This window comes from Bos indicus x Bos taurus, chromosome 2, assembly GCF_003369695.1.
Source record: "Bos indicus x Bos taurus breed Angus x Brahman F1 hybrid chromosome 2, Bos_hybrid_MaternalHap_v2.0, whole genome shotgun sequence".
NCBI lineage: Eukaryota > Metazoa > Chordata > Mammalia > Artiodactyla > Bovidae > Bos > Bos indicus x Bos taurus.
Genome location: NC_040077.1, coordinates 106,044,134 through 106,115,178, shown reverse-complemented (window position 1 = coordinate 106,115,178; position 71,045 = coordinate 106,044,134). Strand labels below are relative to the sequence as shown.

General features: G+C 47.3%; 3 protein-coding genes across 3 annotated transcripts in view; 1 reads left to right on the top strand and 2 right to left on the bottom strand.

The window, feature by feature from the left end:
- The window catches only part of LOC113907699 (C-X-C chemokine receptor type 2), a 6,546-nt gene extending 5,281 nt beyond the window's left edge, over positions 1 to 1,265 (top strand). The window contains exon 2 of the mRNA XM_027567311.1: positions 1 to 1,265. This exon is cut by the window's left edge and continues 2,975 nt beyond it. The gene's annotated coding sequence lies outside the window, so the exon portion shown is untranslated.
- Positions 1,266 to 21,042: 19,777 nt separating this feature from the next.
- On the bottom strand, positions 21,043 to 36,507 carry CXCR2 (C-X-C motif chemokine receptor 2). Its single transcript, XM_027567303.1, has 3 exons — positions 36,435 to 36,507; positions 30,071 to 30,146; positions 21,043 to 23,733 (listed from the first exon to the last, which is right to left on the bottom strand). The coding sequence occupies exons 2-3, from the start codon at positions 30,071 to 30,073 to the stop codon at positions 22,645 to 22,647; spliced, it is 1,092 nt and encodes a 363-aa protein (XP_027423104.1). The 5' UTR covers positions 30,074 to 30,146; positions 36,435 to 36,507; the 3' UTR covers positions 21,043 to 22,644.
- A 2,515-nt stretch (positions 36,508 to 39,022) lies between these two features.
- On the bottom strand, positions 39,023 to 61,259 carry RUFY4 (RUN and FYVE domain containing 4). Its single transcript, XM_027567281.1, has 12 exons — positions 60,856 to 61,259; positions 58,711 to 58,862; positions 58,500 to 58,606; positions 56,761 to 56,886; positions 56,307 to 56,413; positions 55,883 to 56,026; positions 55,369 to 55,438; positions 53,537 to 54,184; positions 52,702 to 52,808; positions 45,606 to 45,752; positions 40,347 to 40,457; positions 39,023 to 39,793 (listed from the first exon to the last, which is right to left on the bottom strand). Exons 2-12 carry the CDS (start codon positions 58,754 to 58,756, stop codon positions 39,691 to 39,693), a joined length of 1,716 nt encoding a protein of 571 aa, XP_027423082.1. The 5' UTR covers positions 58,757 to 58,862; positions 60,856 to 61,259; the 3' UTR covers positions 39,023 to 39,690.
- Between the last annotated feature and the right edge of the window lie 9,786 nt (positions 61,260 to 71,045).

The following is a 71,045-nucleotide window of genomic DNA, read 5'->3' as shown; positions in this document are numbered from 1 at the left end:
ATATACAGATGACTAATAACACATTTGAAAAAATGCTTGCCCTCACTAGTAACCTGCGAAGTGGAAATCAAAGAGCAAAAAATAATTTGGAAATGTTTTCAGGACAAAGATTCCGTTTGAACTCTCTTCAAACAAGTGCAACATTGTTCAGTTAGATTTTTTTTTTTTAATGCAGTGTGTAATTCTCTGGGTATAGCTCAATGATTTGGATTTTAGATCTGTAAGAATGCCGAGATGTTAGTACTTAAGTAACATAATGTATGAAAATATCAGAAACTGGTGTTCTAATCGTTGAATAGTGTAAGGATTAGCTATCTGGTCAAGGTTAGGGAAATGCAGAAGGAAATGGCAACTCACTCCAGTATTCTTGCCCGGAAAATCCCATGGATGGAGGAGCTTGGTAGGCTACAATCCATGGGGTTGCAAAGAGTCAGACACGACTGAGCGATTTTACTTTCACTTTCAAAGTTAGGGAGCTGTTTACCTCCGGGAGGAGCTCAGCATCCAGGATGGAGCTGGCATCAGGATGGGCTGCATCTTAAGATCAAGGGGAGCAGCAGGTGGTCAGGGATGGAGAGAGTCGGGGATGGAATTGGCATTAACGATGGGGTAAACACCAGGGATTAGACGGGGGATAGAGATTGGGATGTGAATGTATATTTTGCACAATGCTTGCTGATGTTTAAAACTTTAAAGTTATTTTTAAATTTTTTTTGGCTGCACTGTGTGACATGCAGGACCTTAGTTCCCTGACCAGGAATAGAACCCACTCTCCCTGTGATAGTGGAAGCAGGAAGTCTTACTCACTGGCCTTCCAGGGAAGTCCCCATGCTTGCTGATTTTAAATTTTGAAAATTTGTTCTGTGGGTTTAGTTAAAAGTTTTCAGCCTTCAAGTTACAATGTTGAATAATACTTTTTCCCCCTACACTGTTCCCCTTCTGACCAACCACAGCCTCCTCACCAGCCCTTGTTTCCCTGTCTAGTAGCCCATTCTTAGTCTAGCAAAAATATTAATTGATAATCTGTATTTTGTTCCATAGGGGTTTAGTATTGCTTCTTTTCCAGAAATTTGTGTTTTATAGGATCTTTCAGAGACTGAGAAGTCTTATAGATGAAGATGAAATTAAATGACCAAATCCTCTTTGGTCTAAGGGTCGTCCCAGACATGACCACTAATCAAGAAGTCATGAAGAGTACCGATGTAATTTGGAAATATTGAAAGTTTGGTTCCAGACCACCACAATAAAGCAAATACGGAAATAAAGTGGGTCATCTGGTTGTTTTTTTTTTTTTTTTGGTTTTCTGTGCATATAAAAGTTGTTTATACTGTAGTCTATCAGGTGTGCAATAGCATTATGTCTAAAAAATGTACATACCTTAATTAAAAATACTTTATTGCAAAACAATGCTAACCATCATCTGAGCCTTCAGTGAGTCATAATCTCTTTGCAACAGTAACACTGAAGATCACTACTGAGCAAATAATGTTGGAAAAATGGCACCAATAGACTTGCTTCAGGTAAGTGTTGCCACCAACCTTCAATCTGTAAAAAAACACAATATCTGCAAAGGACAACAAAGTGAAGGGCAATGAACTGAGAAGGTATTCCTGTACAGCCATTGGTGTTTCCATGCAGAGATTGGAGAGGCCAAAGATCTCTGGGTTTGACCCAGACACCTGCAAGTGGCTCATATCTGGGCTTTCCCCACGGCTGGTTTTTCCATCCTGGTATTTTATTTATTTATTTTTGGCTGCACTGGATCGTCATTGCTTTGCACGAGTTTTCATTGCAGCGAGTGGGGGCTACTCTGTAGTGGCGCGTGGGCTTCTCATTGTGGTGGCTTCTCCTGTAGAGCTCAGGCTCCGGGGCACGCAGGCTTCAGTAGTTGTGGTACATAGGCCTCAGTAGTTGTTGCTCTGAGGCATGTGGAATCTTCCTGGACCAGGATTCGAACCTGTGTCCCCTGCATTGGCAGTCTGATTTTTATCCACTGCATCACCAGGGAAATTCTGGGTTTTGTTTTTAAACTCAAGGTTCTTCTTCCAACCTTGAGAGTAGAAATGAATTGAAAAATTAAAAAAAAAAAGCAGAATATGTTAATGCAAACTTTCTAAAATTAGTTTTTCTTTTTTTTAATCAAAATATTTCACTGACATTGTTTATAAAAGTGAAATAGATTTACAAGGTTTATAATGAAAACCAGCAGCAGCCCTCCTGTCCCACTTCCCCACGTCAAAGTCTGTGACTTTCAACTCACATAGCTGTTTCATTCAGTAGTGGTCTGTTGTTGTTTGGTCACTAAGTCATGTCTGACTGTTTTGTGACCCCATGGACTATAGCCTTCCAGGCTTCTCTGTCCATGGGATTTCCCAGGCAAGAATACTGGAGTGGGTTGCCATTTTCTTCTGCAGGGGATCTTCCTGACCCAGGAGTCAAACCCATGTCTCCTACACTGCAGGCATATTTTTTACCACTCAGTCACCAGGGAAGCCTCAACAGTGGTCTACGTATTTCTAAATATTATGCTTATTCTGCTAGCTCTTGAGATTTTTTTTTCTGAGTTTTGGATATCATCTATTGACTTTCTATCTTGGCTTCTGAAGATTTAACACTCTTTCACATTTTTCTTGCTTTTATTCCTGTCCCAGAAAATACAACATTGCCTCTTCTGTTCTTCCAGGACATAGATCTATACTTTTTGGTTAAATCAGCATTCAGTGTTTCAGTTTTACTGTATAAAAAGTAATTCACAGTTGGGTACAACATTTACACTTCCTTTTTTGGTACAAGTTTTCTTTTCTTTAGAATTAATGACAGAATTTTCCCATGTACTTTTCATTACATCACTCTCAAATGTCTCCCTCAATACATTCACATTAATCAGATAATAAATTTGAGATAATCCATAATTATTTTTTCTTTTTTGGAGACCCCGTCTCTGGAGCCCTTTATACCCCTGTTCCAATCTGGATAGGTTATTCTCCATGCCTGGTTCTTTTTTCTAAATAGCTTTAATTACATTTCCAGGTAAATTTTAGAATCTGATTGCTAATTTCAATAAAATGTTCTGCTGGGATTTTTATCTGAATTACATTGAATTTATAGATCAATTTGGAAAAAGTTGACATCTTAATAACATTGAGTCTTCCAATCCATGACCATGGCATCTTTTCCCAACTACTAGATCTTTTCTAATTTGTCTTGGCAATGTGTCATAGTTTTTAGTACATAGATCTTGTTTCATATTTTATTCCTAAAGTTAAATTTATTCCTAAGTATTTTATGGTTATTTGAATGCTTTATAAGTGGTATTTGGGCTTCCCTGGTGGTTCAGACGGTAAAGAATCCACTTGCAATGTGAGAGACCTGGGTTTGATCCCTGGGTCAGGAAGATTCCCTGGAGAAGGGCATGACAACCCACTCCAGTATTCTTACCTGGTAAGTCCTCATGGACAGAGGAAACTGGTGGGCTGCTGTCCATGGGGTCACAAGGAGTCAGACTCGACTGACTAAGTATAGCACAGCACGTAAGTGGTATCTAGTTTTTAAAAATTTCCAGTTTTTTCTTACTATAGAGAAATATAATTGAGTTATTTGTATTGACCTTGTATTCTGGGACCTTGGTAAATTCACTTATTAGTTCTAGTAGTTTTATTTTTAAAGGTTCTTTTGGACTTTGTATGTACACAATCATGTCACCTGAGAATAAAGACAATCTTATTTCTTCCTTTTATTTATTTTTCTTGCCTTATTTCACTGACTACAACCTCCAGTACAATGATGAATAGAAGTTGTAAGAGTTTGCTCAATTCTTAGTCTTAGGGGTAAAGCATTCAGTCTGTCTCTATTAAATATGGTGTTAGCTAAAGATTTTTCATGGAGGCCCTTTTCAGGTTGAGGAAGTTCCTTTCATGAATGGTATTAAATCTTCCTCTTTCTGCTGAAGCCAGACTACTGCTGCTTACTGTCTTCATGACTAGTGGCAGATCATTTGAGCTCCCTCTAGCACTTGGTAAAATGTGAATAATGATGATGTTCAACTATTCTCCATGAGGATTAAAGTAAATGACTACAAACACACCATACACACTCCACTTAGAAGAATGCCTACCATATCATAGGTGCTATATAAATGTGAGGCATTATAATTTTGGTTTACTCCCTTATTTCATTTTACTACTGGATTTTGCTGAAAAAATACATATAGTAGATAACTTTTAGAGATCCTGAGTTTTCAAAAAAGTCTTAGTCTGTTCTCCCATGTGATTAGTATTTTGACAGAGTATTGAATTCTAGATTAGCCTTTATTTTCCTTCAGAGTTTTGCAGGCTTTTCTTAATTTTTTCTAGCTTGTAGGGTTACAATCAATACTTCTGATGTTATTCTATTCTTGACCTATTGTATGTGATCAAATTTTCTCTTAGAAACATTTAGGATATTCTCTTCATCTTTTCAGTTTTAGAATGCATGATGATGTGCCTTCTTGGGGTTCTTTTCTCAATAATTTTGCTGGGAACCAGGTGGCTGTCCTTGCTGGGGCCCTACTGGGTCATATGGTTCATAGCATTTTTGGTAATTTTTGCTGTTATTGCTTGAGCCCTTGTTTCCACATCGTTCCAAATGGCATATTTGGAACCTCATCAATTTTTACTCAAGACTTGTAAGTCTGAATTGTCCCTCAGGTGGCCCTCTTTATCCATAGTTAGGGCAGGCCGCTCACTTTGGGGTCATGTCTCAGAGCTGGCAAATGTTTTCTGTCTCCAGGAAAGCCTGGGCCAGTTCTTCCGTGGTTCCTGGTTTTTTGCAAGGAATCCATACACAGGGTCTGTAGACCCACTGATATTATCATTCTCATCCTTAAGATGTATGACCACTTCTAGTATCCTTCTGGATTCCCATGGTTTCAACTCCTGCTTCTTGATAAGCCTGTACATCTCTGAGTTTCCTTTTCACGTCTGACCTTCAGAGACCCCCTCTCCTTTTGCTTTTGATCTCAGATATTTATTTAAAAATTTAAAAGTATATGTTATCTAATATTTCGATGTGTGTGTGTACTGTTCCCATACATCTTCTCACACATCCTCAGAGTACTATCATAACAGGATATCAGTAAAAATTCAAATAGATCATAAAATAGATCAGTCTCTTTTCACTATTTCTTTCCTTTCCTTAAACACAACTATTGTTGAAACTTTCTCCCAGTGAAATTAAAAGCCAGTCTGGAGGACACATTGGCCAAATGTCTAGTTAACTCACAGCACGGATGCGAATGCTGCATACGCATGTGTGCATGTGTATTGGAGGTGAATGACCAGCAGTATCTCAGGATTATCACCCCTTCTTTTAGCCAGGTTCAAGTCAGCAGGGTAAAAGGACTGAAATACAGAAGGTAAGTGGGGAGGTGCTTCTGAAGAAATCTAGTCACTTCCGACGTGGGAAGAAATTGTATTGCCCAACAGAAACCTATGAGGACACATCCGTACTTCTCTTGGTTCCCATGTCGTAAACAAGACTCTTTTCCTGAAAGAGCTGGCTTTTCTCCAACTTTGAGAACACTGAAGGTGGAGGGAGACTAAGCAAGTAAGGTCTAAGGGCCAGACAGTACAGAGTTCCTCTTTTTACCATCATCCTTGTACACTCGACACTCCTGTTAGCTGGGATCTTACTCTGTAGGCCCCTGTGCCCATTCCCCAAGGTGTTGTAGAAAATGTGTGTTCCTAAGTAAGAATCAGATGGCCAGTTACCTGAGTATGTATCAAATGCCTATTAAGCGCCCACCTTTAGGCAAGACCCTTAAAATAAGGGTAGGTACTATAGAAATGAAACTTAGGACACAAGGAGACTTGTGAATTGAGGATATGTGAAGAGTTCATGAAGTTTCCTGTAGTGACAAGGTGATCAGAACAAAAAGAATTATCTGGAGGTCCTAGTGAACCACAAACTTAATCTGAAAATTTGGGGAAAAAAATGTTTCTAATTAAATAGAGAACGAAAAGAAAAACTTAGTAGGTGTATGACTTTGAATATTAATTTAAGCTTCGTGCTGGCACATAGGAGCTCAATAAATGTTTGCTCTTTTAGGGGTAAAAACAAACAAACAAACAAAACAAAAAACCTTTCTGAATCTCAGTTTCCTCTTCCACGAAATGAGGTTGAATTAGGTAAGCTCCTTTTTTGTTTGAAGCGTCAATGTTCTAAATTGGAGAATCTATATGTTTAGTGAACTTGATATGAAACTCCCATCTTTGCTTAGAACATGAAACTTAGTAATTAGGTGCTTCGTAGAAGACCACTTAGTGTGTGCTTTCTGTGCAGCTGCTGCCCAGGACTGACATGAAAAGTTCTAGAGAGGCCTTCCTCCTTCCCCCTCTCTTTACTCCTTCTTCCATCCACCCTTATTCCCCTCCAACACCTTCCTCCCTCAACTGTCAGCAGTTCACTCCTTTGGGGTAGGCAGGTCCTTTGGAAAAACAGCAAATATCCCTGGTGAGGGGACTACATTTCTTTCAGTCATTTAGCTTAGAAAGATAATGGGTTTTTGAAATCATTCTTTTGAACAGAAGAATCTCTCTTTCTGCACCTTCAAGGTCATGAGCAAACCTGCACATTGCTATCCAACACATCAGCTTAGCCTCTTACTAACAGATGTGCCTGCTAGTAACTGCAGACCTAAGATGTGCCAGACTGGTGAAAAGCACTTTTTACATGAATTACTTCATTGAATGCTTCCTAAGACCTTAAGGTAGTAATTATTATTATCCTCATTTTATAGATGAGGAAAATAAGGTCCAAGGAGATTAAATACCTGGTCCAAGGAGATTAAGCATCTTGCCCATGGTAGCAGAGCAGCAGAGAAACCACAAATCAGAGTTCGAATTAAGGAATCAGTGCTTTCAGAGTCTGGGCTCTCAGTTCCTTATTATGCATGCAGAAGCCCTGGGGTGGAGGGAGAGCCCAGGGGGCTTTGAGTCAGGCTGCGGCTTGGTCTGTTGCTGAACCTTTGCATATACTGTTCTCCTTTACTATATGTCCTTCTCTGCGTCTCCAGTTAGATAAATTCTATTCATCTCTCAAAAGTTAGCTCAAGATCTTTCTTGGAGGGGCAGTGGATAAGAAACCACTTGCCAATGTAGGGGACAGGGATTCCATCCCTGGTCTGGGAAGATCTCACATGCCATGGAGCACCTAAGCCCATGTGCCAGACCTACTGTACTGAGCCCTCAACTCTAGAGCCTGTGAGCTGCAACTGCTGAGTCCACGTGTCACAACTACTGAAGCCTGTGTGCCTAGAGCCTGTGCTCCACAACAAGAGAAGCCATCACCATGAGAAGCCCGCACACCGCAACGAAGAGTAGCCCCCACTCATGGCAGCGAGAGAAAGCCCACGCACAGCAACAAAGACTCAGTCAGTCAGTCAGTTCAGTCGCTCAGTTGTGTCCGACTCTTTGCGACCCCATGGACTGCAGCACGCCAGGCTTCTCTGCCCATTACCAACTCCCAGAGCTTGGTCAAACTCATGTCCATTGAGTCGGTGATGCCATCCAACCACCTTATTCTCTGTTGTTCCCTTCTCCTCCTGCCTTCAATCTTTCCCAGCATTAGGGTCGTTTCCAGTGAGTCAGTTCTTTGCATCAGGTGGCCAAAGTATTGGAGTTTCAGCTTCAACATCAGTCCTTCCAATGAATATTCATGACCGATTTTCTTTAGGATTGACAAAGACTCAGCTCAACCAAAAAAAAAAAAGTTAGTTTAAGAATAAGAACTTCCAGGAGAAGGAAATGGCAACCCACTCCAGTAATCTTGCCTGGGAAATCCCATGGACAGAGGAACCTGGTGGGCAAAGAGTCAGACACGACTGAGGGAGGGGCAGGCGCTCGCTAGAGGCCCCAGAGCTTTTGATGGCAGAGCCAGCACTGTGGCTGAGGACTCCCGGCTCCCAGGCCTCTCTCACCAGATAGGAGCGTGGAAAACTAGTCTAAAATACGCCTGAGGGCTTTCCTGGCGGCTCAGTGGTAAAGAATCGCCCCCCTGCCAAAGCAGGGGAAGAGTTCCACCCCTGGTCTGGGAAGATCACACATGGCAGAGCAGCTGAGTCCATGCATCACAGCCACTGGGCCGGGGCTCTCGAGCCCGGGAGCCGCAGAACTGAGGTCTGTGGGCACCAGAGCCCATGCTCCGCAACAAGAGGAGCCACAGCTAGAGAAAAGCCCACGCAGCATAAAGACCGTGCACAACCATAAATAAAATCATTAAAAAACATAAAAAAAAAAAAGAAGAAGAACTTCCAGAAAGCCTCCCCAGGCTGAGTTACGAGTCCCTCTCTCCATGTTCACACAAGACCATTGCATGACTTATCTCTAATGCTTATCACATTTGGGTTGTTTAATTGATTATTGGTCTGTCTCAAACTACATTATGACGTTGCTAAATCTATTCACCACTCTCATTAGATTCAGAGGAAGAAGTAGGTCTAAAATGAGGATAGATTCAGCTTTTAAATGAATGAACGGAACAGCCAATTATCCTTCATTTACCACATGTGGGCTGGATTCAAGTATAAGATGGGAAAAAAGAAAACACCCCAGTTGGCTAATTCTGATGGCAGCATGTTTCTTACTGTTCATCACAGTCCCATGAGTTATTTGCCCTCAGGAAACTGCGTAATTTAGGGTTAGCTTTCTGCAAGTTTACAGGGTTGTGACTTCCTGATGTAAACTGCCTAACTTGACGGAGTAGCTGATGCAAATAAATGAATGGCTAAAAGTGGAACCAATCAGATTTAGAACAGATTTGAAAGACATCACCACCTTTATACGACAGGCATGTCAATGGTGGCTGTGTATATTTTATATAAACACCAGTTAGGAACTCATTTGGACTTTATATCAAAATTGCTATCCATAAAGTTCAGTCCAAATTACTACATCCACAAATTGGAACAAAATTAAAGAGTTACATAAATATTAATAGCTAACTTTTTTTTTTTGGCCAAGCTGTGTGACTTGTGGGATCCTAGTTCCCCGACCAAGGATTGAACCCATGCTCTCGGCAGTGAAACCGCTGAGTCCAAATCACTGAGCTAAGAAACTCCCTAATAGCTAACATTGATTGAAAGCTTATCATAGTCTATTACTGGGTTAAGTGCTTTATATGTATTAACTAGCTATGAGGTTGGTTCTTATTAATTACTTTTTAGCCCATTTTACAGAGGAAGAAACTGAGGCACAAGAATTAAACTAGAGTTGGAATGTGCATTCAGGGATCTGACTCCAGGGCCTACACCTTCAATCACTCTGCTAAACTCCCTCCAGGTATGGTTTGGTACCTTTCTTCCAATACTTATCTGTTAATGGTGGTTACTTAATTATGCCTTATTTCACCATGCTTTAATAGAGTTTTCTTTTAAAATATCTTTTATGTTTATTCTTTTAGATTAAAAAAAACTCTCTGTGACTTACAAAAATCATGTTTGGAATTAAATTTCCTGCTTTTCTTACTAATATTGGCATAATAAAAAAATTTAACCTTTTGAAATCTGCTGAGTTAAAAAATGTATCCCAAAGATGAATTACTTACAGAGATTTGCTGTACAAAACAGTGCCTAGAGGGCTTCCCCAGTGGCTCAGTGGTAAAGAATCTGCCTGCAATGCAGGAGACGTGGACTCAGTCCCTGGGTCAGGAAGATCCCTGGGAGGAGGGTGCAGCAACTCACTCCAGCAATTTTGCCTGGAGAATCCCACGGACAGAAAAACCTACTGGGCTGCAGTCCATGGGGTCACAAAGAGTTGGACATGACTGGAATGACAGCACAGGCACATAGTGCCTATAATAAGCCATACGATATCACGCACTTAAAATCTTTTTTAAGAGGGTAGATCTCAAATGTATTCTCATCACAAACAGCAACAATAAAACCTCTGAAAACATTAAAAAAAATCAAACCAAAACAAACAACAAAAAAGCAAAAGTACAAGGGGATGCAAGGAAACTTGTGGAGGTGACAGATATGTTTAGTACCTTGATTATAAACACCTGCAGTTTTTTTTGTTTTTTTTTTTTGGCTATGTCAATTACACTTCAGCCAAACTGTTAAAAAAGTGAAAAAACAAAACAAAACAAAAAACCCTCTCTGTGTGAGTGTAAGTCTTCTTAGCGTTCAAATCTCTTGCAAGAAGCTTTAATCGTGTTAATGTTTACCACTGAATAAGCTCCAAATGTTTACCTGCTTCACATGATGGATGGAAATAAGTGAATAAGTGACGGTACTAGCAACTTTGAAATTGCCCTTTGAATCTTTCTCAAAAAAAAAGTTTTCTTTCTCCCTGAACCTTTATCTACAGGTTTGGAAGTGAAAGGTTATAGCACAGTCTTGAGCCCTGCCATTCGTCCTGTGGGAATTAGGTTTGCCAGCAACTTGTAGGGAGGACTTCCCTGGTGGCTCAGATGGTAAAGTGTCTGCCTACAATGCGGGAGACCTGGGTTTAATCCCTGGGTGGGGAAGATCCCCTGAAGAAGGAAATCGCAACCCACTCCAGTATTCTTGCCTGGAGAATCCCATGGATGGAGGAGCCTGGTAGGCTACAGTCCACGGGGTCACAAAGAGTGGGACGTGACTGAGCGACTTCACTTTTCCCAGTATGGCAAAGAGGAGAAGGAATGCGGACTCTGGAGACCAGGGCCCAGCATTGCCTCTGTCACTCACAGTTCAAGACCTTTGGCAAGTGTTCACCTGTTCTGGGCAACAAGGAACTCACCTGATAAAAGGAGAGGTCAGTCTAGAAGTGAATCTTTTAAGCTCCCTTCCACCCCGACAGTCTAGATTTAGGCAAAGCAGTTCAAGGCCACCACTGATAGATGGGCAGGTTTGACACTGCACAGCCCTAAAGGAGTGTGTTACAATGTGACTAACACACTTATTGCATGTATGTCTTAAGTGAAATTAGTAGAATCTTCCCATAAACAGAGGGATTTTGTACAACCTTGACTCTGGTCCCTGGGAACTACTATGACACTGAGACCCTGGAAGCATTTCGATGCTCCCTAGGAGTCATGCTTTTCATTTTTGGCAGTTGAGCTGGATCCTTGGGCAAGGGAGTTAGGCAGGGGGCGTGTGTGTGTGTGTGTGTGTGTGTGTGTGTGTCTGTGCTCAGTCACTCAATTGTGTCTGACTGTTTGTGAACCCATGGACTCTAATCTGCCAGGCTCCTCTCTCCATGGGATTTTCCAGGCAAGAATACTGGAGCGGGTTGCATTTCCTTCTCCAAGGGATCTTCCCAACCCAGGGATTGAATTTGTGTCTCCTGCATTGCAGGCGGACTGTTTACCATTGAGTCATCTGGGAAGCAAGAGGTACCCAAGTGCCATAGCCGACTGCATACTCTAGAAGTAAATCCCTTAGCATAATGCTGGATCTCCAAGCCAGTCTTCTAGAAATGCTAGCTGGTGGGAATTATTGCTCTGGTGGGATAGAAAGCAAACACGGGACAGGACACCTTGTGAAAATCAAGAGTTTGACCCAATGTCTGGGTAGCTTGGCACAGAGCCAGCTTTGCTAGGACACCAACCCCAATGTTATGGCCAAGGGGACGTGTCTGACATCACACTTTGCAAGACTCTGTTGAGAAATCAGTGATGTATCTGTCTTTTCCGGGCAGATGCTTATGGCTATGAAGCTGCTGGAGGAGGGGCCTTAGGTTGGGGCAGTGATGTGTGCACTTCCCTGCACCCCCTCCCCACCCCTACATCTGTCTCACCTTGGGCGGGTGAAATGGTCAGGAGGCGACTCCCTGCAAGGCCACCTTGCTTTTGGCTAGAGGTCAGCTAAGGGGAATTGTGGGGGTCTTAGAGACCAGAAGTGTACAAGGAGAGAGAGAGGAAGGAGAACATATATCTGGAAGGGAAAGAATCATCCTCACAGACAGTTTTAATTCCAACAGGACGTTTCTCATCTCCAGTTTGAGCAGATTTGCCCCATGGCTTCTGGGTCAATGGGTTTTAAACTTGAATCTTTTTTTTAATAGCATGACTTTAATGATATTTATTTTTTATTGTAGTAGTGATGATGTACAGGTTGTGTTAATTTCTGCTACATGGCAAAGTGACTCAGTTACACACACACACACACACACACATATCTTTAAAAAATTTTTTCCATTAAGATTTATCACAGGATATTGAATAGAGTACCTTGTGTCCAGTAGGAACTTGTGGTTTATTTGCTGTATATGTAATAGTTTCCATCTACTAACCTCAAACTCCCAGTCCTTCCCTCCTCCACAGTCCCTCCTGTTTTGTAACCATAAGTCTATGAGTTTTTTTGATTTTGTAGATAGGTTTATTTTCGCCAAATTTTTAGATCCCACATGTAAGTGATATCATATAGTATTTGTCTTTCTCTTTCTGACTTGTTGGGAGCCAGAGTGAGGTACTCCGCCCGTGACAAAGGTCATGAGGAAGGAGGCTCGACATACGCAAAGGCGGGATCGAGCCTCAGGAGTCCCCCTGGAACTCCTCGAGCATCTACCCCCATAACCAGAGCCTGCCTACTTTACTACTTTGTGCTCACCTACACCTCTGACTTTACGGGGGGCTGTCCCCCACCACCTCTTTCGGAGAAGGAGTTAACTTAGAGCTCCAGTTTATAATAATTCCTGGGCGTGATAAGAGTGTTTTAACCTACAAACTCCTCTGAAGGTTCTCTAGCCTGCCTGACAGGCTCGTCCGGCCACATGTGATTGCTCACAGCCTCCCAACCGTGAGAGGCACAAGATGCTTTAAACCCTCTAAAAACGGGTTCTTTAGAGAAGTTAGAAAACTATTAGTATAAGTATAACGGGCTGATTAGAAATTGTATTGGTGAAGGGTTTTTCATTTGTTGAGCCAATGTTTGTTGCTAAGTCTCCACATCCCCTGCCCTTACACACATTAATGAATATATAGAAGAAATAAGTATTAACCTTTGATATTAATCACGTTAGACCTTAGGCTAAGTAAATTCTTTCCTTAGCTAAAACCCACTACACCCTCACCCTGTAGGAATGTAACTTTACTTGGGTGGCGTCTGTTTTGAGAATAATCAGCCCTGGAGAAATAAGTGTCCTGATTGACTGACCGCTGTCACAAGGAGAGGGTCGTAAATTGTCAGCAGGCCCCCCTGGCCAGAAGATGATGTAACACCCCTAAGACCTCTGTATACATTTGTGTGAAGCACCTGACTTTAATAAAAGTCAGGACTGCTGTCCCCACGTGACTTTTGTATAACATCTCAGTGTATAAAAACAGACTCTGGAAAATAAAGAATTGGGATCAGTTTCTCGAAATACTGGTCTCCCCATGTCGCTCTCTCTCTCACTCTGGTTGAGTCTCCATCTGGAGCGCGGAACCCACCATGCTTACTAATTATGCCTGGGCTTCTAAGATCCGACCGGGGAGGCCTCAGTGTCTCCTCTCCTTCGGGAGAACGGAAGGACGCCTGCGGCCTACGTAAGTGGTGCAAACTTCTTGTCTTGAAGTTTTATTGGTCTCCTGCGTAAACCAAGCTACTCAGCCTCTTTTCTCCACTGAATTTTCCTACTGAGCTATCCTTATTCTATTACTCTTTATATCTTTAATTAATACCTAATTGAAGCTATCGTATCCTGATCCTCGCCTATGCCGTCTCTCCTTCGAATACCCTGGATCAGCCGGGGCTGGTCCCCGGCACTGACTTACTTCCTTAGTATGATAATCTCTAGGTGCATCGATCCTGCTGAAAATGGCTTTATTTCATTCTTTTCTTATGTCTGAATAGTATTACACTGCATATATTACCACGTCTTCTTTATCCATTCATCTGTTAATAGACAGGTTGTTTCCATGTCTCAGCTATTGTGAGTAGCACTGCTATGAACATGGTAGCACCTGTATCTTTTTCAATTATAGTTCTGTCTGGGTATGTGCCCAGGAGTGGGATTGCTGGATCATATGGTAACTCTATTTTTGGTTTTCTGAGGAACCTCCATACTGTTCTTCATAGTGGCTGCACCAATTTACATTCCCATCAACATAAACTTGAGTCTTGATCAGACTCACCTTAGCTCCAGATTCCCAGGGACCCACCTTGAGCCATTCACATTCCTTAGCTTAGACTGTCACCTTACCTTAACCATAAGCTGGATACCTTCTGTTTGTGCTTTCAGACCCACTCTCTGCCTTCTTTTACCACGCTCTGTGCCCTGGGATAGTGACCAATATGGACTACCTTAGTGGGTTCCCCATACTCTGATTTCTGAGCTTGGCTCATGGGAGCCCTTGTTGGAGATCTGTGGGCAAAACTACAGGTCAGGGCATTTATTCTCCTACCTCTGTTCCTTGGATACTGGGATTGACTCTTGTCAGACAGGCCTTATCATACAGCTTTCCTTCTGGGCTCCTGCGATAGCTCCCCTACCTCACTTCTTAGGCGTAGGGATAGTAACAGCTCCCAGTCGCTACTGGCCTTGGGGTGCTAAACCATTGCGCCTTACTTACCCCAAATTCTTCCCCCAGTTTTTTTAAAATTTTATTTTATTTTTAAGCTTTACAATATTGTATTAGTTTTGCCAAATATACAAATGAATCCGCCACAGGTATACATGTGTTCCCCATCCTGAACCCTCCTCCCTCCTCCCTCCCCATACCCTCCCTCTGGGTCGTCCCAGTGCACCAGCCCCAAGCATCCAGTATCGTGCATCAAACCTGGACTGGCAACTCGTTTCATACATGATATTATACATGTTTCAATGCCATTCTCCCAAATCTCCCCACCCTCTCCCTCTCCCACAGAGTCCATAAGACTGATCTATACATCAGTGTCTCTTTTGCTGTCTCGTACACAGGGTTATTGTTACCATCTTTCTAAATTCCATATATATGCGTTAGTATACTGTATTGGTGTTTTTCTTTCTGGCTTACTTCACTCTGTATAATAGGCTCCAGTTTCATCCACCTCATTAGAACTGATTCAAATGTATTCTTTTTAATGGCTGAGTAATACTCCATTGTGTATATGTACCACTGCTTTCTTATCCATTCATCTGCTGATGGACATCTAGGTTGCTTCCATGTCCTGGCTATTATAAACAGTGCTGTGATGAACATTGGGGTACACGTGTCTCTTTCCCTTCTGGTTTCCTCAGTGTGTATGCCCAGCAGTGGGATTGCTGGGTCATAAGGCAGTTCTATTTCCAGTTTTTTAAGGAATCTCCACACTGTTCTCCATAGTGGCTGTACTAGCTTGCATTCCCACCAACAGTGTAAGAGGGTTCCCTTTTCTCCACACCCTCTCCAGCATTTATTGCTTGTAGACTTTTGGGTCGCAGCCATTCTGACTGGCGTGAAATGGTACCTCATAGTGGTTTTGATTTGCATTTCTCTGATAATGAGTGATATTGAGCATCTTTTCATGTGTTTGTTAGCCATCTGTATGTCTTCTTTGGAGAAATGTCTATTTAGTTCTTTGGCCCATTTTTTGATTGGGTCATTTATTTTTCTGGAGTTGAGCTGTAGGAGTTGCTTGTATATTTTTGAGATTAGTTGTTTGTCAGTTGCTTCATTTGCTATTATTTTCTCCCATTCTGAAGGCTGCCTTTTCACCTTGCTAATAGTTTCCTTTGTTGTGCAGAAGCTTTTAAGTTTAATTAGGTCCCATTTGTTTATTTTTGCTTTTATTTCCAATATTCTGGGAGGTGGGTCATAGAGGATCCTGCTGTGATGTATGTCAGAGAGTGTTTTGCCTATGTTCTCCTCTAGGAGTTTTATAGTTTCTGGTCTTATGTTGAGATCTTTAATCCATTTTGAGTTTATTTTTGTTCCCCCACTTTTGTTAAAGCTCTTTGTATTGAATTCTCATGAGTTTGATGAAACTCTATCTCCTTGCCCAGTCCACTATGCCATCAGGTTCCTGCCAGGATGCTGATCCAGTCTGGGCTTGTCCATAAAGCTGCATTTTAAGCAAAGAGCCCATTTTAAACATGGAGATAGAAATTAAAAATATTGCTCCATTGGACTTTAATGCTCCTTGGTTCTTTTTTGGCCCCTTAGTGTTTAACTTATTTGAGATGATAACTTTATCTCAAATGAAAGCATCAATTTACGGTGATGTTTTTCAAAAAGCAGCTTTATCAGGAAATCAAGTTAAAAAAAAAAAAAAAAAGACTAATACTGGTCAATGAGACACAGGCACATCCACATAGCTCAGGTTCTTTGTCCGTAAGGAGGCCTATATCTGTGCTAGCCCATAGGTCTCATCCATAAATACCAGGCCTCAGCTCCTTCGTTTTTGCAAAAACTCTGATCCAACCAAAGAAATTAGAACAATGCAAAGCCATATGAATTAATCATGAATACGACTAAAGAGAATAAAGTTCTTTAACAAGAAGTCCTTTGAACAGCTTGGTGTATTTCCTCCCAGATATTTTTCTGAACACTTATAAAGCCATATAATTATAATGTTTTTACACAAATGGATAAACTGGTTACTGCACATGCTGTTCTACTTTCCTTTTTCATTCAATATGGTTTTTTGAAGATCTTTCCATGTCCATTCGTATACAACCAACACTTGGCATCACAGGGTATTGGTTGTAGGAACCCATTCCCTGCTCTTGGGTACCAAAATCCACAGTTGTTTCAGTTCTTATATGAAACTTAATTAAATAGCATTGTCTTTGCATATAATCTCTGCATGTACTTCTGTACACTTTATTTTCTTTTCTTTTAGCACCCCGCCCCCTGGTCTGTACACTTTAAATTATCTCCAGACTCCTTGTAATAGCTAACACAATGTAAATGCTATGAAAATATTTGTTAATGCATGGCAAAGTCAGTTTTGGCTTTTTGGAACTTTCTGGAATATTTTTTTCAAGTGTTTTCAATCCATGGTTGTTTGAATCCACAGATGCAGGACCTGTGAATGTGGAGGGCTGACTGTAACTACCTTATTATTTTTTAAGGTTTTTAAAAATAGTTTTACTGAAGTATAATTTGTTTAATATAAAATTCAGCTGCTTTAAGTACACGATATAATTATTTTTAGTAAATTAGCAGAGTTATACAACTATACCACAATCCAGACTTAGAATATTTCCACTGCCCCTAACAGAACCACAGTCCTGTTTGCAATCACGCCCTGCTCCCACTCCCAGCCCCAGGCAATCACTCATCTGCTTTCTTCCTCTGTAGATTTACCTTTTCCAGACATTTTATGTCAATGGATTCTACGATATGTGGTCTTCTGTTCTGGTTTCTACCACTTAACATCACGTTTGTAACCGTATGTTTAAACAACTGCCATCAATACAGTCCATGGTATGGATGGACCTTCACAGTTGAACTAGCCACTTCCCTACTGATGGACATTTGTCCACTTAAGCGGGTATTTCTATAGGGTGCACATCTGAAGTGTCATTCCTGGATCACAGGGTGTGTGCACTGAAGTAGGTTTGATCAAATTACATTCTCTAAAGGTCGCACCTCTTTACTCTCCTAGAAGTAGTGGGTGATGATACTGTCTTCTACTCTGCTGCATTTGGACCCCAGAGCAATAGACACCTCTGCCCAACACCCTGTAGGGGCTCCTTGAAATTACTGGAGGTGTCCACTTGTGGTTTTGATAACTTTCTTCATAGCTTTTTCTTTTATTTTAATGATTGAAAGCATTTTTATTGTGAACAGCTTGCAGAAAAGTTATGTTTATAGGTTAAAGAATGAGAGTACAGTGAACTAGGTGTCCAAGATCAAGGTAAAGAAAATTTGATCAGGACCCTCAAATACCCCAGTGTGCTCCTTTCTGATGTACTAAAACTTGAAAAAGCATAATCCAAACCTTTGTGGTAACCATTTCTTTTTCTCTAGAGTTCTATTCATAGGTAACCTCTATTCATGCAAAAGATTTGAATGGAATCCACCTGCAATGTGAGAGACCTGGGTTTGATCTCTGGGGCTGGGAAGATCCCCTGGAGAAGGGAAGACTAGTATTTTTGCCTGGAGAATTCCATGGACAGAGGGGCCTAGTGGGCTGCAATCCATGGGGGTCACAAAGAGTCTGACATGATTGAGTGACTTTCACTTTTCACTTTTCTTTTAGTTCAGCTGTAACTATGTTCCCCCAGTTTCCTTCCTTGCATCATTCCAGGTTCGTGTTGGCCAGAGATGCATGTTTTATGCGCTGGAAAGTCAGCACTACTGTGACATTACTGGCGCTTATCTTCTGGCTGCTCTTGCTTTCGGGTTGGCAGTGGTCTGCAGCTCTGAGTGCTCCCGCGTGGAGTGTGCTGACCTTTGTCACGTTGCTGTTGTTGTTCAGTCACTAAGTTGTATCTGACTCTTTGTATCTACTCCATGACTGTAGCCTGCCAGATTCTTCTGTCTGTGGGGTTCTTCAGGCAAGAATACTGGAGTGGGTTGCCATTTCCTTCTCCAGGGTATCTTCCCAGACTAGGGATCCAACTTGTGTCTCCTGCATTGGCAGGTGAGTTCTTTACCACTGAGTCACCTGGGAAGAGACCTTTGTGATGCAGACACCAACAGACATCCGGCAGGCAGGCCATCCACAGCCAGAGCTTGCCACTCATCTCTCAGTCTGCCCTTGTTCCTCGCCCCTTGATGTGCATCTTTCCTTCTCACTTGCGTGTCCTGTCACTTTCACGTCCCAGCACCAGAAGCAAAGTCGACAGCTACTCTAGGCTCCTGAACCAGCTCCCAAGTGCTACAGTCAGATCCCTGTAACAAATCCCTTCTTCTTTTCAGAAATTTAGTTCTGGTTTTCTAAGTGAATCTTGTGTGACACAGGGTGTGCCTCAGTAGAAGGTTTAGTTTGGCCTGTCTTTGAACTTCATGTTGGTCTATGATTGCCTCTTAACTGTCCTGCTTGCCAGCACAGAATGGGTAACCCCAGCTGAGCCTGCTTTCACACTGCGCCCCAAGCCTTGGGTGGCCCCTATCACAGGATGGAGATTCCAAAGCCCAGTGCCAACACGGATGAGTCCAGGCCCTGAAGATGTAGACTGGCCCTGTGGCGTGACCCGACTGCTCTGAGAAGTTCATTGTATTTGTTTCCTGTTCCTTTGTAAGAGGTTTTAAAATTTACCATTAGAAAAGCAAAATATCTGAAAAAAATGAACTAGGAATTTTTATTCCAATTTCATTACTATTTAACCATGAGATTTTGGTCAAGATGCTTTGCTTGGGCTTCAGTTTCCTCGTTTATGTACTGAAAGAGTCAGCCTCTCCATGGGGAGGGGCGTCTCTAGGTCTCCCCTGTCTTTGGTATTGTGTGATGGTGTGGTTTTCCACGTGTGCCTACACGTGATGTATTTCAACGTGATGTGCAAACTGGAGGTACTTCTTTGTATCACCCAAGAGAGGCTGGTGGCTGTCCTGATGTCATGAATGAGGGGATCCCATCTTACAGAATCTGAAGAGGGATGGTGGTGGAGGAAGACATCATAAATATTGGGTCAGAGGAAAAAGACAGATGGTGTTAGTGTAAGTAGAGGAACATATATCTCTGAAAGCAAGAGGGCCAGCTTAGACTGAGAAGGCAGATCTAGGCAGAAAGCTGCTGGGCCCTGACTCAAACCTGGAAACATCAGAGAGAAGAAAGAAATCAGCAGCCCTTGGATTTGCCCTGTGCTAGTGATGGCTTGGCAGGTTGATTATTTATGCCAAGACAGTCTTTACTTGTGTGTGAGAGTGTGAGTAAGAGTCAGGGCTAAGTATTAACAGTTCACGTAAGTCCAACTCAGCCTCCACCTCATTGCTTCTGGGATTATTTTATCCTCTTGTTTTCCTTGGAGAACCATGTTTCCTCCAGCCCTGGTTCCAGAAGGAAAGAGCAGAGTTCCTGGAACCAGGGTGGCCTCCTCCCACCAATAGTCATCACAGAGAGCTGTCCACTTAGTCCGCCTTGTCCAGTTAGGACACCACTGGTTCCTCTGGTAACTAGGGGCTTTGGTAAAAACACATTCCCCTGCCTTTTCCTCTTGCTGAATCAGAAGCTGTTCTGAAGCTCAGCCAGAACAGCTAAGTCATGCTTGATCCTGAGTTCAGCCCAGTACCTGGCAGAGTGAGCTTGGAACGGAGGGGTTATTGTTGGTGAATTGAGCCCGCTTGCTGACTGCAAAAGGAAAAGCATGTTCCTGAGTTAGGAGTGGTGGTCACCTGTCCCTTGAGCACTTCAGTTCTGAGGTTTGTTTCTGCCTTGCTGGAGAGGTCTTGTGCTATAGCCAAGGCTACTCTCTCCTCAGTTTAATGGTCAGAGAGTTGTTAACATGAAAGTGATCAGAAGCTGGTAAAAGTGTGGTTTAGTTCCCCTTGCTCCCTTACTGTCTTAGCAGGCTGCTTGGACCCAGAGGCCCTCCCGTCCAAGCCCTTTCAGAGTCAAGCCCTGTGAACAGGGGCTGTGCCAGTGTGAGGCTCAGTCTGTTTTGATTGTTGCTTTACCCAAAGCTCTGGAACAATAGGCTCTTAATACGGTTGAAGAAATGAGATCAATTGTTTGTTTTGTCTGGGTGACATAGTCATTTTCCCCGTTCTGCATGAGTGTGGCATTTTGTCAAACCTGAATGATGGGTGTGTGTGTGTGTGTGTGTTTTGGGTGGGAGAGAGAAGAGAGTGAAGGGGGACTCAAAGTGGGAGTCACTGGCTGACCTCAGGAGAGCCTTCTGACTTTTGGCTACACAATCCAGCTGATTTGGTGGACTTTCTAGGCAGTTCTAAGTCCTCCCACCCTTGACCCTCTTGACTACTGTTTCACCCAGGGAAACAAGATGCACAGGAAGATCCCAGGATATGTTTCCTTCTGTAATATGTGTTCAGCAGCAGGAGGCTTGGGCTGGGGAAGAAAGAGGAGATAGCAGCCGCCATCTTGATTTTAGACCTTCTCTCTATGTACTCCATAAACAGCAAAAGGATTTATTTATTATAAAGACCCTCATTGAGGACCTCTGCTCACCCTTGCCAGACCTCTCTGTAGCACTTGGGGTGCTTTTTGTTGCAAGTAATGTAATACCCAACTAAACGTAATTTACACAAAATAGACATTTAATTATCTCACTTAGGAAGTTATAAGTAGGTGGTTCCAGTGGATCAAGTTTGCCTTTTTAGAACGAGATTTTTTTGTTTGTTTTTGACTGTGGCAAAATACACTAACACAGAATTTACCATTTTACCATTTTTAAAAAGTACAGCTTAGTGGCATTAGGTACATTCATGTTGTTGTTCAATTATCACCATTGTCCATCTCCAGAACTTTTACATCATTCCAAACTGAATCCTGGACCCATTAAAGAATAATTCCCCACATCCCCCTTTTCCCTAGCTTCTGGTGTCTATGAATGTCACTATTTTTGGTACTTCATATAACGGGAAACATAATATTTGTGTCTGGCTTTGACACACAAAAGTATTAAACTTCGATGCAGTCCAGTTAAACTATTTTTTCTTTGGTTAATTGTGCTTTTGGCATCATATCCAAGAAATCATTGCCAAATTCAATTACATGAAGCTTTCCCTCTATGGTTTCTTCAAAGAGTTTTATAGTTGTGGTTCTAAATTTAGGTCTTCGATCCATTTTGAGTCAATTTTTGTGTATGATGTAAGGTAAAGGTCCATTTTCATTCTGTGCATGTGGATATCTAATTTTCCCAGCACAGTTTGTTGAAGGACTATCCTTTTCCCATTGCATAGTCTTGGTATCCTTGTTAAAATTCATTTGATTATTTATGGTGGTTTACTTTGGGCTCTTATTCTCAGGTTCTTTTTATTGTTTGACTCCATCAGCCTAAGTGTGTTGGGTATATTTTTTGCATCATTGTTACAAAGTGGCTGCCTCAACAGAACTTATCCTACAACCATATTCAAAGTCAAGAACCAAGGATATGTCACTCTCTCTCAAATTAGGAACACTTTCCAGGTGTCTTCTGGCCCCAGCAGACTTCCTCTTAGATAATGATGCACTAAAACCAGTTTGTACCAGACGGTGAAAGTTGATTATTACATTTTCTAGATTTTTTTGAACTCATTGCTAAATGCCATCACCCTTGAAACTGGCTATGGTGGGAGTGTTTATATACACCATGGCACACAGCAAATGCTACAAATCAAGACATTTTTTCCCCCAGGAGAGTGGTTTACCAGCACACTATTGCTTTTAAGTATTACAAATCAGAACAAGATGATACGGCCACTCCTATCTTAAGGGAATCTTGGAAAGTGAGTGTCTGTCATTTTCAGCCTCTCTCAAGGGAAGGGGACTTTGCCGACAGACAAGGAAAGGGAGAGTTAGGGAAGTAACCAATGGTGTTTTACATTAATGGTTCCCAATAGTGGGAACTTTTTGTAATCATTGTAAAGAATATCTTCAAAGGATGTCTGCCAGAAGATGGAGCACTGTGGGCTCAGTGGTAGGATGCACCAAGCTCTATCAGTTGACATGGTGATTATAGCAAGAGGTGGGCCCAGGACAGGCTGTCTAGTCCATGTGATGGGGGCCTATTAGGGACATGGCCTCAGCAACTTCCTGTAACCACAATGGGGAGCTGCCTTGACATGGGACTGTGAACGGCCAGAGGACATGGGGCTTGGGATGATGCTGAGGGGAAGCGAGGAGCCCGATGGTGAGTCTCAGAGGGTAGTAGACGTGTTCCCTGAAGAAGAGCCAACAAAGGAAGGCCTGCCATCCTTGGCCAAGAACTCCTTGCTGATCAGGCCATGGATGGCCATGATCTTGAGGAGTCCGTGGCGAAACTTCTGGCCAATGAAGACGTAGATGAGGGGGTTGAGGCAGCTGTGCAGGAAGCCCAGGATCTCGGTGGCATCCAGGGCCCGGCCAATGTCGTTGCGGCGCTGACAGGTCTCGGCAATCACATGGGCCCTCATGAGGGTGTCCACGATCAGGACCAGGTTGTAGGGCAGCCAGCAGAGCAGGAAGACGAGCACGACAGCAAAGATGACCCGCATGGCCCGGTGCTTCTGCCCCATTTGGGCTGAAAACAGCGTGCGCAGGGTGAATCCGTAGCAGAACAGCATGACCAGCAGGGGCAGGAGGAAGCCAAAGGTCTGGGGCAGGACCCTCATCACCATTCGCCATTTCGTTGTATTGGCACCCATGTCCTCATAGCAGACTGCACTGGAATAGGGTGGGTGGATGGCCCTGCGGAAGATGAAGACGGGCAGGGCTAGGATCACGGACAGGGCCCAGATGCCTAAACATATGAACTTGACCCAGTGCCGCTTCTGGGTCAGCGTGCGTGTGGCATGGACAATGGCCAGGTAGCGGTCCATGCTGATGCAGGCCAGCAGTAGAATACCGCTGTAGAAGTTCACTTCCTTCAGGAGTGAGACCACCTTGCACAGGGGTGTGCCGAAGACCCAACCCTTTGCCTTGGAGGCGGCCCAGATAGGCAAGGTCATGGCGAAGAGCAGGTCAGCCATGGCCAGGTTCAGCAGGTAGACATCAGTGACAGAGCGACCAATCCGGCTGTATAAGATGACCAGCATTACCAGGGAGTTTCCCAGGAGGCTTAGCAAGAAGACCAGGGCATAGATGACGACTACAGCATGCTTATTGATATCCAGAATTTCTGGCCGACATGGGGCAGAGTCTGTTAGAATAGAGGGCAGGTCAGTGTTGTAACTGTAATTGCCAAAATCTTCATCGCTGTAATTTTCCCAGTTAAATCCTTCTATATTTGAAGTAAATTTTGTTTCAGCCTAAAGAAGAGAGATCAGGGTTACTGCATAGTAAAACCTCCCCAGATTCTAGCCCAACAACTTGTACATCTCAGATGGAATTCTTTGTGTTAGCTTGTATATTATATGGAGATAACTTTCACTTCAAGGAGTCACTAAAGTTCTAAGGTTTTGGAGACACATTTAGAAAAAATGATTTCACAAAAAGCATCTAGTTTCTTTCAATGTCAGAGAGGTTCTTATCACTTTCCATGACATTGCCCAAACCATTGTTGAAACTTCCCCTTATAATCCCTAGAGAACATACTGTCTTGGATCCTTGGTGGTGAGCATTTGACCGTTGAAGCTAATTTTAATGTCAGAAACAGGAGGTACCACTCATTTTTCAACCTAGGGAATTAAGCAGGGAATCTAACTGGGTTAGATCCCTAGAAAAAGATCAAAGCTTGACTATAAAGCTAAGAGATGAATTCTTTTGTCCAACTTTCTGAACGTTATTTTGGAAGGACTGCTCTGGTTGTTGGTGCAAATGTAAATTGGTATAGCCACGATGGAGAACAGTATGGAGGTTCCTTAAAAAGATTCCTTAAAAAACTGGAAATAGAACTGCCTTATGATCCAGCAATCCCACTGCTGGGCATACACACTGAGGAAACCAGAAGGGAAAGAGACACGTGTACCCCAATGTTCATCACAGCACTGTTTATAATAGCCAGGACATGGAAGCAACCTAGATGTCCATCAGCAGATGAATGGATAAGAAAGCTGTGGTACATATATACAATGGAGTATTACTCAGCCATTAAAAAGAATACATTTGAATCAGTTCTAATGAGGCGGATGAAACTGGAGCCTATTATACAGAGTGAAGTAAGCCAGAAAGAAAAACACCAATACAGTATACTAACGCATATATATGGAATTTAGAAAGATGGTAACAATAACCCTGTGTACGAGACAGCAAAAGAGACACTGATGTATAGAACAGTCTTATGGACTCTGTTGCAGAGGGAGAGGGTGGGAAGATTTGGGAGAATGGCATTGAAACATGTATAATATCATGTATGAAACGAGTTGCCAGTCCAGGTTTGATGCACGATACTGGATACTTGGGGCTGGTGCACTGGGACGACCCAGAGGGAGGGTATGGGGAGGGAGGAGGGAGGAGGGTTTAGGATGGGGAACACATGTATACCTGTGGCGGATTCATTTTTATATTTGGCAAAACTAATACAATTTGTAAAGTTTAAAAAAAAAAAAGATAAAAATGGAGCTACCGTGTGACCCTGCAGTCCCACTCCTGGGCATATATCTGGAGAAAAACATTATCTGAAAAGATACACGCACCCCAGTGTTCATTGTGGGACTGTTTACAATAGCTAAGACATGGAAGCAACCTAAATGTCCACCTACAGAGGAATGGATAAAGAAGTTGTGATGTATATATATATACAATGGAATATTACCTAAAGCCATTAAAAAGAATGAAATAATGCCATTTGCAATAACATGAATGGACCTAGAGAGTGTCATACTGAGTGGAACAAGTCAGACAGAGAAGGAAAAATATCATATGATATCCCTTATATGTGGAAACAAAAATAAATGATACAAATGAACTTACTTACAAAACAGAAAGAGACTCACAGACTTAGAAAATGAACTTATGGTTGCTGGGGCTGGGGGTGGGGGGAAGGGGTAGTTAGGGACTTTCAGAAGGTCGTGTACACACTGCTATATTTAACATGGATAACCAACAAGGACCTACTGTATAGCATATGGAACTCTGCTCACTGAGGCAGCCTGGATGGGAGGGGAGTTTGGGGGAGAATGGATACACATATATGTGTGGCTGAGTTTCTTTTCTGTTCACCTGAAACTGTCACGACATTGTTAATCAGCTATTACCGCAATACAAAGTAAAAAGTTTAAAGTTTGGAAGAAAATAAAATGAAGTGTTCTGGAAAAACAATCTGAGTGATAGCAGCGTAGGGTTTCAGGATGCCCAAGCTAAAAGGAAGTTGTACCACCCAGAGTGTTTCTTTTGATGTGGGAGGCTTCCTCTGGGAACACTTGTGTAGTTTGAAAAAGTATATTAAAAATCAGGAGCAGGTGGATGACTGATTTTCCCATATGGGTGGAAATGCAGCGGATTGTTTTGGGAGCTCTGAGCAGGCATATTCTGCCATGCAGGGGTGAGCAGAGAAAGGCAGTATGTTCCCAGCATAAGGAGGAAGGCCAGCAGGAAGCAGGAAAGGCAGGTGGAGACACATAATTCTTGTTTGCGTGGCTTTCCAATCCTGACAGAGATCCTTCCTGTGTTGCTCACGGGTGCCTTCTTCCAAACCTGACTCTCCAGCAACCCCCAACCCCACCACAGGTTATCCCTAGCTAACTTCTATGGGCTCTGCCCTTGTTATGGGGGTAGCAGAGAACCTGCTTTCGTGGGAAGCTGCAGCCACTCTGAAATATTATCCCAGTTTTCCAAAAGGAAATAAACTAAAGTGACCAGCTACTGAATTAGCTTCCTTTTGAACCACAAACTGTATCACTATCATGTCATTTCTTTATAACAAGATATGGCCATCCTGTGACCCTATGCCAGTCTGTAACTCACCTCAACATGGTACCCAGTGTTAAAGAGACGAATACAAAATAAGAAGGCTCAGGAACTACCTTATACTCACTGCTGCTGCTGCTGCTAAGTTGCTTCAGTTGTGTCCGACTCTGCGACCCCATAGACGGCAGCCCACCAGGCTCCCCCGTCCCTGGGATTCTCCAGGCAAGAACACTGGAGTGGGTTGCCATTTCCTTCTCCAATGCCGGAAAGTGAAAACTGAAAGTGAAGTTGCTCAGTCGTGTCTGACTTGTAGTGACCCCATGGACTGGAGCCTACCAGGCTCCTCCATATATGGGATTTTCCAGGCAAGAGTACTGGAGTATCATGATCATAATAATAAAGTAAAGACTATAATGATGGTGATGGGATGTGGAGAAGTTGAACCCTTTATATACTGCTGGTGGAAATATAAAATGGTACAGTTGCTTTGGAAAACAGCTGTTAAGAAAGCTAAAACATAGAGTTACCATATGATCCAGCAATTCCACTCCTAGTATACTCAAGAGAACTGAAAGCGTATATCCCCACAAAAACTTGTATGTGAATCTTCTCAGCAGCACGCAGCCAAAAAGCGGAAGTAATTCAAATGCCGATCAACTGATAAATGGATATGCAAATGGTGGTATACACATACAAGGAATATTAATCAATCATAAAAAGTAATGAAGAACTGATATAGGCTACAACATGGGTGAACCTTGAAAACATTATTCTAAGTGAAAACAGCCAGAGACAAAAGACTTCATGAGTTTATTCTCTTGACTGCATGGCCACTGCCTAGCATCATGAGAGAGTATCTTATTGTACGTTGCTTGCTTGGGAAAAGATCAAAATTCAAAATTCAGAGAACAGTTTCCAGCTAAGGCATATCACTTTTGCAGCATTGCAAAGATGAAAAATTGTTAGTTGAACCATTGTAAGTTGGGGACTGTCTGTATACAAAATCCCACTGAATTGTATACTGTAAATGGGTGACTTTTATCGCATGTGGATTATATCTCAATTACAACAGATGAATCAAAGGTGTGTAGAAAAGAATGTGTATGTGTGTGTAACAGAGTCACTTTGCTGAACAGCAGAGATTGGCACAACATTATAAATCAATTATACTTCAATAAAAAAGAAAAAAGGTGTATTGGGCTTCCCTGGTGGCTCAGTGATATAGGATCTGCCTGCCAATGCAGGAGTTGTGGGTTCAATCCCTGGGTTGGGAAGATCTTCTGGAGAAGGAAATGGCAACCCACTCCAGTGTTCTTGCCTGGGAAATCCCATGGACAGAGGAGTCTGGCGGGCTACAGTCCATGGGATTTCTAAAGGAGATCAGTCCTGGATGTTCACTGGAAGGACTGATGCTAAAGCTGAAACTCCAATACTTTGGCCACCTCATATGAAGAGTTGACTCATTGGAAAAGACTCTGATGCTGGGAGGGATTGGGGGCAGGAGGAGAAGGGGACGACAGAGGATGAGATGGCTGGATGGCATCACCGACTCAATGGACATGAGTTTGAGTGAACTCCAGGAGTTGGTGATGGACAGGGAGGCCTGGCATGCTGCAATTCATGGGGTCACAAAGAGTCGGACACGACTTAGCTAATAAACAACAACAACAACATAAGTGTAAAGGAAATAGAAATATTAAATCAGTAATATCATCCTCATCATCGTCAACATGAAAGTCCTAGGAAGTTCTCCTCTTTAGCAGAAGAAACTGTTATTGTTAATCATACATAGCAAAGAAGAAGGAAGAATGAGGTTACGAGGAACTAGAAGAACAAAGCCCCTTTCCTCTAGAGTGAAAGAATTCTTAACTTTCCCTTTTCTGAGATGGTATCTCTCTGCTAGTGATGGGGGCCAGATAAATTGCCTTCTCAGAACACAGAGATCACAAATAGAGCAGATTAAGTCAGTCCATGAACCTAAAAGATGTGATGATAAAGATGGGGCCCTGCCTGGCCAGGAGACAGGGACTGTAGTGAGGGAGGTGACTAGTACAGCTGGCTCAGCCAGTGTTGCTTGCAAAACCTGCGAGAAACCACTGACTCTGCCATCCCAAGGTCAAGGCCAAGTTTTCTCAGAAGCCCAGAGTAATGAAATCACAAGGTGGGTCGCTTCTGGGAGCTGATGATCAGAGATGCTCTTCAGGGAACACATGACCTAAGAGAAGACCCACCTTTGAGAGTGGATACAGAGCACGATGGATGCAGAGAGCTTGTGCCCTTAGAGGGAAGAACCTAACATTTACAAGCATCAGCTGCGAAAAGGCAGAGGTGGGGCAGCCACAGAAACTGCCTCTCTCAGAAGCAGCAGCAACAGCCAAGCAAGTTGTCACAGCCCAGTCCTCATTCCGGATAATCCAGTGTTCAGCTGTGCAGGAGATGGGCTGTAGGTGTATGGGTGAGCTCCCATTACTAGACACGAAGGCTCAGTCTCAGGGACCAGGGCGCGACCACGCAAGTCAGGACAGAAGGTAGAGAACTCAGAAATGGGAACCAGGCCAGGGCAATGACCTCCGGCCACGGGAGGCTGGGGCAGGGGAATGTTTTGTTGTTGTTTGTTTCTTTTTTGGTTTACCCGTCTCTGGTGAGGATGTTTGACAGTTGAAGGGAGATGCATATTTGAGATCCGATTTGTGCCTCGCAGGTACATGGTCTTGCTCGGCAGTTACAAACAGACAGGCACAGCAAGGCTCAGAAACCAGCTTTTAGTCACAGAGCCTCTCAGTGCTACGGCCAGAATTTCAACTAGGTGTGAATGACTTCACATGCTATTTTCAGTCCACAGATCTGCTTCTTTAAAAAAAAAAAACAACAACAACAAATCACCACTCAATGATTCAAATACAGTTGTGGACTTCTCTGGTGGTCCAGTGGTTAAGAACCCACCAGCCAATGCAGGGAACGCAGGTTCGATCCTTAGTCCAGGAAGATCCCACATGCCCTAGAGCAACTAAGTCCGTGCGCCACAACTCCTGAAGCCCGTGAGCCTACAGCCTATGTTCTGCGCTAAGAGCAGCCACTGCAGTGAAAAGCTCCTGCACCTAGAGAACAGCCCCCGCTCGCTACAACCCAGTGCAGCTGAAAATGAAAACAAATAAGTGAATAAGACCCAGGATGAAAAAAACAACCCTCACAGGAAATAATAAACCAAATGTCCTTGAATTGACTGGCTCCCTGCTGGTAGGCACCCAATTATGTCCTTGGTAACCAAACAGGAAAGTCCCTCACTGAGTGGAATTGCCAGCCCCCTAATGACTCCATGAAAAGCATGATTCTAATTTATTTCACAAAAGTTTTATACTTAGAAGAGCCCAAATACTTAAGGCAATCTGTTTAACAGCAGCAACACAATAATAACGCAACAAAGTCCAGGTTGTTTGAATACAATTCCAGTATTCTTTCTCTCTAGAAATAGAATCCACACATATTTGTGTTTAATATGGGGAAGGAGAGCCTCACTAGGATCTGGCTCAGACTCAATTCTAGCCAAGGCAGGGAGAGCTGGCTGGGAGCGGGAAGAAAAGAGGGTGGGCAGTGAGTTGCCCTAGGTGCTTGCTGGAGAGAGGGGTATGGAAGAGGAGCAGAGGCTCTCCCTTTGAGGCCAGGGTGGTCTAAAGAGAGAATGGAAAGACTGAGAGGTGTGGGGATAGATGGAGGGGACAAATGGAGCCTGGGTGTCAAGGGGGACAGAGAACAGAGAAGTGTCTGGAAGGTGGGAGGGGTGGGTGTTTCAAGACTTACCATGATTCTGGGCTTGTCACCTGTGGGACACCTCCAGGAAAGGCAGATGTGTCTGACTGAAGAAAGGGCGGCGGTGCTGAGAACACAGTGAGGAAGTGAGTGGTGGATTATATTGCTCAATTCTGGGGTGGAGCCCCTGAGGGTGCGGGATGCTTTTGATAGTTTGAATAATTAATTCCCAGGTCAGCTCTTTAACAACTAGTCGTCCTTTTATGAACTGGCAGAGTTCATTTTGGGAAGGGGTTTCCTAGCCAATCTTTCCATTTCCCAGATGAAGAAACTGAGGCCCACCCAAAGGAAGTAGTTGGCCCTGCTTGGCACAGATTTCTCGTCTTTGCCTTGAGCTCAGCAGCCCCGGGCTCTTTCAGCTGCCCTGCCTGTTTCTCCCTGCATTCCAGTTGTGTCGGGCTTCCCGTGCTTACCCCCCAGCAGTTCTATGGCCCTTCAACATTTTTCCCATCTCAAAGGGAACAGCTCTTGAAGGCACCAGAAATGGAGCGTTAGCCTTTGGCACGTCTGGTGGTTTTCTTCCCTGGCCTCTCATCTCCACCCCACACACCCCCGGTGTTCTTAAATCCTCATAAATTCCTTCTCCACGCCACGCCCTTCTCAACTTCCACCCCCACATGGGTGCCCTGTTCACCTCTTCTTGTCTTTCTCCTCACTCCCCAGTCATCCTCTCTGACCATGCTCCTCTCTTAGGGCATTGATATTTTTTTATTGATTTGTCCACTTGGAACTGGGTCAGTAGTAGCTACTAATTTTGGAATCGAGACCATCTCATTTGGAAAGAAAGACATTTGGTAAGGGTTAAAATCCCATCCAAGTTCAAATACATTTTTGAAAACAGATGACACCAAGCATATGTTTTGTCACATTTGCTATTGATAACAACTGGAAGGATAAATTTGGGTGGAGCTGTGAACATTAATTCACCGCACCCTCCCAAGTCCTTACCCTTACAGTGATTGATTCCCCAGGCCCTCTGCTACTTGTTATCCTGGCCTCTTGCCCCAGGCATCCCAGGGCCCACAGGGTACTCAGAGCCTGTGGAAAACTCATCTTAGCTGCCTACCCCTAGGAAAGAACCTTTGAGTCCAACCGTTTAGCAAACGTTCTGTCACCTTTCTCTTTACTATGCTGAAGAACCCAGAGACTCCTGGTCAGGTGATGGTAAACCCAGAGACCCAGGACCTGTGGGGAGAGGCCCTGAGTGCAGCAGTGAAGAACACTGCTAACCTAGCTGCTCTGGACAAGCGACTTTTCCTTTCAGATTCTCAGTTTGCTCATCCGTAAAATGAGACTCATTTTAGACTCAATGGTAGACTCTGACTCACCAGGTTGTGCTGAGGATGAAAGGAGAGATTACCTATAAAACACTTAAGACATACATAAAGCACAGGGTTAGCATTTATTTATTTTATTTTTTTTATTTTTAGGGTTAGCATTTATTATTGGTATTATTATTACTGAAATAGTTGATCAGCTAAAAGCATGGGGTCTCTCCCACTACATTGCCAAGCAAGAGAAAGCAGCATGTCTGCTTTCCAGGCTGACTTCCAGGTATATCTTAATTTGCTTTGACCAGAAATAACAGTCGTCACTTTAGCTCTAATGATGAGTGCCTGCTAGGGCCTAGCATCCAAGAAAAGTGCTTTTCAGAATCTGTATCATTTAATCTTCACAGGAGCTGCATGAGATATGCATTTTCTGAATGAGGAAACCGAGACTGTGAAGTTAGGCAACTTACCTAGAATGACGCAGATAAACTGAGTTTTAAGCAGTTCTTAAGACATTTTTTTTTAACCTGACCTCAAATCTGGCATTCTGTCCACCGCAATGAGGGGCTGGACCCCAGCCTTAGGTTTCTGAGCTCCTGTAAGTACTTCTCTGTCCCAGACAACTGGATATAGAAAGGACAGTCCAGATCTGACATTTCCCAACCAGTCTACTTCTTTCTTTCTTTCTTTCTTCTTTTTGCCATAACGTGAGATTGTGGGATTTTAATTTCCTGACCAGGAATTGAACCCAGGCCCTCGGCAATGAGAGCATGGAGTGCTAACCACTGAGCTGCCAGGGAGTTCCCAAGCAGCCTACTTCTCAATTTTCATTAGACTGATTTCATTTCCACTGAGCCCACCGCAGGCCTACAGATGGTGGGGTGAATACAGAACTGTTTTCCAGTCCTGGTTCTGCTGTTTAAAGATCAGGGTGAGCTTGGACAAGTCATTTCTCTCTGGGCCTCCATGTGGTCCCCTGGAAAACGAGGTTAGTCACATATGGCTACTTAAAATTAAATTAATTAAAATAAATAAAAAATTTAGTTTTTCAAGTGTTCAGTGGCCACATGTGACTCAGTTCAGTTCAGTCACTCAGTCATGTCCGACTCTTTGGGACCCCATGAACCACAGCATGCCAGGCCTCCCTGTCCATCACCAACTCCCAGAGTCCACCCAAACCCATGTCCATCGAGTCGGTGATGCCATCCAACCATCTCATCCTCTGTTGTCCCCTTCTCCTCCTGCCCTCAATCTTTCCCAGCATCAGGGTCTTTTCAAATGAGTTAGCTCTTCGCATCAGGTGGCCAAAATATTGGAGTTTCAGCTTCAACATCAGTCCTTCCAATGAAGAACTGATCTCCTTTAGGATAGACTGGTTGGATCTCCTTGCAGTCCAAGGAACTCTCAAGAATCTTCTCCAACACCACAGTTCAAAAGCATCAATTCTTCGGTAATCAGCTTTCTTTATAGTTCAACTCTCACATCCATACATGACCACTGGAAAAACCATAGCCTTGACTAGATGGACCCTTGTTGACAAAGTGATGTCTCTGCTTTTGGCTATCATATTGGAGAGTGCAGATGTCCTGTAGGACATTTCTATTACTGTAGGAGGTTCATTTGTACTGAGCTGCCTTAGTGAAGACGTAAATATTTTGTTTCTGTAATTCATCACTTCGGTTCTCAGGGGACTCACAGGAAGAGAATGACGTTTCCAAGTTCCTTCTATCAGAATATGTCCCCAGCTGCCCGAAGGCCACACTGCTCACCCGCCTGATGTTGTCGCTACTGCTGCTGTTATTGGAGTAGCCACTGATGCCTCCACGGTGACCCAGGGCTTGGTAGCTGTCAGGGATGTTGGACAGGAGAAGGCAGCTTCTGTGTGGAACCTTCTGACCCAGGGCTGCCGAGGGGGAAGTTCAGGAGGCCCACCAGGGGAGGTGTCCCCACAGAGGAGCAACGAGGTCTGTCCTGGGACTCTGACTAAAGGTCAAGGCTCTACCTGGCAATTCTGTAATAGCACTGGGACTTTTCACACCTTCCTGGCTAACGGTTTCTAGAGGAGTCTGAAGGTGGTGGTTTGCCTAGTCCATATCTGTCTCATTTTCAAAATATGCCTTCTTCTTTATAAGGGAGATGCAAGCAACCCCACCGCCCAGCTGACACATGTGCTGAATTTATGTGTACACTTTCTTCCTTCCTTCTAGGGGCAGGATGAGAAGTATCCTTTCTTCTCCTTTTGAATTCCTGCACCTGCCGGTGGGACCCACTGCCTCTCATAACCTCGAGGGTCTTGCCTCCTGGTCCCTCTGCCTCTCTTTCCTGGAACCACCTCTTTCCCTGAACTTGCATTTGTCTTTCTCTCCCTTCCTCTGTTCTAGGACTCCTTCAGCTACTTCTCCCCCTGGGAGGAGTATTTGCCTCCATTTCAAAGGCAAACTTCTTGAAAACACAGCGAGCAGTTGCTGTATCCACTTCACCAACTTCTTGTTCACTGCTTAACTCACTGCAACCAGCTTCCTTCCCACTGCGCTGCGGAAACAGCTTTTGCCAAGGTTCCCAATAACCTAGAGTTGCTAAACCCAGTAAACCCTTCTCTTAAATAAAGCTGTTTTAATATTATAAAATAAAATGGGCATACTGTAACGAATACAGGTGATGCAAGAGCATATAAAGTGAAATTGGATTCCTTTCCATCCCTCTGTTCACCTGTATCTTGTGTACAGGTGTATCACCTGTATCTTTCCAGACTTTTCCCCATGCATAGTTAAGAGTGTTAAACTAGTTATGTTGTTTTTCACTTTAACAATGTATCACGTTCCTATTTCACATCAGTCCATATACATCCATCTTATTCTTTTCAGTGATGACATCATGGTCCATGGCAAGGATATAAGATGATTTATTTGGTAATTAGCTTATAGATGAATGAAGCCCTCATGACATAGTGGTAAAAAATCTGCCTGTAATGCAGGAGACCCGGGTTTGACCCCTGGTCAGGAAGATCTCCTGGAGAAGGAAATGGGAACCCACTCCAGGATTCTTTCCTGGAGAATTCCATGGGCAGAGGAGCCTGTCAGGGGTTGCAGAGTTGGACATGACTGAGCTACTAACACTTACAGGTGAATATTTAGGTTCTTATTATGAGCATCTTTGGATGTAGGTCTTTGGGAATTTGTATGCTTCAGTAACTTAAGTACAATTTTGCTGGGTCATAACTGTGCATGTTTAAATGTTGATAAATACTACTCATCGTTCTTCAAAAGACTGTTCCGGTGTGCTCTCCTATTATTATGTACTCTCCTATTACCTATTGCTGCTGCTGCTGCTGCTAAGTCGCTTCAGTCGTGACCCCAGAGACGGCAGCCTGCCAGGCTCCCCCGTCCCTGGGATTCTCCAGGCAAGAACACTGGAGTGGGTTGCCATTTCCTTCTCCTATATAAGGACCTGTTACCCTATCCACTCATACTGTCTCATAATTGTCAATTATGGTAAAATATTTTCTCCCAATCTGCTGTATGCTTTTAAACTTTATTTATGGTGAAATGGATACTATACATTATCTGATCTCTGCAACATTTCACCCCACTAACTCCATTCTTCTTTTATTTCTCTGAGAAACTCTTTTGGTCTTGTTTGTTGCTTTGTTTATTGGTTCATTCCTCAAATATGGATGTTCCCTGGAGTCTGCCTTGGCCCCTGTCTCCCCCTGCTCTCCCTAGACCAGCCCACCTGCCTCCTTGGCTTCAGCCCCTACCCAGTCTGGGGCAGTGTCTCCCACACCTATAGTTCCCAGCTTCTCTTCTAAGCTTCTCTCTAAGCTCAAATTCTTACATGCAACCACTTCCTGAAATCTACCCTGAGGTCCCACAGATGCTGCAAACTCAACATATAGAAAACTGGTCTCTGGAGAAGGAAATGGTAGCCCACTCCGGTATTCTTGCCTGAGAAATCTCATGGACAGAGGACCCTGGTGGGCTATGCAGTCCATGGCATCACAGAGTCGGACACAACTTAGCAACTGAACAACAACATACAACCAGGCACATTGTAATTTAGGGAAATAGTTTTTGATGGAAATATGGCATAAAATGGAGAGTGAAGTGACCCAGCAATATGGAATACAGGGTTTTGTAAGAAATTAACATTTGTGTATAGAATAATAGTTGCAAATATTCAAACAATAAACTCTGTGGCTAAAGGAAAAAAAAAAACAACTGGTCTCACCAATTCCCTGACATGGGTGCCCCTGCTCCTTAACGGGGGAACGGGCATGCCCCTTAGGCTCACCTTGCTCCTCCTCTCTACCAAGGCCATCTCTCTAACATCTTTCTGTATTATTTCCTCTTCAATATCGTCATTGACGAGTTAGGCCCCGCTTTACTCTCTCACCTAAGCTACTGGATTCATCGTGGGACGCCTCTGAATTTCAGAGCAAATCTGTCTGAGTTAGGATCCCAGCAATGTCAGTGGCTGTAGACCTTGGGCAAGTTATTGTGTCTTACTGGTCTCAGTTTCATCATCTGTAAAATGGGGATAATTAGAGCACTCACCACATAGGGTTGTCATGTGGATGAAATGAGTCTATATTTACAAAACAGAATGGTGCTTGGCACTGTTGGTTCCTGCTGCTGCTGCTACCACCATGACCAGATCACTATTTTCCTAAATGTTCTCTGCCTTAAGTCTTTCCCCTCTCAATCCATCCTCCACTCTCTATCAGAACCATGTGCCTCAAACGTGAGTTTTATTACCTTCTTTCCCTCTTACAGCCCTTCAAGGACCCCAGTTGCCCTCAGTCAGTGCCAAATTTCTGATCTGGGCACTTGGTGCCCCTGCCTCTGATGCTTCTCCTGCCTTATTTCTAGCCATGCCCTCTGGAATACTTGACTCTGGCCACAGGGAACAACTCGAAGTTCCCCCACTACAGCTGCTCTGGTTCCTCTTGGGCTTTGGCACACAGTTCCTTTTCCCTTTCCCCACCTTCTTGGGCCGGCCGACTCTCTCTCCTCTCCAGTTCAGCCCTGTCGTCACCTCCACGCACTGCCACCCCTCTCTGTGCTTCTCTGCATCCCCAGGCTTACCTCTACGATGGCATCAATTTCAGGGATTTATAATCATCAGTAGGACGGCTTCCTCCTCCACATTGCGAGGTTCTTGAAAGAAGGGATTATATATATATATATATATGAAATTTTGTCTCCCCAAAGCTATCCCACACAGAGTTTGGCGCACTCTAGGTGCTTGATATCGTTTTGTTGAGCACTGAATAAACTGACAGAGTGAGAGAACTGATGTATGTTGGAGCATTTGAGTGATAATCTGATTTAAAGAAATAATTATGTCACCCAAATTTCCCGGGCACCCCCCAGCCTGTGAGCACAAATTAAGTCATGTCAACAGTGATAACCCAGATTGCACTGGCTCAGACCCGTGTGTTCATGCAGGGCTTATTCCCAATAGACTGCTCCCCAGAAATATGGGGGAATCTGTTGGAGGCATCCCCTAGGTGTGCCTCTGGTGCTACTGGGCTAGACCTGTGCCCTGGGCTCTTTTCTGGTGGACTGGTGCCCTCGCAGTGCCATGCTCTGAGATGGACTATGGTGACCCTTGTGGAACCTTTGGCTGGAGGGTCCCCAGGGTCTAACAAGCTTCCCAACATCTTTGTGGAGCTTCTGTGCTCTCTGTTGGACTTGGTGGGACTCTTTGGGGGGCAGTGTTGAGCTAGAGGCTGGTCTTCAACATTGCCCTTCCATCTCTCCCAAATAAGGGGAGACAGTCAAGCTCCTCCGTACCTGGCCCCTGATTTCCTCCTGAGTTCTCTTCCCAGAGCATCTTGCTTCCTCTTAGAGCATAGGCTTCTTCTGGGTTCCCTCCCCCCATCAGTTCATCAGGTAGGTCTGAGCTTCCCGCTGGAGGTCCTACTAGAATATGATGTCTTCTGCTGTAATAAGAACCGGCCCTAATAAATGTGTCTGAGTAAGTCTAGCCTCCAGGAAGGGACCACTGTCCTTTAGGGCAGGGATGATTCTATTGCCTTGTTTGCTCCCATAGCCCCAGCTCTGCCCCTCACTCCCTCTATTCCCTGCACCCCGACCCCGCCACCGCTCCCCACCCCCACCCCGCTTCAACCTCCCTGCTGCCTTTGTTAAGGAGAAGTTCTCACCAGCTCTCCAGGGCAGGAACTGCTGTTGCAAAATTCTTCCTCCCTGAGATGGTAATGGGATGCAATCTGGGCGGCCCTGACCCCAAGAGGCGGTCTGCAGGCTCTGGTCAGAGCCACAGAGTTGCCCAACCACTGCAGAGGCTTTGGCAGTCTGCTTGAGGCAGAGGGGCCAGGAGTAGCATGCCTCTTTGAGGCTGTGAAGTCTGCCCTATAGCCCAAGTAGGCAGCTAATCACCTAGCCACAGAATGGGGTCCACACCTCTTCTGAAACCGCATTCTCAGAAGTACCATAACTGGATGACCACTGTGTGCGTGCTTAGTTGCTCAGTCATGTCAGACTCTTTGCGGCCTCGTGGACTGTAGCCCACCAGGCTCCTCTGTCCATTGGGTTCTCTAGGCAAGAAGGCTGGAGTGTGTTGCCATTCCCTTCTCCAGGGCATCTTCCTGACCCAGGGGTTGAAGCTGGTTCTTTACTGTTGGATTCTTTACTGTTTGAGCCACCGGGGAACTCCTACTGAGTAACCATAATTTGGGTGAGACTTCTTGAGCAGTCGGGGGATATCATCTCATACCATGGAGCTACAAGAGTCCTCATCAACTGTCTTTAGTACTGAAGTCTAGCTGTGTAAGCACTGTAGAGAAAGTCACCTAGACTCAGCCCCTTCTTCTGAAGTGCTCAGAACTTGGACCCACCAAATCACCGTAGTGGTTGGAAGGAAAGGGCAGAGAGCCTCAAGCCTCCCCTCAAACCCACCAAACCAGATGCTTTGGGGAGTAACTGGTACTCCTGCACCCTGTCAGTGAGAAGATGTGGCATATTAATATAATCTCTTTGGGAAATAACTCTGCCATTTCTTAAACATGTACCTACCACACCTTGTCATTTCATGCCTAGGTATTTACCCAAGAGGAATAAAGGCATATCTCTACACAAATATATGTACACAGGTGATGAGAAGAAACTTACTTGTAATAACCTCAAATTGGAAACAACCCAAGTATCAGCAACAGCTGAATGTGTAAACTAATTCAGTATATCCATGCAGTGAAATACTACTCAGCAGTATTTTATGACAAAATAACTATGCTTTTGAACTGTGGTGTTGGAGAAGACTCTTGAGAGTCCCTTGGACTGCAAGGAGATCCGACCAGTCTATCCTAAAGGAGATCAGTCCTGGATGTTCATTGGAAGGACTAATGTTGAAGCTGAAACTCCAATACTTTGGCCACCTGATGTGAAGAGCTGACTCATTTGAAAAGACCCTGATGCTGGGAAAGATTGAGGGCAGGAGGAGAAGGGGACAACAGAGGATGAGATGGTTGGATGGCATCACCGACTCGATGGACATGGGTTTGGGTGGACTCTGGGAGTTGGTGATGGACAGGGAGGCCTGGCATGCTGCGGTTCATGGGGTCCCAAAGAGTCGGACACGACTGAGCGACTGAACTGAACTGAACTGAATTATGCTGAGTGAAAGAAGGCAGATAATAAAGAGTGTATTCTGTATGATTCTTTTTGTACAAAATTTTAGAAAATGCAACCTAGTCTCTAGTGACAGAAAGTGAGTAAGTAGTTGCCTGGGGATGGAGAGAGGGTCGGGGTAGAGATGACAAAGGGCACAAGGAAACTGGGGCTGATGGATGATGCGTCTGTTATTTTGAATACAGTGATGGCTTCAGGGTGTATATTAAAGTCAAAACTCATCAGATTTTATATAAAGTGTATTATATGTTAATAGTACCTGAAGAAAGTTGTTAAAAATAAAATACTACATAGACCCCCAAGCAGACTCCGGACAGGAAGCTCCCCTGTGTTGTGAAGGGTGGGCTGACTGAGGAATGAGTGTGGAAGGGAAACACCCAGGCCACCAGGTCTTATTCTTGGACAAGACATTCTGAGCCTGAAGGGACTTTAGACCAAGATGGAGCCCACTCTCTCACCTTACGAGAAAAGCCTGACAGCTCTGCCAAAGTCACCCAGCTCATCAGTGGGAGATGCAGGGTCAGAACCCCTCTCCTGACTGCCACCCCGGCTCCTTCCACCTTCCACACGACGGTCTGTCCACTCAAGTGCTGCCTGCCTTAGACGGCAGGACTGGTCGGACCAGAGGGCCACCAAGGGCCAAGGGGAGGGGTCGCGTGGGATGCAGCAGCCAGTCCTGGATGGGTCTCGGTCAGAGAACCTGGGCGTCTCTCCTCTGGGAGCAGGGTGGGCAGTGGCGCTCTCTCTTCTTGTAATCCACAGAGCAGGCATGGCAAACCAGGCCTCCACAGAGCCTGGGGAGCAGAGGCAGAAGAGTGGGTGCATACGGGGGATGGGTCATGAAGTTCAAGCATCTTTGTGTCTGTCTCTGCATTTCTCATCTTCTGGCTGGACGGCCCTGGATCTATCTCAGGAGGCCTTCTCTTTCCTAAAAGGTGTCCTGGTGCCCCACCCTTCCAGGGTCCTCCAAGTGGCAGGTTCTGCTGATGGCCCACTGTCCTTTCTCTTGCTGTCTGCCCTCTCACCGTGTTCCCAGGGCAAGGTGGGGAGAGCAGCTTGCTTTGGACAGGAACTCTCTTCCCAGATGAGATTAGCTGGTCGATTAATCAGTCAGCTCCTGGAAGGGTCACCCAGTCCCTTCTTGCAGAGGCCCTTCCTTGTCTGCCCCCTTTCTACAGTTCTTGCTCATGTCTCTGCCAAGTATTGGGGAAAATGAGTGGCCAGCTTCAAGTGGCCTTTCACAAATGCCTAGTTCCTGTGCCCCTCCCTCTCTGGAGTGCGCACGGGGCTGTGGGCTGGTGGAAACTGGGCTGTCCCAAAGGAAGGATGCTGTACCCCACCCATTACCTGCATGGGTACCGCCGAGACAACCGGCCAAAGATCTTGCTGCAGACGACGCAGCATCCCGGGGCCATGGACGAGAGATGCTGGACTTTCTGCCACAGAATATCCTTCTCTCTGATGGGCAGGTGGAGGTGGGGACGCACACAGACAGAGAGAGGAAGAAGAAGATGATAGAGAAAGAGAGAAAGATGGAGATACACAGATGGAGAGACAGAAACAGATACACAGAGACAAAGAAGAGGGAGAGACAGGGAAAAATAGAGGCAGTCACACAGAGATATACACATAGAGAGACAAGAAGAGAGGAGAAACGGCAGAGCAGAAAGACAGAGAGCCAGAAATGGAGAGGAAGACAAGGAGGGAAAGAGATACAGGCACTCAGAGAGAGAGAGAAAGTCAGGGAGTTGGAGAGGGAGACAGACTCCCAGAGAGGGAGACAGGGAGATAATGTGGAGGGAGAGAGAAAGACACAGGGGGAAAATGCAGAGACAGACAGGGACAGAGTCACAGACAGGGAGCAAGATGGAGAGACCAAGGAAGAGATGTAGTGAGGCAGAAAGACACAGACAAATGAAGAGACAGTGAGAGACACACACATTAGAGATCAGCGAGTCTCCAGTTTTTCTGGGAAGATGGACGATGACACCCAGGCTCCCTTCACCCAACATAATCTTGACCCATTATTTAAGAATCTGTTCATATCCCACCTCCTCTAAGAAATGCTCCCTGATCCTGGAAGCCCCCAGGGAGCTTCCTATAGCATATAATGCCTATTATTTTTATTTGACACTCAGTACAAACTGCCTTGTAGTTATGTATGTTCATGCTCCCCCAAAACTATCCTCATTGGTTTTTTTTTTTTTGAAGAATGTTTAGGAATGTGGGTTGCTTAAAATTTTTACCAAAATGACACGCACAGGCATGATTTAAACACTGAACAGTCCAGAAGGAATTATATCAAAAGGAAATCGATATGCCTCCTTCCCATTCTCAGTGGCAAACCACTTCTTACATCCTTTAGGTTTTTTTTCCTTGATATTACTTCCATATTCAAGTAATACGCTCATATTCTTCCACCTTGATTTATCGAGAGTATCTTTCATAGAACTCCTTGATATCACAGGATACAGCTTACTTATTACCTTCCTTACTAACTCCTCTTTCCTCTCAATGCAATTTTATCTCCATTTTTTGTTCCTTTATTGGTTACTACTGGAATTTTATAGAATATACCCACACATTTATTTCTCACTCATTCTATTAACTATAGACAGCATAATACGACTGCCATTCTGTAATAAGGTGGTGTCAGCATCCCTTCTCTTCAGCGCGCCTCCTTCTCCACCTCCTAATTTGTCATCTACTCCTGCAACATCCAATATGGTAGCCATTAGACATATGTGGATATTTAGGTATATGTTCAACTTTTTATCTTATTATTATGCTTATTGAATGAAAGATACTTTAAATTCTACAGTACTTTAGAATTTTCAAAAGTTTCACACACGCGATAACCTCATAATAACTTCCTTAAAAAGTCCCTTATATTGCGCCTCCCTCCTTTCCTTTCTTCACTGGTAACCACTAGTGTGTTCTCTATGGCTGTCAGTCTGCTTCTTTTTTTTTATTCACTAGTTTGTTGTATTTTTTAGATTCCACATATACGTGATATCAGGTGTTTATTTAACTTAAAGTTAAATAAAGTTAAAACTTCATTTTCTCAGTTGCATCAGTCAACATTTGAGATACTCAGTTGCTACATGGGACTAGTAGCTATCATACTGGACTGGGCAAATGCAGAACATTTCCATCTTCACAGGTATTCCTGTTGGATCCTATTATATACTTGACATTGTTTAGGTAGTAACATTTGCTGCTGCTGCTGCTAAGTCACTTCAGTCGTGTCCAACTCTGTGCGACCCCATAGACAGTAGCCCACCAGGCTCCCCTGTCCCTGGGAACTGGAGTGGGTTGCCATTTCCTTCTCCAGCACATGAAAGTGAAAAGTGAAAGTGAAGTCGCTCAGTTGTGTCCGACTCTTAGTGACCCCATGGACTGCAGCCTACCAGGCTCCTCCGTCCATGGGATTTTCCAGGCAAGAGTACTGGAGTGGGGTGCCGTTGCCTTCTCCAAGTAACATTTATGTTTGTTCTATAATTATAATTGTTTTCTGTGATTTACCTTTAGATTGATTCTAACATTGAAAATAATCAATGAGCAGTATTTACATTATTAGACAGTACATAAACATATTGCATCACCTGGAGCTGTGTTCTGTGATATTCCCTTTCTTGGAAATTTTTTGTTTTTCTGGAACTTTCTTACTCCTTTTCTTTGCTCCTTTCATGACTTGCATTTAACATGGCCTAATCCACACCCACCCCCTTCATCATCTCAGATACTCTACTGAAGTTTTTTCTCTCCTGAGACCTCCCTCCTGGGCCCTCCATACTTCTCCTGTAGTCTGAACTGACTACTTTCTGGGCTTGCTGCCCACTTGTCATCTTGGGAATTCCCTTTCCTTTCCTCATGGGCTAGAGCCACTATTCCTGAGTTCCACATCTTCTCCTTTCTTAGCTTACTTCCTTGTTTCTCTGGAGCACATCCTTAATTAACTTCCGAAGAAAGTCTGTGTGGGAGGTGAATTTTATGTAACCTGTCTATCTGAAAAATGTCTTTCCTCCACCACCTCCCCACTTGCTCCATAGTTTGACTGGATGTAGAATTCGAGGGCAAAAGCCAGTTTTTCTTAGAACCTGAAAGCATTACACCATTGAGTCTTAACCATTGACCGCTACGTCACTGAACCCTTAAAATTTGTTGGGTTCTATTTCTTCTACAAGTGGACCTGTCTTTTAGGATATTCTCCTCATCTTTGTTTTAATGAAATTTCACAATGATGTATCTAGACGCGGTTTACCCTGCCCCTTTCCTTTATTATGCTGGTTGCTCAGTGAAATCTTTAAATCTGAAGAACAACTCCCATCAGAACTGGAAAAGCATCTCATATTTTTATTGGAAAATCACCTCCTTTTTATTCTCTCCTTCTTTGGAACTCCTGTCAGTTGGAGAAGTTATCAGAACTCCTGGATTGATTCTCTGTGTTTCTATTTCTCTCATGTCTTCATTTATCTGCGCTTTCATTATATTTTCTGAGAGACTGCCTCATCTTTCTTTTCTAATCCGAGTGAATTGAAACATGTCAGTAATCATATTTTTAATTTCCGAGAATGTTTCTCATCTTTTGATGGTTGCTTTTCATAGCTTCATGGACGATGGACCTTTTTTGTCTGTGTATCTTTGTCACTCCCCTTTATTTTCTAGGCTCTCGCCAAATGTCTGGGGTCCTCGGTTGTCATTTCATGTTTAAGAAAGAGGTGATATAAGCTGTTAGGGCTCCAAGGCATAGATGGGGATGGCTGACTAGTAGCCTCACTTTAGGGCAGATTGGGCAGGGAGCTACCTGCCACATCAACTTTTACTTATTTGCCTGATGATAGACCCCTCACTCTTAGATGTTCTGTAGTTGGGGAGGCAGGCAGAAAGTACTGTACATTGTACACCGCACAGCTGTACAGAGCAGGCTGTACACTGCTCTTCCTAATGACTTTATCAGTACATTTTCCCGGTTTCTGCCCCTCATCTCCCTTCTGCCATCTGTGTTCTCGGTGTCTCTGGGCCCTGGAGTGCTAACTTGGGCCAAATTCAGTATCCACTTCTCCATCTATTTTCTGGCTTCTTGAAATTAGCTCTTATCTCTCACTTGTGGTTGGCTCCTCCAACTTTCTCTCTGTTTTATTCCTTTACAGTCATTCTAGTGAGATCTCAGGATAGAGGCTGGATAATGTGTGGTCACCTGATGTGAAGAGCTGACTCATTTGAAAAGACCCTGCTGCTGGGAAAAGATTGAAGGCAGGAGAAGAAGGGGATGACAGAGGATGAGATGGTTGGATGGCATCACTGACTCAATGGACAGGAGTTTGAGTAAACTCTGGGAGTTGGTGATGGACAGGGAGGCCTGGCGTGCTGCAGCCCATGGGGTCACAAAGAGTCGGACACGACTGAGCGACTGAACTAACTAACATGTGGTCAGTCTACCATTTTGACACAGAAGTCAAACTTCTTGCTCCACACTCCTTTTTTTTTGGCTTAGGGCCATGTCTTCCATAATGCTTCTGGGAGGGACATTGTACTATGTGGTTTGAGACCTTGTGATTAATTTCTTTAGCACTAGGAAAAACATTTGTCTCTCTTGGTGAACTGGTATTGCTCCTTTGAATGGATGGTGAAACTTTCTACATTTCTCTTTTTCATCCTGCTACCAAGATGTTCAGAGTTAAGTTTTAAACCTGATACTTCAGGAGTATCTTTTTCATCTTTCAGGAAATCTTCTCTTTTTCTTTAACAATCATATGTGTATATATATATGTGTGTGTGTGTATATATATATGTGTGTGTGTGTGTGTGTGTGTGTGTATGTATCTCCCTCCCTCTGTCTCTCTGTCTTATTGTTAGCCACCTTAAATTCTTTTGTGAGATATATAGCTAATTTTTTATTAGCTTCTTCCCAGTTGACAGATCCTCAGGGGAGATTATTCCTTAAATTATTCTTTCTTTCCTGTCTGACCTCTCCCTTGTCTCACCTTTAATCACTTGGATTTTGTGCAAGAGGATTTATTTCTAGGTGACCCCTCAGCAGCCTTCCAGTTCTAAGGGAACCTGAGTCCAGCAGTCTCGTATTTTCTGAATGAGGTGAGAGAGCACTGTGTATCTGGAAATTATCTCCTCACTGGACCGGAGGGTAGAAAGCAGGTTTTATGCATTTCCTCCTATCCTTCAGCGAGTTTAGTGGTTTGGGATGAATCCTGGTGAGCTCAGCCTCTGGAACCCAGGGCAGCTGACCCAGGACAGGCCACAGGCCCAGCGGTCTGAGGAAGTCCGGCAGGCAGGCAGGTATAGGACATGAGATTATCTCCCAGTTAACCTCTGGGCTCCTTTCCCTTCTCCTAACCTTGGTTGTTGTGTGTGTTTGTGGGGGTTGGAGGGGGGCTTGCCTTAGAGGCAGAGGACTCTATGCAATTTGTATGCTGTGCTTCCTTGGTGGCCAAGTCAGCCTCTCTGACCCTCAGTTTTCTCATCTGTGGCATGGGGATAACAGCAGAGGTGGCTGAAAGAAGGAGATGAGTTGGTGTACCAAAGGTCCAGAGGGCATGCCTGATACCACGCCCTCTCCTGCACCCCAGCCCGGGGTCCCGCCCTTACTGAATCAGCTCCAGCACCCGACTCTTCATGGCTCGGACCAGGTCCCGCTGCCCGCCAAGCTCCTCCTCATACACGGCGTCCTTCCTTTCAGCCTCCCGTTGCTTCTGCTCCAGCTCCGCCTGCAGCCGGGCCCTCTCCTCCTGACACCTGGGCACAGAGGAGGGCTGAGTTCTGAGGGGATGGCGCAGCATCTGTGTCTGAGCCGGGCTGAGTGACCGGAGCCCCACCTGGGAAGCTGGTGGTGCCCCCGCAGCTGAAGTGTACACACACACCACACATTGACAACACTGCACACAGACACCACATATAACATGCAACCACAACACATACAGGCACACACACTACACTAGACACTACACACACATATACTGAACACACTGACAACATAGCACACACACTGCACACTATACACACACACCACATAACACCCCACACACCATACAATCACAACACAGCGCACACACACCACATATGACACACAATCTCAACGCATACAGGCACACACACCACACTAGACACCACACACACACTGAACATACTTACAACATAGTACACACACACTACACACTGTATACACACACCGCATAACACACCACACACCATACATTCACAGCAGAGCACACACACACACACCACATATAACACACATTCACAACGCATACAGGCACACACACCACACTAGACACCACACACACATAGCACACACTACACACACACACCCCATACACAACACCCCACACATACCACATACAACACACATTTACCACACATACAGGCGCACACACCACACTAGATGCCACACACACATACACCACACACTTACAACACAGCACACACACACTACACATATACCACACACATCACATGTACCGATACCACACCCCCACTAGACATACACACTCACCATACAACACATCACACACTTAAACTTGCACATCACAACATACATCACACACATGCACATAACATGTACACACACACACCACACAACACGCACACACTTCACACATACTCACAACACATCATACACCGATAACTCCTATGACACACCACATACACTCATCACCCAACACACACATCTCACCAGAAAAGCACTGTGTGAACTGACACCTACAGATGACTCATCAACCGATCAGAGCAACGAAAACAGGATCTAGCCTTGCATGTTCCTCTAGAGAGAACGAGCCAATATTTTCAATTGTTTTCCTTCTTTCTCTCTCTAACATTTTCATTTTAAAATACCATTTTCTGGAAAGGCATGCTCACAATCCTGGCTGATCTCTGGGGGGTAGCAGATGCCTGGGAGCCCAGGCTGGATGGGCAGTGCCAGCTGAAAACAACTGCGGTGTTTGGGGAAAGCAGTAAGTGATGCAGGATTTGAAGTGACTTTTTGGCTTTAAAATATTTTGAAAATTGCATTAGATTGTCTTTTCAGTTTAAAAAAAAGTCATATTAAACATATGGCTTTCTTAAATTTCTGTTTCAGTTTGGGCTTGGAAACTCCTCAGTTCTATTCTTGCCTTTTCCTTTTGTCTTAGTGTCTTCCTAGAAGTTTCTAAGAAATCTAATGGACTGGAAATAAAAGGGTCCTAGCTCCAGGCCCCTACCTCTTACTCCATTGTTCAGACAGGTGGGTGTTGTAATGGTGGTGTCTGTTCTATGACCTCTGGATGTGTGTGTGTGTGTGTGTGTGTGTGTGTGTGTGTGTATGTTTGTGTGTGTATACCCATGCCCCTAAGGGAAGAGGTTTGACAATGAATTGAATTATTAATTTAAGAATTTCTGCCATAGCATGCTGCAGGGAGGAAAACTGGGTGAGCCATAACATCAGACAGACAACAGCTAGCCACCGAAATCCAGAAAGGCCAGTCCCTGCAGCCATAGGGAAGAGTGACTTAACAAACATTCGAGTCCTCAGCCTCTTCATTTCTTAGTATTAGGATTTCATTTTCTTAAGCTAAGTTACTTGCCCAGTGATCCCAGGGCCTCTGGTGTGGGCAGCGCAGGCCCTAATGTGACCACTGCGGTTAGTCAGTGTCTTTGGGGTTAGAGGGAACATTTATTAAGCACCTGTTATTAAGTCACTTCAGTTGTGTCCAACTCTTTGTGACTCTATAGACTGGAACCCACCAGGCTCCTCTGACCATGGGATTCTCCAGGTAAGAAATTAAGCACCTACTGTGTGCCAATGACTGTGTTAGGTGCCAGGAATACAGCAATGCCTAAGGTTCTTGGTGGAGCTTATAGCATGTTTGGGGCAGTGGTTAAAATGAGTGATGGACCAATAACATAATTAAGTGTGTGACAACGCCAAAGGAGTGGCAGAGCCGCAGAGCTGAGGGAGCACTCAGGAGGTCTTCTTAGACAGGGTGACCTTTAAGCAGATCTGAAAGACAAGGAAGCAGCCTTGCAGAGCCAGAGAAAGGGACATACCAAGTTCTGCAAGTTGGGAAGAACTTGGCTTATTTGAGGAAATGAAAGAAAGACGTGCGAAACTATTGGGTTGGCCAAAAAGTTTGTTTGGGTTTTTTATAAGCTGTAATAGGAAAACCTGTATGAGCTTTTTGGCCAACTAATACAGGGGGTGGGGTGGGGTGGGGAGGCAGGAGGCAAGGCGGGAGGCAGGCAGAGTCCTCAGTGCTCTAGGAGGAGTGGACTTTGATCTCAGTGCCATGGAAACCACCGAAGCATTTTAAGTATTTAAGGGCTTCCCTCCATAGCTCAGTCTGTAAAGAATCTGCCTGCAATGCAGGAGAATCAGGTTCGATTCTTGGGTCAGGAAGATCCCCTTGAGAAGGAAATGGCAACCCACTCCAGTGTTCTTGCCTGGAGAATCCCATGGACAGAAGAGTCTGGTGGGCTACAGTCCATGAGGTCACAAGAGTTGGACACGACTGAGTTACTTTCACTTTTACTTTCAAGGGGGTGACAGACACTCCTGGGATTCCCTCATAGCTCAGTTGGTAAAGAATCTGCCTGCTAGGCAGGAGACCTGGGTTTGATTCCTGAGTGGGAAAGATCCCCTGGAGAAGGAAATGGCAACCCACTCCAGTATTGTTGCCTGAAGAATCCTATGGACAGAGAAGCCTGGCAGGCTACAGTCCACGGGGTCACGAGAGTTGAACAGGACTTAAGAGACTAAACCACCAGCACCACCGACACTCCTAGGGCAGGAGGTGTCCTCTTTCAACCCGGAGGGAATTAAAGTCTATTGAGAATCTACTACGTGCCTGGCACTGAGCTTAGTGCTTTATAGCCTTGTTTCATTGAACTTCCACAAATTTATGGGACAGGTGATATGATCATCACTTTATAGGAAAGAAAACAGACCTTTAGAGAGGTAGTAACACTTGCCTAGGGTCACACAACTTGATAAGTGGAGGGAGCAGAAATCTGAGAGCAGGCCTGCCCAGCTCTAATCACTCGCCTCCCCATACTTGCATGCATGCAGGGCCCTGGTCACCAGTGGTTTGTGGCATCAGGGCTGAGTGGACAGCAGGTAGGAGAGTGGGATGGATCCTGACGGTCCTGCGGCAGCCTCTGGGGAGCTCAGTGCTGCCACCCAAGTTGGGGAGAAGGGATATTTATCTAGTTCCCCATCTGAAGACCTTCCACTCGTACCTGTCCTAATCCCTTCTGCTTTGAGGTTAACCCAGGGGGCAGATCTGCTTAGAAAGAAGATCTCACAGAGCATCTGACCTGGAAGAGAGGCAACCATCTCCTTTTTGCAAATCAGGGACCTAAGGCAGAAGAGGGACCCAGGGCCACACAGTCAGAAAGCCAGGAAGCGGGTATGGAAAGCCCAGGTGTATTTTTATAGCCCTGGGTTGTTCTGCTCTGGGACCTGCCGCGTCTCCCCTGTGCGTATAGCCTGGGGCTCTGCACCCTGCCCATCCTGAGTCCGTTCTCCCCACCAGAGCCAGAGCTATCCTTCAGAAACCCAAGTCAGACCATGAGACACTTCTGTTCATGACTCTGCTTCTAGAGCACGTGGAGGCCTCTGCTCTAGCCACACGCCTGCTTGTCCCCAAGCTCACATCTCCTGGGCCTTTGCACCTGCCTGTCCTCCTGCTTGAAAGGCTCCTCTCGAGACACCTGCCTGGTCCAGCTTTGCCTTTGGTTGGAATTTCTGCTCAAAAGCCACCTCCTCAGAGAGCGCTTCCCTGACTCCAATTCTAGATGATTCTCCTCTCTCTCTGGCCCCTGCAGGGCCCATGACTATCTAAAATTGTATTTCTGTTTGTTGATCTGTCGTCTGTCTCTGCAGGCCTCTGAGAGTAGACGTGCCTGTCCTGCTCCCTGCTGTGCCCTCCCCACCTCTGGCCACAACAGAGGCAGAGTGAACATTGTTCACTCTCTGCCTGGGCCCCATGGCCCTTCTCACAGTTGGTGACACACTGTCACCAGCTCGAAGCCCACGGCTCCTTTCCGAGGGGTGTGGGGTCTAAGTTCCTGGCTTCCAGGAGGCAGAGGGGCACATTTTTGTCCTGGCCTCCGAAGCTTCTGTTACTCGCCACCCTCATTCCAGTGGTTCTCCAGTGGGTCCTCTAGCCCACCCTCTCTCCTCCACTCCACTCAACCACCCATCCAAAGCTCCACTTGGTGTCTTACAGGGGTCTCGAACTTGGCAGGCTCCAAACCCAACACCTGAGCTGTCCCCGCCAGCCTGCTCCTCCACACACTGACTCTAGCTTTCCAGTTAGTCAGGCCGAAGGCCTGGAGTCATTCTCGACTCCGTCTTTCTCTCTCACCCCACATCCAGTCCCTTGAGCCTGACTTCAGGATCCAGCTGCTCCCTGTACCCTCATCGCCCCTAGTACATCCCAGCTCCCCTTCCTTATCGGTCTCCCTGCTTCCAGCTTGGATCCCCTGTAGACTAGCTCCATGGGTCCAGGGGCGTGAATCCTCGAAAACACAGGCCAGCCTGAAACAGGCACACCCATGCAGACAGAGGGCAGATTAGTGCTTGCCCAGGGCTAGGAGGCGGAGGAGGGGGGTTGGGCAGTGTCTGCTAATGAGTACCAGGTTTCTCTTTGGGGTGATGAAAATATTCTAAAATTGACTGTGGATGCACAACTTTGTGAATACACTAAAAACCCCTGAATTGTTTTTTAAATGCAGAGAAATATAGTTTTCATAAGCAGAGTTACATCATGTCCCTCCTCTGCTCAGGAGACTCAGTGATTCAAAGTCACGCCAAAGCCAAGGTCCTCTGATGACCCACTAGGGTTTCCCATGACCCACCTGACCTTTTCCTACATCCTCTCTCTCTTTCCCGCCACTGGGGCTATAGTGGCACTCCTGATGCCATGCCCGTTCCCACCACAGAGCCTTTGCTCCTGCCGTTCCCCCTGCCTGGAACATTCTTCTGTCACATATGCAAATGACTCCTTTTCCCTTCCTTCAGGTCTTAACTCAAACTTCACCTTTCCAGGGAGGCCTCCCCTGGTGAGGCCACCTCCTTTTAAAGTATCAGCCCTGTTACTTCCCATTCCTCTCTCCTGCTTTAATTTTTTTCTTCTTAGAACTCATCACAACCTGACATCCTGTGTATTTTATTGCTTGTATTTATTAACTGCCTCTCCCACTGGCGTGTAAGCTCCACAAGGGCCAGGATTTTGCGTTTTATCCTTGAAAGTGTCTTCTCTTTCTCTGTCTCTCTTTTCCTGTTTGCCTCTCATTTTCCAGTTCCCTGTTGCACAATCTCTCTTCCACCCTCTTGACCATCATAATCATAACTACCATAGCACATAGAACAGGCCTGGCACAGAGTGGGCATGTAGTGTTTGTGGAATGACTGGGTGATGGATGGGATAATGGGCTCAGGACAGGGGGCTGTGAGACAGGGGCTCACCCAGCTCCAGGGAGCAACTGGGGCTGGGTGGTCTTCCCAGAGCCTCCCAGCTTCTCCCTGCAGCCTGTCTTGGTCCCCAGAGATGGTCTTGGGTGGGCAAGGCCCCCGCACTCACTTAGGGTCTGAATCATGGGATACTTTGCTGAAAAAGAACACAGGACTCAGCTGAGCATCTAGCGGTAGGAGTCCCAGGGGGCCTTTTGGGCTTGGTTCCTGGGTCCCAGGCCTCTCTGCGCCTGTTAAGCAGTCAGTAGATGGCTCTGTGATTCACTCTGAATCACAGCTACGCAGGCTCCCCTGGTTTAGGGCAGGTGTCAGCCACGTGGGAGAGGCAAGGCCGGCGGGCAGACTGAGGCACACAGACACCAAGGGAGAGACACATGGTGAGACTGAGTCAGACCTAGGATGAACTTCGCGTGGTGTCATAATTTAAAAATAAATTGTGACCAAGAACCTAAGAAAATGAAAGGCTGAGGGAGAAAGCAGAGACAAACGTGTACTTTGGACCCCTGAGGTGGAGTGATGATGGGAAGATGAATGTGCTGGTTGCTGAGAGAGGGAGAGATGGGGGGACTGATACACAGGCATAGCGGGTACTGGCTGAGGAGTGGCCTTTAGCCCATTGCTTCTGGAGTCAGCTGCAGGGTCTGGATCTCAGCTCCTCTACTAACTAGCTGATGTTGGGTGAGTTGTGTAGCATCTTGGAGCCTTAGCCTCCTCATCTATAAAACGGGGGTTCTTGAAGGACTGGTCTCCTGAGGTTGCTAGGAGCAAGCACCTGGAAGAATGCCAGGGCTGTACGTGCTCCGTGATGATAGTTATGATTACGATGATCAAGAGGGTGAAAGAGAGATTGTACAACAGGGAACAGGAAAAGGAGAGGCAAACAGAGGGAAAGAGGGAGACAGAGAGTGGGGCAGGAATGTGGTGGGGCGGGGGTGCTTTGTGGATGGAAAAGAGAGAGGGGAACGATGAAGAGGCAGCAGCAAGTGGCAAAGGTGAGTGCAGGAAGGGAGGGACCCATAGAGCTCTCCTGGGGCTACTTAGGGAGGCCAGCGAGGGAGGGGGCTGGCAAGGGATAGCAGGAATAGTGTTCTGTATACCTCAGCACCCCGAAGTTGTGCCCTGGCAAGGCCTGGTACACGGGAGGTGCTCAGAAGATGCTTCCTGGCGTGACCGTGAATGCGAGCCTCCTGCCTCCTGGCTCCCACACCTGGCTGTGATGTTGGTTGCCCAGGTTACCTGCTGAGCTGCTCCTGCAGTGCCTTCAGCTCCCCTTCCTGCTCCTTCAGCATCTGCTCCTGGTGCTGGGCTTGCTCCTGGGTTTTCTGCAGCCCATATCTGAGGCTCTGAAGGCAGGGACAGGGTGAAAGGAAATGGAAGGTGAAGGAGGAGGGCAGAGCCCCCAGCCCGGGACTTGACCTGGCAAACACTCCCATGAGACCCCAGGTCATGTGAAACAGCTCTTGGGTGGAGCGCAGGACTGGGGAGAGCCCTGGGAGCTGTGGTGCCTGGCTGTGCCCCTGGATGAGCCTGGAGCCATGATTTCTTCCTTCACTAAAAAATCCAAGTCACTGGCGGCAAGCATCTGGAAGCCTCTGCCTAGGGAGGATGCTAGAGGAAGGCTTGAAAACAATTTGGGTGACCGCGAGGAGAAGCAGCCACAGGGGCAACAAGGTGGGTGGGGCCTGCAACAGCAGAACTTAGATATTGGGAAGAAATCTGCCAATAAAGAGGGTAATGGACCTTGAGGATAAGCAACTGCCCTGAAGAACTTTTGGGAAGGGATTGCAAACTCAGATGCCCACAGAGCTGGGCAGGTAGCATGGATGAACAATGTGGGCCTGGTGTGAGGCAATAGGGAGATGTGGGGATTGTGATAAACTGAAGAATGCATGATCTTCATGTGATGAACCAAAGAACTTCAAATGGTATCCTCAGATCATAATGGTTCTGTGTGGACCAATACAAATTAGTCTATGGGCTGGAAGGGCCCAGGGCCACCCTTGAAGACACCTGCCTATGGGGCAGGTTAGAGCGGGGAGCAGAGACAAGTACAGAGCTCGACTGTTCTCACCTTGACGACATCCTGCAAGGCCATCTCTGCTTGTTCCTCCCTCCTGGTCACACTGGTCACTCCTGTCTGCTCTTGAGGCTTCTCTGAGGTGGAGTCTTCCTTGGTTCCCAGGCCCTGAAGGACCCAGAGCTCCCCTGGGATACTAGGCACCTTCCCATCATGCTTGCCCCATGACACTACGTCCCCTATTGTCCCTTTGGGGCTGGAGGCCAGCAGTCTATGGATATGACTCCTCTCTGCTTCCCCTTCATGAGTCCCCTTTGTTGTCCTCTGGCCCTCCACACCCAGCAAAGCTCCCTTGCCCTCAGCCTCTGACCCTACCACCTCCTTCAGGGGCTCTCTGGCTCCCTCCCCCTGTCCCTGGATGGTGGGTGTTGAGTCCTCCAGGCAGATCTCTGTCCTTGGAACTCCTTTCTCCTGGTCTTGCTGAAACTCCTCCCCATCTAGTTCCCACATGCTTGGGGGGCACCCAAGGCTCCTGGGATCCTCCTTCTTCTTTTCCAAAAAGTGGGGATGATGCCTGTGTTGCTGGGACCTGGGAAGTCCAGCCAACCCGTCTTTCCTGGGTGCATCTTGCAGACAGCTGGCTTGGCTTGTGTGTGGCTCCTCCAGGTGGACTTCTGTGGAGTTCCCATATGTGGCTGATATCTGCAAAGAAGCCCCGACTCCATCATCACTCTCAGCACCAGCTCACCATCCTGGTGCATGGGAGAAGCCACAGCCCTAATCTAGTGTGTTTGCTAAATATATGAATTCCTGTGTCCTCCCACTAGAAGCCTGATTCAGGATATTTGGGGTAGGGCCCAGGAATCTGAGTGTTGACAACCTCAGGTGACCCAAGGCCTGGGCTTTCATCTCATCTGGGAGCAATGGTGCTTCTCAACGCCCTTTCCTTCCTCACCTCCAGTCTGCATCCTCCTCCCTCCTTTACCTTCATCTTCTGCATCTATCTGATTTTCCCTAAGTCCTTCCCACCACTCTCCTCTGATCTCCCCCCTCCCCCCAAACTTGATTTCTCTGTGTTTCCTTTTTCTGATCTGTAAAATGGGAATACTATCTCCTTACAGGGTTGTGGTGAAGGCTTAAATAGACCAACAGCCCCTAAGAGTCACCTCTGTCAAGAAGCCTTCCTGGCACTCCCATGTTCCTAGGTGTGTCTGGTCACTACCTTTAACTTGTGTTGCAATGTGTTCCTTTAGGGTCTATCTCCCTAAAGATCTGGAACTCCTTAAGGTCCGAGACTGAGCTATAGAATCTGCACCCCGGTCCTGGAAGCTGGCGGGGTGGTGGTGAAAAGCGAGCCCATGGAAGGATGAGAACCACAAGCTACTGCCTAATGAGTGGGCATGTACCAGGAGCCTTGCCCTGCGCTGCACCTGGGCTGATGCATCGTCACAACCCCCACCCCCACCCTGTGAGGCAGGACAAGTTTTGTGCCAAGGACTATAGTTAGTAAGGGATGGAGCCGGGATACGAAGCAGGCACTTTGGCTCTTTCGTCACTCTCTGAATTGAATTGACATGTTTGCAAATGGTCCAGCAGAGGTGGTTTCCCTGGGCTGTTTTCTATAAGCTTCCAGTCACCCTCCCCAGCCTTCCCTGCTCCCCAGGGCCCCCAGCGGTGCCTGCAGGTGCTGCCAGTGGTTCCTTTCTTTCCCTGGTAGATACCCTCACCACCTGAGGGATATAAGCTTATGCTACTGTGGCTCCCGAGGTCCACCTGTTGGCCTCTCCATCTTTGTCTAGCTGGGTCAGGGCTCAGTTACTTTTCAACCTGGGGGTCCCAACAGAGATAGAGAAGAGGCAACTAGAGTGAAGGTTGGGAAGAGGCACCTCCTTTGGGGACTCTCTGGTCTTTCTGGGTCTTCTTCCCCGGGTCCGGCTGGAATCGGAGCAGTGGGACCTGAAAGTGAAAGAAGCAGGGAGAAGCTAGGTCTCTCTCCAGCAGTGGTCTTGGTCCTCGGATGCAGGACACCCCATCTTTCCAGCCACCCATTCATCCCCCCACCTTCCTGCGTTCCTGCCTTTCCACCCTGATGCATGCATTCCTTCTGTCCATCTACACATGCATCCCATCCTCCATCCATCCTTCCATTCCATCCCAACATCCATTCATCCTTCTAACCATCTACCCCAACAATCCAGCAACTCTTTAATGAAGCATCATGGGACATCCTAAGATGACACTTGGAAGACAGAAGTCTAGGGAGGTGGAGAACAGGGATTTCAGGGAGCAATAAAGGAGGGAGGAAAAGATGGGGCTAGGGACTGAGGGTTAGTTTGGGAGGGTGGTGGTGCTGGGAGCAGGCATTGAAAAGAAGCTCCCCTCCATGCTGCCCCCACTCACTCTGAGAACATGGGCCAGGCCCCATCCAAGTCTGGCCGCTGCAGGTCCAAGTCGAAGGTCATCCCGTTGAGAGCATAGAGGGAGTCCAGGATGTCTTCCCGGAGTTCAGGGCACACCAGAGGGCTCCGGGGGCCATACCACTCCCTGTGTTAACAATGACCCATGCCCTTGGCCTTTGGTTCTGGTGCTATTGCCACCCCCGACCTCAGAGAATCCACTTCCATTGCACACAATCTTGGGATGGTTCTGCAGAACAGGGTTATGGCCCTTGGGGACCAGGAGGCCCAAGCATCATGATGCTACCAGGACTGGGGCTCTAAGCTCCCCCTCTGCCCTTTCTTCCTTGACTTTCCCTTAACAACCCTTCCTTTATTTGTCCTTGATATCAAATCATCCTTTTTGGGGTAAAGAGGCTCTTACCCACCTGGTAAACTCTGGGTTCAGGAGGCAGAGCTGCAGGGACTCGGCCAGTTGTCCGTGGGCAAGGCAGAAGCGGATGAAGGCCCGGCCTTTCCCCAGTGGAGTCTTCAACTGAGAGTGCATAGGGGACGAGTTGGGCAGATGGAGGTGTTAGGACAGAGGGAACTCAACCGAGACAGAGGGAGAGAAGATGGAATGACTGAATGGTTGATGAGAAAGGGTGTCCTGGGACTCAAGGCTGTGGGAGGAAAGGGAGTGGAGAGGGGTGCTGAGGGAGGGGCTAATAACAGGTGGGGACCAGGGGAGGGCTCCTATGGCCAGTGGAGCAGGGATGGGTGACAAGGGGGACCTTGGGCAGGCCTGTGTCCCCTCCAGCCCATGAGCCATCTTTGTCAAGGGCCTAGGGGCAGGACCCCACCATGCCAAGGCTAGCCTCCCTGCCACCCGGCCCTGGATACCTTGTCCAGTGAGTGGACGAAGCGGACTGGCTCCGTGTCCCCCCGCTGCTGCCACAGGGCCGCACAGAGGAAGTCCCAATAGTCTTTCCGAGGCCTCAGGAAGCTCTTCTGCTCTTTCTGGTCAAACTGGGAGCAAGAAGAGGGAAAGGAAAGTGTGGAAATGCTTCCTGCCAGAACCCGCTCTGCCATCAAGCGTGCTGAGTGGTCATGTGATGGCAGGGAAAGGGCTAGTGCAGACAGAGCCAGCTTAGGGTCCTGGTCTGCCCTAGCTGGCTGTGTGATCAGGAGTAAGCTGCTCGATCTTTCAGAGCCTTTGGTGTTCTCATTCATTCATTCATCTCAGAAATACTTATTGAGTACTTACTATGTTCTGGGCCCCATTTTAAGCCTTGGGGATACAGCAATGAACAAAGTGAATAAGCAAAACAGATAGTACATTAGATTGCACTGACTAATAAGGAGAAAAAATAAGGTGGAGAAAGGGAATGGAAAGTGTGTGGCGTGTACATGCATGTGTAAGATGTGTGTGGGGTGTGTGAGTGTGTGATGTGCATGTGTGGTGTGTGTTAAAAATGTAGATTAGGGTGGCTCAAGAAAGCCTCACTGAGGAGGTTTTATTCAAGTCCAGATCTGAAGGAAAATGTGCTATCCAAATTTCTGGATGAGGAGCATTCTAGGCAGAGGGAACGGCAGGTGCAAAGCCCCTGAGGCAGGTGCTTTCCTGCTGTGCTTTAGGAAGAGGCCAGTGTGACTGGCGTGCAGCACCTGAAGGGCAGATTGGCAGGAGACCACCTAGGCACACAACATACACCACACACAAACAAACCTCACACATACATGCACACTCACACCACACACATCTACACGCACATAGAGAAGTAGGAAGGGGATGTGTGTGTGGGGTTGGGCATGGGCTGGTCATCAAGCACCACAGGAAAGAAAAATTAAACAAGAAAGAAAGTGAAGTTGCTCAGTCGTGTCTGACTCTTTGCAACCCTATGGACTGTAGCCCACCAGGCTCCTCTGTCCATGGAATTCTCCAGACAAGAATACTGGTCTGGGTTGCCATTCCCTTCTCTAGGGGATCTTTCTGACCCAGGGATTGAACCTGGGTTTCCTGTACTGTAGGCAGATTCTTTACCATCTGAGCCATCCAGGGAAGCCCAAATTAAACAAGGTGGACATATAAAAGGTTTAGCTGGCCACATAATAGGTGCTCAATAAAAGCTAGTGCTACTGATGATTGAGGCTGTAACCAGCAGTGAGGATGGCCAGCCCAGGGACATCCATGCCTCTGAAACCTTGGTCTTTAGAGCAGGAGGCTGCCTCCAGCCCCACCCAACCCTACCCTAGCCCTGCTCTGGTTCACTTCCCTCCAAAAGTGAGGTGAGATGTCCAGAAGGATTTGTTGATTGACAGAGAGGAGGCCCCAGTGGCTCTATAGTAAAGAATCTGCCTGCAATGCAAGAGACATGGGTTCGATCCCTGGGTCGGAAATGGTAACCCACTCCAGTATTCTTGCCTGGAGAATCCCATCGACAGAGGAGCCTGGTGGGCTACAGTCCTTGGGGTCGCAAAGAGTCGCACACAACTGAGTGTGCACACACAGTCACAGAGACGAGGTAGTGTGTGGTAACACAGAGTGGCAGGGGCTCTTCCTTCAGCGCCTGGGAAAACCCTTTCTGTTACTGGTTATTGGGACCTGGAGAGATGGGAGAGACAGGGAGGGGAGGACCTACCTGCAGCAGAAGCTCCAGGCAGCCACAGAGTCTGTGCAGCTCAGCACTGGTGTCTGTCACCGGCTGCTGCCCAGCCCCGTAGCCTTGAAGGATGGCAGAGACAGCAGCTGTGGGGAGGACGGTGGACGTCAGACCTCAGAGAGGAGTGGGGCTCCGAGACCCCTCACCTCTCCCCAAGTGCCGTCCCAGAGCTCTCTCTGGACACTCTCACCTTTCAGGTCCCTGGTCATCTTGAGGACAGCCCCTTCTTTGGCCATGAGTATCTGAAGGACGTGATTCCTTATGGTCTAGAATACCGGCCTGGGAAGGAGCCTCAGGTTAAAGCTGCCCAGCACTCTCCTCATACAAAGGAAGAATCAGAGCCTAAAGAACAATGTGACATCTCTGGGGTCACCCGGCGAGTCCACTGGTAGGAGAAAACCCCAGCTCCTTCTTGAGAGGCAAGGCAGGAGGAGGATGGTGGGGTTCCCCCACGCCCCAGGGAGCTGTTCCTGGGAGGCAAGTTCTGTGCCCTTGCCTGATACCCTTGTCTCATTCAGTCCCCACAGTAACCCTGGGAGGTTATTAACTCCATTGTATACGAGGAGAGGAGGGCTCAGAGAGGGTGTTCTATCCAAAGTTACCAAACTCTAAGGGATGAAACTAGAATTTGAACTCAGGTCCCTGTGCCTGCAGGGTGCATGCTCTCAACCCTGACTGGCTGTGAGCAGTCCTAAGGGCTCATGTGTGCCAGCCATGTGGATGCTGGGCTGAGGGGGTGAGGCCCTATTCCCCAGAGGGGGCCTTGCCCGAACAGTCATCATCCTTGGGACACACATTCATCCTTTCCTGGGCCCCAGCCGAGCGGAAAATGTGTGTTTTTTGAGGAAAAGGAGGCAGGAGGCAGAAGCAAGGCAAGGCCCCAGAGTGGGGGGTGGGCTAGAATGCTGGGGTGTGGGGTGTGAGGAGCAGGGTTTTAACCCTGCTGCTCTCTGCCCAGGGAATCTCAGCCTGTCTTCCCCACACACAGTGGATCCTGGGGCTCAGAGAGGAATGACGTGGCCCCTAGGGCCCGTGAGCTTATTCTTTGAGCCTGAGACAGGCACAGGGTGGGAAAGCCAGGTGTCCGGCCTCCCACACTGTGGTGGCTGGAATTTGGGGGTGAGTGGGAGTGAAGGAGCGCTGGGATGCAGAGGAGGGGAAGGGAAAACAAAACGAAGGGAAGGTGAGGGAGGCTCGGGGGATGGTATTCAGGGAGCATGGTGCTGAGAGTCAAGAGCCCTGCTCCTCCAACCCGGCCCTGTTGCGAGCTTGCGGTGTGACCTGGGGCACATCCTTCACCTTTCATGGGCCTGGATGTCCCCACCTGTAGACCAAGGGGTTGGATGGAGGGTCTCTGCAGCTCCTTTTAGCCCAGATGATCTCTGAAATCCACAAACACCTAGCTGGACCGCCTCCCCTTCCTCATCTCTATCCAGGATTCCTCTGCCCTTGCTTCTGGCATCACTCCCTTTCTCCAGCCACCCCCAGAGACCCAGGGGTCTCCTTGCTACTCACCTGGAAAGGCCTGGCTCTCTGGGGCATGGAAAGCTGGGGCACTGCAGCCTCAGCCTGTTATCTGTGACTGAGCACTCTGTACAGCCTCTCTCAGGGTTTGCTGCCTGGGAAGTGACTCACGCCCAGTCCAGTACCCTGGACTAAGGGGAAATTTTGCTCAGAGCAGGAGGAACGGAAGACTGTACACAGGGAAGAAGTGGTAAAGGCAGGGTCAAGGGCACCGGGGCAGATCCTGAGATGGGAGACGGTTCCTCTTAGGCAGACCAGGGGCAGATTCACTAGTTGGCCCAACAGAGATGGGGACCCAGAGTAGAGGCAACTGCTGCTTTGCAGGTGCTTGCTTTGCACGTTCTATCCGCTTCTCATCAAGGTCACTTGCTCTTGTCTTTCTTCCTTATCGCCACCAGGTGGCACAACGAGGCTATGATGCTGCCCCCATGATCACCGCGGGTCTTCACTGTCAGTTGGAGTGTGGTACAGATGGGGAGAGGAGAACAAGGGTCCCACTGCGTGTCTCCCCGTGACTGCTGATCACCAGTGCCATCTCCCCAGTTCTGGGAATCACCCGAGAAAGGTCGAAAGTGAAAGCACTGGTGAAAGGCTGTATTCACGAATGGGCTGGGTGGATTGCCCAGGTGGGCTGGGACTCTCCCTCCCTGGCTATGGCTCTGCCTCTCTGAGGCTGGGGTTTTTTCCCCGTGGGGTCCCCAGGAGCTAGTACTGAACGCAGGGAACAGAGCAGCAGGCCCCTGCGAGGACAACCCACTTTACCCACCCCCGCCCTAGGAGCCGCGCGTAAGCCCTGGCGCGCACGCGGTACCCAAGCTTGGCTCCGTCCTTCCGTGGGGACTTCCTGCCGGTCTCTTCTTCTCCGGGACTTGGTCTCCCGCGTGCAGAGGCTGCGTCCCCCCTCTCCGTCCCCCGTGTCCCCGTCTCTCCCTCATTATCTCTCCTTATCTCCTTCCTGCCTCTCCCGTCGCTCCCGCCGGCGCTGTCTCTCTCCCGGCGGGTCCCGAGACCCCGCGCGCCCCTCCCCGCGCCACCGCGCCCTCGGGTCTCCCTCCTCACTGGCTGCGTCCGGGCGCCGGTGTCACCGCCCCTCGCCCGGCCCCGCGCTCCCCCGCTTCCTGGCACTGCGGGCCAAGGAGGCTCCGGGCGGGGACGGGCTGGGGGAGTCGCTGGTCCCCTCCCGACGCCCTGGGCCGAGCGGTGGCCAGGGTGAGGGGCGGGCGGGCGCCCGGCCGGATGGGCTGCACGGTGAGCTTGGTGTGCTGCGAGGCGCTGGAGCCCGGGCCCCCCTGCGGCCCCCAGCCCCCGGGGAGTCCCCCGGCCCCCGCGCCGTGGGAGGACCGAGAGCCCCCGGGCTCATTCCGAGCCCAGAGCAGACGGCTGCTGCTTCAGGTAGGGCGCTGTGCGGGTAGGTGGCAGGCACAGCCTGGTTCACCTGAGACAGGTAAAGAGCCTCGCAGGGAAAGCACCCAACATGGGTCAGGGCGCGCTGGAGCCCGGACCAGGTGAAGGGCAGCGTGTTAGGTCTCATCTGGCTGTCTTGTGACCCTGAGAGAAGGGTGATGTAGGACCTGACCCTTAAAAGGGCAAATAGTTCAGGTGAGATTTTAGGCGCCATGCAAGGGAGGCAGGGCTGGGCTTGCTGGGAAAGGCACTGAAAGAATGAATTTTCCCCAAGCTAGTCCAGCAGTTGACTGTGTGTCCCCACCCGTAGCTGGACTGTTGTCTCTGACCAGGGCTCCATAGTCAGGAGGGAGGGGGCCTTCTGAGTCAGGGAGGGTCTGGTTAGAGCCAGGACTGACTTGAAGATGGTGGGGGAGCTGGACCCTCACCTCTGCACTCTCTGTTCTGGGTAAGTCTTAGAGCCTTGCAAGTGGGAAGCTGACCCAGGTGGGTGGGAATAGGCCGGCGTAGGGAGGCAGGTGTCTGTCCTGGATGAGGCCTCTGTCCCCTGAACTAGAAAGCTTGGTGTAGGTGTGGGCATTGGATTTCTCCAAGGAGGAGGAGGGATACTTGGACTCACCTGGGACTAGACAACCTTGCTATAGGCTTCCTGCACAATCCCAGCCTACCTCCCTGTTTGGGGGCTGTGAAGGCTGCAGCCTCCTAAGTTTCATTTGCTGTATGGGGTTTGGATTATGCTGGTGTCTTTTGTTCCTCCATCTGGGGCTCACAGAGTATGGGCAACTCAGAATGTATGGTGCGGGTAATCCCTGCTCCCTTATACCCCTTTTTTGAGGCAACCAGCGAAGCCAGGTGTGTGCATCTGCATATGTGTGTGTGTGTGCACCGAAGTGACTCCTCTGCCTCACTTGACTGGATGCCCCTCCAGGTCTCAGATCTGGCATATTCGTGGTTGTACTCACAATGCCAGGCATAGGGCTGCGCTTATAAACCCTACTCTGTCCTTCCCAAACTCTAGCGCCAGTCATCACCGTAATGACCAACCATGGTGAGGGACAGGCTTGGTGGAGTGTAGATATTTTCTGGGTCCTACAGTGACTGGTGGCCCAGGGATGATCCTGTTGGAAGCCTGAGCCCAGCTTTGGGCCCTGAGGATAGGGTGAAGCCTGAGGGTGTGCTGGGCATCCCAGACTACCACCTCTCTGTCCTGGAAAAGGGGCAGAAAGTGAAGGTGATGTGGCCTAATTTTTGGACTCTATATCCCCCTCCCCAGATGTCATCCAGTCTTGTCCTGGCCTCAGAGCCTCATGAACCCTCCTCTGTCCTTGGAAGGTTTCAGGGGAAAGTGAGTTCACAGTTTCCCTCCCCTGTCCATTCCTATTGCAGACCCTTTCTGACTTTTCCCTCTGTCTCCCGTCTCCCTACCTTCTCTACTCTGCATGCGGTTGCAGGGTGGAGGGTGGTGGGTGGGAGCCAGGGGGCCACCTGAGGGTGGGCAGGGACAGGCAGTCAGGGCAGCTCAGATGAAGGAGCCAGGGGCACTAGAGGAGGGTGATCAAGGAGAGGGGAGAAGGTGGGGGCAGGGAGAGTGGGCTCATGGGCCTGTGGACGCCCACGTGTGACAACCACGGGGACGGGCATGGGGACGAGTGACTGTCTGCATTCGGATGAGCTGGTTTCTGAGTGGCCTCTTGAGAGAGCCTGGCTCTCACCCATGACTCAGCCTGCCTTCATCTGCAGGATGGAACTGTCCCAGTCCGAGCTCATGCCCACCGCTCCTCTGGCTCCAGCGGGTGGGGGTGGGGAAGGTGCTGTCGCCAGTGTGCTCTCCCCTCTCCAGGCGCCCCATTCACACTGCCACCCTCAGGAGACTTCGGTCACCCTGGAAAGGGCAGCCGGGCTGCTGATAGCCTGCCAGAGGAGGTGTTTTATCACGTTCCTGTGGTGGATAAACATCTCTCGGGCTCTCAGCCTCCCTTAAGAGTCAGGGCTTAGAAGCTACTCAAGCATTTGGGCTCCTGGCCAGGGCACTCCTACCAACGGTCCTGCCACTGAAATGCCACCCTCCCTGCCACAGGACCCCCTTCCCCTCCGCCTCCTTCTATAGACTGAACTTCTCTCCTTGGGCCACAGGCTGTGCTCACATCATCTGTCCCCACCCGCAGCCTCGATCCTCCCCTCTCCCTTCTGGCAAGTTCCCTTCCCACCAGGCCATCTTGTCCTCTAGTTCCTGCATGCTGGCCACACTCACCCCCCTAAGCAGTCTGTCCTCTACTCAGGCCACACTGCCCTCCTCGCTCTGGTGGCCTCTTTGTCCCCCTCAGGCCCCATTGCCCGCACCTCTCTCCTCCCCTGGCCGGAATCTGTGACCTACTCCTCTTCTTGGCTTTAAGGAAGCTTGCCCTCGCCTTGGTACCCACAACTCTGAGCCTCAGCTCTGAATTAGTGGAGCCTGGCGGTGTAGGCCTTGCACCCTTCAGGCGGCCTCCTTGTGGTCCCATGACTGCCCTACACCGGGAGCCCTCCCTTAGTCTTACACAGCAGCCTGCCAGCCTCTGGAGAGGGGAAGGTGGGGCTTGGCATTCCTGCGGAGCATTCCCGCCAAACCTTCTCTGACCTGGGCGCCAAGGGGCCTGGAGGGCATCTCCAGGTGACAGCCTCGCCTCCTCACTCTCTGCCATATCCCAAGACAAGTGGCTGCTTGTTGGATGCTGGTGGGAGCAGAGGGGAGGAGACTCTGGGCCGCCTCTGCCTCCTCTCTCTGGAAGCCGGCTCCTGGGGTCAGTTCATCCAGCCTCTGCCCAGTAGCTCAGAGCCCTACTGAGTTTAGGAGATCCCCAAGGGTAAAAGGTCCTGCAGCCCCCCTGCATTCCTGTTATGGGGTCCTACATCTGTGATGGGAGTTCTGGGGTCTCATCTAACTCCCTCTGCTCTGGGTTGAATTGCTTCCTCTATTTCTCTAGTCATATATACTCATAGACCCCACAGCTGAAGGGGTTTGGTTAGTGGTTCTGAACTTTGAAAGGTCATAGATTCCTTTGAGAATCTGATGAAAGCTATGGATTCTCCGGCTAGGGAAATGTGCACAGGCGTGTGCACACACAGATACACATGCAGACATGCATGCACACACACACTGCACCACTGTAGGATCACTCTCGCACAATATCAGGTCCTGATCCATACCAACCCCAACCCTGCACTGCACAGATGAGCACACAGAGGCCCACGGAAGGGAAATGACTCGTCCAGGGCCACACGAGGGATAGCAGAGCCATAATAGAGGGATAGACAGGACCATAATCTGTGTCCTGACCCTGCATAAGTGGGAATTTGGTTCTCAGACTGCCTGCAAGGTAGGTGGGTCTGGTCATTCACCTATTTAACAAACTTTTTTTTCTTTAGTTTTGGGATATTCATTGCCCCAGTTTGTAGTAGAATTAACTTCACTGTAAGTGTATGCATTGAGCTTCCCAGGTGGCTCATTGGGGAAAGAGTCTACCAGCAATGCAGGAGCCGCAAGAGACCCAGGTTCGATCCCTGGTTTGGGAAGATCCCCTAGAGGAGGGCATGGTAACCCACTCCAGTATTCTTGCTTGGAGAATCCCATAGACAGAGGACCCTGGTGGAGTACAGTCCATGGGGTTTCAAAGAGTCAGACACGACTGAAACGATTGAGCACGCCTGCATCCAGGTTTATGTATTTCTTAAATTTATTTTTATTGAGATATAATTGACATATCACATTGTGTAAGGTGAAAGTATACAACATTTTGATTTGTTGCGTTTATATATTGTGATGTGATTACCACTGCTGTATTGGCTAACACCTCTATCATGTCACATGATTATCACTTCGTTTTTAGTGATGGGAGCAATGAAGACCCGGTCTCTTAGCCCATGTGCACTTTTGAGCACCTGCAGTGAGCTAGCCATGGAGCTGGCAGCTGAGGCCAGAGCAGGAATGCAGGCAGTCCCTGTTCTTTTTTTTTTTAACTTTTTAATTTTGTATTGAAGTGTAGCTGATTAACAGTGTGGTGATAGCTTCAGGTGAACAGCGAAGGGACTCAGCCACACAGATCCCTGCAGGCAGCCCCTGTTCTTGGCTTCAGAGTGGGTGTCAGTCCAAGAGGAGAGGGAGAACCAAGTGCAGACAAGTAATTGCACAAATGCATTGTTGGAAACAGTGCAATAGAGGTAATGGGGGCTACCAGAGGGATTGGAGTTAGATCAGGAAGGCGGAGGAAATAGCATTGAAACAAGGAGCTGACGTGCTGGTAGCAGTTAGAGGAGAAGCGTTCTAGGTGGTGGGACCAGCACACGTGAAGGTCCTCAGATGGAGGTGAGTTGGGAGCTCCTGGGGAATTCTACAAAGGCTTTCTCCAGCTGCTCCCCCTGAGCCCTGTGATCCATGCAGTGTGTGTGTGTGTGTGTGTGTGTGCGCACGCGCGTGTGTACTGGAAGCAGGGAGAGGCAGAGCAACAAGACCTGGGGAGGTGGTCGCTGTTACCTGGGGGAGAGATGATGGTGATTTGGGTTAGAGAGGTGACAGGTCATGGGGAGGGGTCACGTGGGGTGGGTGAGGCCAAGACTGATTCCAGAGAAGGGACAGGACATGGAGGCTTGGAGGTGGGGTGAGAGGGAGCAGGAAGGAGGGTGTGAGGTGAAGATTCCCCTTATAATAATGGAAGGTGGTGATGTTCAAGCTGGTTTTAGAAAAGGCAGAGGAACCAGAGATCAAATTGCCAATATCCGCTGGATCATCGAAAAAGCAAGAGAGTTCCAGAAAAACATCTATTTCTGCTTTATTGACTATGCCAAAGCCTTTGACTGTGTGGATCACAATAAACTGTGGAAAATTCTGAAAGAGATGGAAATACCAGACCACCTGATCTGCCTCTTGAGAAATTTGTATGCAGGTCAGGAAGCAACAGTTAGAACTGGACATGGAACAACAGACTGGTTCCAAATAGGAAAAGGAGTACATCAAGGCTGTATATTGTCACCCTGTTTATTTAACTTCTATGCAGAGTACATCATGAGAAATGCTGGACTGGAAGAAACACAAGCTGGAATCAAGATTTCCAGGAGAAATATCAATAACCTCAGATATGCAGATGACACCACCCTTATGGCAGAAAGTGAAGAGGAACTAAAAAGCCTCTTGATGAAGGTGAAAGTGGAGAGTGAAAAAGTTGGCTTAAAGCTCAACATTCAGAAAACGAAGTCATGGCATCCGGTCCCATCACTTCATGGGAAATAGATGGGAAAACAGTGGAAACAGTGTCAGACTTTATTTTTGGGGGCTCCAAAATCACTGCAGATGGTGACTGCAGCCATGAAATTAAAAGACGCTTACTCCTTGGAAGGAAAGTTATGACCCACCTAGACAACATATTCAAAAGCAGAGACATTACCTTGCCAACAAAGGTCCGTCTAGTCAAGACTATGGTTTTTCCTGTGGTCATGTATGGATGTGAGAGTTGGACTGTGAGGAAGGCTGAGCGCCGAAGAATTGATGCTTTTGAACTGTGGTGATGGAGAAGACTCTTGAGAGTCCCTTGGACTGCAAGGAGATCCAACCAGTCCATTCTAAAGGAGATCAGCCCTGGGATTTCTTTGGAAGGAATGATGCTAAAGCTGAAACTCCAGTACTTTGGCCACTTCATGCGAAGGGTTGACTCATTGGAAAAGACTCTGAGGCTGGGAGGGATTAGGGGCAAGAGGAGAAGGGGACGACAGGAGATGAGATGGCTGGATGGCATCACTGACTCGATGGACATGAGTCTGAGTGAACTCCGGGAGTTGGTGATGGACAGGGAGGCCTGGCGTGCTGCAATTCATGGTGTCACAAAGAGTCGGACACGACTGAGCGACTGATCTGATCTGAAGGCTTCATTGGGCATTCCTCCATTTTAGTGAAGTATTTCATAAATGCATTAAAGTGCACAAACTTTCCACAAAATGAACATATTCCTGTGGCCATGTAACCAGCACCAGTCAAGAAACAGAGCCTTGCCCACAACCAGAAGGTCCCCTTCCCCGTTCCCTTCCAGGTATTAATTGCCCTTTGAGGGTTATTCACTGTCCTGACTTCTACCAGCATAGATGTGCCTATTATAGAACTTCTCAGAAATGGAGCATGTGTGTTCTTTGATGTCTGACTTCTGATCAACATGATGGTTGAGAAGTTCATCCACGTGCTTGTGTCTGGTTGTAGAGCATTCCTTCTCACTGCTGCTTAGTGCTCCACTGTTTGAAGCTATCAATTCTGCTACTGACGGGCATTTAGCTTGTTTCTAGTTTGGGGCTATTGCACATGAACATGAACATTTTCACTCATGTCTTTCGGCGATCCTGTGTTCTAATTTCTGTTGGGCAGACTCATCCATCTATCTTGATGCATGTCTCTTTGCTGTTGTTCAGTTGTTGAGTCATGTCTGACTCTTTGCAACCCCGTGGACTACAGCACACCAGGCTTCCCTGTCATTCACTATCTCCAGGAGTTTGCTCAAACTCAAGTCCATTGAATTGGTGATTCCATCCAACCATCTCATCCTCTGTCGTCCCCTTCTCCTCCTGCCTTTAATCTTTCCCAGCAACAGGATCTTCTCCAATGAGTTGGCTCTTTGCATCAGGTGGCCAAAGTATTGGAGCTTCAGCTTCAGCATTAGTCCTTCCAATGAATATTCATTGAATATTCATTGAATGAGAGTCTTTTCCAGCACCAGAGTTTGGAAGCATCAATTCTCAGCACTCAGCCTTCTTTATGGTCTAACTCTTACATTCGTTCATGACTACTGGGAAAACCATATCTTTGACTTTACGGACCTTTGTCGGCAAAGTAACATCTCTGCTTTTTAATATGCTGTTAGCTTAGTCATGCTAATGGTGTGGTGGTCCTGCTTGGAGCATTGGGCTGACTCCACCTGGCCTGTGACACTGCTCTCTGTTCCCCTCCCCATCTTCCCTTTCTGTTGAGGTCCCCCAGTGCTGATGGGGAACCTGAGGCACAGATCCACTGGGCTGGTGTGGGTTCCAGATGGGGGCACTCAGGAATCTGTATTGCACTGAATGGCCTCCCCTTCACCCCTGGATGGAGCCATCTGCTTCAAAGTTCATCCTAGGAGAGTCTGGGCAGCCTGTCTCTGCTTTTTATTTTTTAATTTTTTTTCTGCTTTTTAATACGCTGTCTCTAGAAGGCTCAAGTATCTCAAGAGTCTGAGGCATCATTCCATAAAGGGAGACCTTCACCGTCTTGACAATAGGCATGAGAGACATCCAGGGGAAGGGGAGAACATTATCTAGCTCCCTAATATGTCCCTTTGTGGTGACTCTTCTCATCTTGCCACCCCTCGCCCCCAGTGTGGGGCTCACGTATCAGAGAGGAAGGAGGAAGAAGCCCTGGAGGTCTGTATTCGAGTCAGGGTGGGTGGAGGGCAGCCGACCACCTCTTTCAGTTTCACCCGCTCTCTGGGGGCAGGCCCAGGTCCCTGATGGGTCAGGAGTATACAAGGCTGAGGGCTGTGGCCTCTAGTCCTTCTCTTTTTGTCGAGGGCAGGAAGCCAGCCACTGCTTCCTTGTTTGATGTATGAACTTGCAGGGAGACCCTGGCACCAGTAGGGAGCACAGAACCAAGGGCAGGCAAGCCAAGGCAACCCCTGGAGGGACAGCAGCTGGTGAGTGGGAAGCCAAGGCTGCCATCTGCAGAGAAGCCCAGTGGTGGGGAGCGAAGGAGACCCAGGCGATGCCGAGGGTCCAGGTCTTCTTGCTGACTGTCCCAGCTCAGAGCCCTAAGTTGAACCTCTCCTCATCAAGATACCCCAGCCCTGGTGCTTCCAGCCAGCCCCCCTCTCTCTCAACCTGAATAGCCCAAGAGCCCACGTCAGGACACTGGATCTCCAAACAGACCCCAGGAAAAGAGGGTGGAGAGGCCTCAGCTTTAGTGCTGCTTTCTGGACAAGACAAGGGGAGTGTTGGGTGCTTTGGGTGATGTCTATTCACTAGCCAGTCTCCCCTGTAAGTCTGTGAGCCGGTGTTTGGTGGATTAGATATCCCAGGATGTAGATCAGAGAGATGCTCAGTAAGGGCTATTCAGTGGATAGATGGAGAGGGTGGGCAGGTGAAGACCCTGGAGAAGGAGAGAGAATCCAGGTGGAGGCCTGGCACAGGGGACAGTGATGGGCAGGTGGGCCTGCTGCTTTTGTGCCTGGAAAGCCACCTTCTCCCCTGGGTCGTAGGCTCCTCTGGACACCCACCGGGTGGTGGCTGGGGCTGGAGTGGGGACAGAGCTGGGATAAGACAACCTTGGTCAAGCTCAGACCTGATTGGGGGGTCAAATAGGAATGTGTGCAGGGTCAGAAGAGCAGGAATTTTGAAGGTTTGGAAGGAGTGGGAAGGGAGCTAAGACCCTGGTGTTTGGTGGGACCAGCAGTGGGTGGCAGTCCCAAGGAGGCCGGTGGTGGTGACGGGGTTGTCTTCTGCTGTCAGCTCAAGCTTTTGCCTCTGCCTACCTCCTCTGGGCATTCCTGCCAGGATCTCCCTCTCAGGAACTTCTAGGGGCCCCCATCAAGCCCCATTCATCCCCTTCTTCTTGCCGCAGCTGAAATCAGAGTTGTCAAGAATGGCTGAGTGGGTCCTTGGACTCAATTTTCAGAGCCTTCTGGCAAAGCTTGGTCTGATGTTCCATAGGCCTTGGTGCCCTGGATGTGACATGTTGGCCCTGTTCTCCCCTGTTCTCATTTGTCTTCTCACCTCTCAGCCCATCTGCCTCTCCACCTGCCTGCTGCTGCCTCCCTCTACCATCTTCTCTATCCCATCCACCCTTCGTCCTTGTCACCCTTCTCTCTCACTCACCCACCCGCTGCCCGGGCGCACACACGTTGTCTTCCCCAGTGAGTCCTCACTCTGTGGTGGGAGGGGCCCTGTGGGGGTGGGGGCAGGTGGCGGGGGGGCCAGAATGCAAACACCTCATCCTGAGACAAGGTGCAGGCAGGCCTGTGCAAGCTGGCACCTGGCTGTAGGGCAGGGAGTGGCTCTTCTGCCGGGGGCTGTCTGGAAAGCTCTCCCAGAGGAGGTGACATTTTGACCTGGGTCTAGCAGGTGAGTAGGAGTTCACAGAGGGGAGCCAAAGCCACTTTTTGTCAGGCCTGGGGGTATGAACGTGTGTGGTGTCCTTAGGGGGCTGGAGTAGAGGGGAGCAGAGGAGAGGCTAAGAAAGAGTGGGCCAGCATGGGAAGGGCCTTGAATGCCAAGCTAAAGAGTTTGGACCTTGGACTTCTGTGGGTCACAGAGAGCCTCTGGAAGTCTCAACCAAGGTTGGAGGGAGCCTGCATTTTAAACTACGGGGTAGGGTAGGGGATAGGTGATGGGTGGGTGTGAGCTAGCTGGTGGGTCATTCTCATGTGACTGTGGCTGGACCAAATGGGGCCGTGTGTGTGTGTGTGTGCGTGCAAGTGTGTGCATGTGCTTGTGTTTGTGTTTGTGTGTGTGCTAAGGGGTGCCCCTGGAAGCTGCTCCCCTTCTTCGTCCCTGACTTCACCTCCACCCACCCCTTCCTCCCCTAACCAACAACCCCAAGAACTCGGATCTGGCAAA

Bases quoted from the DNA above. Each gene is read 5' to 3' on its own strand.
- RUFY4 (XM_027567281.1), bottom strand. From the start codon at position 58,756: ATGGCCAAAGAAGGGGCTGTCCTCAAGATGACCAGGGACCTGAAAG. The intron at 56,414-56,760 runs GTATCCAGGGCC...ATGCACTCTCAG, and splicing joins TCGTCCACTCACTGGACAAG to TTGAAGACTCCACTGGGGAA. The intron at 52,809-53,536 runs GTGAGAACAGTC...CCCTGCCTTCAG, and splicing joins CCTTGCAGGATGTCGTCAAG to AGCCTCAGATATGGGCTGCA.